Source organism: Salminus brasiliensis, chromosome 1 (assembly GCF_030463535.1).
Source record: "Salminus brasiliensis chromosome 1, fSalBra1.hap2, whole genome shotgun sequence".
NCBI classification, from domain to species: domain Eukaryota; kingdom Metazoa; phylum Chordata; class Actinopteri; order Characiformes; family Bryconidae; genus Salminus; species Salminus brasiliensis.
The window spans coordinates 28,495,516-28,566,837 of NC_132878.1; the positions used below are offsets into that span (position 1 = coordinate 28,495,516).

Below are 71,322 nucleotides of genomic sequence, written 5' to 3' on the forward strand. Positions count from 1 at the left end.
GGTTGGGGCTTTGGGGGGGTGTTTTGGGGATTAAAATGTTTGGGGTTAAAAAACAGCAGTAGGTCACTTTTCAGTCCCTCCCCCAAACACTTCAAAGAATACTTCAGGATATCAGCAATACAGAGATCTAACACACACACACACACAGGCAAATCAGAGTAATTCATAGATTATATGATAGTCGTCTCTTCTGCAGTAAGCAGAGGGAGTTGAGTTGAAGAAAGGATGGAGAAGAATGAAAAGTGAAGCAGACAAAAGAATGGATGGAAGAAAAAGTATTAAAGGACGATTGCAGAACAGAAAGACAGCAGGAGTAAGAGATAGAAAGGAAAAAAAGAAAAAGATAGGGAAAGTGAAGGGGAAAAGAAAAGGAGAAGGAGAGAGGGTTACCATCTTAACACTCCAAGGCTTATCACACACTAAGGTGTATTACTCAGTAACGACAGGGGCTTCTGTACAAACCGGTGGAGCTATTCTCTGGCAAAAGGAGTTTGTAATAATACTTTCGGCCACGCCGGCGGTCCGTAGACCGTTTAAGGGGTTAAGAGAGAGGATAGAGAGACATATACACAAAGTAGTAAGAGAAGAAAGACCGGAATAAGAGAGTGAAAAGAAAAAAATAAATCAAAAAGACCACAAAACAGAAAGAGGTAGAGGAGGAAAGGGGGGAGAGAGAGAATGGAAAGAGAAAAGGAGAAGAGAGAGAGAGGGAGAGAGACAGTTCTGTAGATTCTTTTGTTTCAGGATTTGGCTGATTCTTATCTCAGTGTTACAGAACAAAGACACACACACAGGTTTTAGAGATTAGTGTAATCTAAAGTGGAGCTGATTCCTGTAGGGTTATTCACACCACTGAAAGAGATTAGCTCACTTCAAACACACACAGACACACACACACATGGACACACACACAAACACTGAGATTCGATCTGACTCAGAGCTGATATTATGCAAATGATCTGTTTAGATTTCTAATCAACCTGTTGCTAAAAATGTCTTTTTAAACTTTTTTAATGTCATTTATTTCTCTCTCTTCCTATCTCAGTCTCCACCTGGTGTGTGTGTGTGTGTGTGTGTGTGTGTGGAATGTGGTTCTGTATTTAACTCACTCCAGAACACTGTTTACAGTACAGCACCAAACACACAAACACATAACAAATCTGCCATTTGTGTCTGCATCTCTGTCAGCAAGTAGGTTGACTGTATTGCTTACTTAACTCAAGGCTACATACTGTTTCCCCTCTGCTGCAATGTGGATGTATGTGATTGTAATGTGGGCATATATGACAGTAATGTGGGTGTATATGGCAGTAATGGGAATGAATGTGGCTGAAAAGTGAATATATATGGCAGTAATGTGGATATTTGAGACTGTGATGTGGGTATACATGTCAATTAGGTGGATGGATATAGTAGTAATGTGACTGAATGTAGCAGTGGTTTGTGTATATGAGGCTCTAATGTGGGTGTGCAGTAATGAGGCTGTAATGTGCATGTATATAGGACTAATGTAGGCATTTGTGGCTTTATTATGGATGTATATAACAGTAATGTGGGTATATACAGCAATAATGAGGCTAAATCTTGCAGTAATGTGAGCATATACAGCAGTAATATGGCTCAATCTGGCTTCTTTGTGAATATAATATATATAGACATATATGGCAGTTCTGTGGGTATATATATTTCAGTAATGTGGGTGTATGTGGCTTAATTGTGAATATATATAGCAGTAATGCGGATGTATGTGGCTTTATTATGGGTATATACAGCAGTAATATGGATGTATGTGGCTTAATTGTGAATATGTATAGCAGTAATATGTATGTATGTGGCTTTATTGTGGATACATACAGCAGTTATGTTGATGCATGAGGCTTTATTTTGGGTATATACAGCAGCAATGTGGATGTATGTGGCTTCATTGTGAGTATATATGGCAGTAATATGGGTGTATATGGCTGCATTTAGGGTAAATATGGCTGCAATGAGGGTATATATGCGAGTAATGTGGGTGTATGTGGCTTTATTGTGAATACATATAGCAGTAATGTGGACGTGTGTGGCTTTATTATAAATTTGTAGCAGTAATATGAATGTATGAGGCTTTATTGTGGGTATATACAGCAGTAATGTTGATGTGTGTGGCTTTATTGTGACTATATATAGTGGTAATATTGATGTATGAGGCTTTATTGTGGGTATATACAGCAGTAATGTGGATGTATGTGGCTTCATTGTAAAATATGTATGGCAGTAATGTGGGTGTATATGGCTGCAATATGGGTAAATAAGGCTGCAATGAGGATATATATGGCTACAATGAGAGTATATATGCAAGTTATGTGGATGTGTGTGGCTTTATTGTGGGTATATAAAGCAGTAATGTGGATGTATGTGGCTTCATTGTGAACATGTATGGCAGTAATGTGGGTGTATGGGGCTGCAATATGGGTGCATATGGCTGCAATAAGGGTATATTTTAATAAGGGCTAATTATGGCTACAGTAAGGGTATATATGCGAGTAATGTGGCAGTATGTAGGACACTTGTGGGTATATACAGAAGTAATGTGGGTGTATGTAGCTTTATTGTGAGTATATAAAGCAGTAATGTGGATGTACTGTATGTGGTTTTATTGTGAATATATATAGCAGTAATGTGAATGTATGTGACTGCAATTTGGGGAAATATGGCTGCAATGAGGGCGACATGATGTGTATATATACTGCTGTTAGTGCCAGGAGGTTATAACGTGTAATGCTGATTTTATTTGTTACGGCAATTATGTGTTTTATTCATATGAGTGTTCCACTCCTTTGGAAGCTAAAAGATCACTATGTGTGTGTTAGAGAGAGAGAGAGAGAGAGAGAGAGAGAAGGAGAGTTGGGGGTTGGGGGGAGAGAGATTGATGACCAAGCTCTTGTGTTTGCTGCTTCATCACTGTAGGTTTTTCAACTTGGGGGGTAAGACACATACACACATACACTGCGAATACCTTGCATGCCTCTTTTAACTGTTGCATGCTAAATCTGGTGGAGGTGACAATGGTCACTCTGTACTGAAACTGCCCAGTGCATTCTGGGAAAATCCATTCCCGCATTATGGAGCCGAGTAAGTTCTTTTGCATGGGCCAGTGTGAGTTTTGTAGCTGAATTTGTTTAATTGGGTCTTTGCACAAGACAGCGCAATTTACCTCCGACAGTGCCTCAGTTCATTCTGTTCTCACCATTCAAACGTCTTCATGAGCACTGATGACTTTGGACTTTGGACTGATGAGTGGACTATGTGTGGGCTTTGAGTTCTTGCGAGTGAAAAAGATCGCAGTAAATATTTTGTTCATGATTCTTTTTGTTTTTCATTTTATTCCCAGTTTAGTCGGCTGCTATTCATATGATGCTACGAGTGCTCTTAGAGTGAAGACTACCATGTGCTTCCTCCAAGACAAGACCAACTGGAACATAACATGTTTGGAGAAGAATGCCAACCGCTAATGCTGACTGCCATCACATTGAGGGATAGGGGGTGAAAGGGCTTTCCTACCCACCCAGAAGGAGAGCAGCCAGTCATGCTCTCTGGGATTGCTGGCAACAGCATGTGATCAGACCGCCAAGCTCTTGATGACAGAATCAACACTTAGGCATCTACACCAGTCAGCAGCCCTTGAGGTTTTAATAGAGAGAGAAGCAGCAAAATCCTCCTTCTTCTGTGAACTGCTAATGAACAAAAATCGCACAGAATGATCAAAGAGTTAAGTGGAGTTTCGGTTTTCATAGAGAATAATGTTGCGGGAGAGTATTTTACACACGATTCAGAAACAAAGGAGCTGTTAGATTTTAATGCGGCTCAAAAATGGGACTTACATGGCAGGTGGGTACATTTGCACAGTAGCAGGGACCATGATACTTCTCAGGAATGAACATTAAGCATCCACGAGATGCTGTACCAACTTAAACAGTGGAGGTCAGTGGATGTAGTTTTCACCCATGAACTCCAGAAAATATCCAGAGAATCAGATCCAGACAATATCCGGAGTTACCTTTTCACACACGTAGCGAACGTAGGAAATGTTCCTTGTGATTTAGTTGAGGAGCGGTACCCATGTAGCGCGTGCAGGACGCATGGACTACACTGTGGAAATAGCAGCATTTTACAGCACATTGGAGATGGCGAACGCGGCTCCCGACTAACATGTCATCATCACACCCACTGTAAATTCTCCAGAAAATGACCTGCTCTATTTGCACATAGGCTCACTCTGACATTACCCGGACTTTGTACTTGGGGGCTGGCAGGATAACGTTTCGGGTAATGTCCTGTAAAACAGATACGAACATTTGCGTTCACGCATACAGCTCCGCTGGGATACCATGCATGTCTGAAACGACTGCTCATATCCTAACCCTAGTTCCCCTCCAAACAACCCACAACAGCTGCCGCTGCGGTTTTCCCTGTTTAACAAGACTAAAACAGTGAAGAGACTAACAAGCTAGTCATTCAGTGCCTGTCTGTGTGGGACTTAGCTAGATCAGTAAGAATCGGTGTAAAGCCCAGTCTCATGTCCCTGTCCTGATTTCACTCCCCGAGACAGTGATTGCAGGAACTGTATACTTCATAGCACTATAGGTATTACCCTGTTAGCTAAACCTAGTCTGAATTCCACCTGTTAGCTAGACATGGCCTGCAATAGTCTGAGGTAAACCTGTTAGCTAGACATGCCTGCCTAAGCGCTGTTACTCAAGGCATTGTTGCCATTTTAGCCCTGTTGGTTTGAGCTGTTTTAGCTACTTAGCATGCTAGGCTAAAGTTGGCTTTTTGATTAAATCGACCAGTAAAAAGAACACACCATGTTACAGCATGTGGTTGGTGGTTGGTTGGTGCTGAAGAAGTGGTACATCACAGTGTGCAGTCCACGTTCGACAGTTGTGTAATTGACCAGAAAATGCCATTGCACCGCCTATTCGTGAGATTTATTGAAAGTTTTAGTTAGCAGTTAGCGTGATGCTAACTGCATGCCCAAACCACCGACAGCATCCCATCAAATCGCAGGGAGTTGTTCAGTAATATCTCTAATAACTAAGGTGCTTTCTGACACTGCTAGCTCAGTGCTACCTAACATGATTGAAGGTGGATGTGTTTTAGCTATGCTAACAGGCTCTCGGCCTGAAGGGAAAAGTTCACCAAACTAGTGCTTCCAATTCTAGCGGGGAGTGAGTGAGTGTGTGTGTGTGCTTTCTGTTAGGGTTGAAAGTGTGTGTTCTGCAGGTGGAAAGGTTAAAGGTCAGGGTAAAAGGTCATGAATGACTTATTGGATGCCAGTCAGGAGCACTGAAAAAAATACCACCCTGGAAACAAGGCTTTTAGCAATGTGTGAAAGTTTAAATGAATCTAATTACAACAACAATAATAAAATATTAATCATTAAAATAAGAATTATAAGATGAATGTCTCTATATAGAAACTTTCATACATGAAAACGCTCACAGTACTTCAAATAAAACAACATAGATTTTTTAAATATATTTTTTTTATAATTTATGTGTGTACTTTTATTAATTCGTACATAGCTTACATTCTTACACAATTTAATTAATTCAGTTAATTTGCTATAGTCATTTTATTGAAACTTTATGCACCCTGCATTTCATTTTTTTAATTAATTACTTCATTACGGTTATTCATTTTATTTTTGACATTCTCCAACTTTTTCCAAATAATAATAATAATTAAAGTTTTAAAATGTTCATGGTAAAATATTATTTTACTATATTTTCTTTAATGAAAACAAAGCAAGCATGGTGACATTTAATTCATACTGGTTTCCTACATTTAACTAAATGTGTAAATACATATTCCATTCAAAATGATACATTTTAAAAACTATTTCTTCTTTAAAATAATAATAATACATTTGTATTAATTGGTATAAATATTAGATTTCCTGTTTTTAAACGAACCCGAGTTAAGCTTTTGTCGCCACTTGGCGTCCGCTATACGAAAGCACCACCAAGAAAGGACAGGGCCTGGTGAACGGAAGAGACGGGAGCCGAAGAGGCTCAGACCCCGCTGAGAGGAGCAGTAAGATGGCGAGTGCTGAAGCAGAGGCTGAGGCTGAGGCTCCGCGTCTCTCTGAGCTGCTGGATGGAGGATGGAAGTCTTTAGAAGAGGTGGAAAACTGCGCAGAACCCACCGGCTCTAGCCCTGTCCAGGTGAAGGTGAAGCGGGGCATTAAGCAGCTGGAGGAGGCGCTTAGCATGGTGGAGCAGTTGGATCTGTTCAGGTAAACGCGCGACGCTCGAGTCGATCTGCCCGGTCCACCTTAACGGATGCAGCAGTGACGCTCAGTCCTTTCAGGCGACAGGCTCTAACTGCCGCATCGTTTAAGGTGGACTGGAGCAGTTAAAGAAGAAGAAGAAGAAGCTAGCTAACTTCAGCCGCGTATGAGCACAAACACGTCCAACCTGACTGTGTTTCCATTTTGTGTCGTAGTTTGTTGACTGTAAACACTGTCTACAGGCAGAAACAATGACCGTACAGTCCAAAGACTAGCTGTAAAACACTGGCATTTTACATGTAGTTAGCACTAGCCACATAAGCTACTTCGAGCTTTTTCTGTTGCAGTACTGTTTACGATACTGCTAATATGTGCTCTGTACCGTCAAAACAATAAACCCATTATTTAAAGATACCTTTTAATGATGTGTCTCGAAGACGGGAGGAGCTACAACTTTGAACATTTAATAAATTGGGACAGAATTATTGATAAATATAGGTTATTATTGTTATTTTGTTATTAATCTGTTGATGATGTCCCGCCATTGTTATTGTTTAGATCTGAAATGCTTGGGTTTGAAGTAGTGTGTGTATGTATGTGTTATATTATTATAATGTACTATTTATGTAGATATTGCTAAGTGTGAAGATTGAGATTTCTTTAACTTATTTTAAGGTAGCTAGCTAGTTTTTAGTGACTTTGTTTTTTGGTCTAAAAGCGAATTGACCCAAGACCATGCAAAGTAAGAGAGAGAACATATGTTTACAATGATTTACATAAAAAAATTATGTGATTACAGACAAAAATAAAATACACATGTATGTAGGATAATAAATCTGGGTTATACAATTCATTTTCACCATTTTGACCAGCAAGTGGTGCCAGCATGTGCCTCGAACCTGTGAACCAGGCAGGATGGAGCTGATATTTTTGATGGAAACATGGTGGATGACCTGGTATAAATTACTCAGTTAAGCTAGTGTATGAATCGACCAGTTGGATCATCTACCGGACCTCCTCTGGTAAACCGATTCAGCTCTACATACGACACAAATGCATTTTTCATGTCACTGACTGTGTGTGTATTCTGTCCTGTTGTGCTGCAGCCGTAACGAGGAGCTGGATGAGGTTGCCACAGCTGATCTGAAGTGCCTGTTTTTGCCGGCGGTGCTGGCGGCGCTGACACTGAAGCAGGTGAACGTAGCCCAGCGGCTGGACCACGTGCAGAAAGCCCGCAGACACTTCATGGACTTCTTGCGTAGGTGTAAGGACTACAACATCAGCAGCTTCCACATGCCTGCCGAGAATGAGAGTGTGGAGACCACGCCCACAGACCCGGAGTCAACCTCCTCAGTCCCCACCCCACGGCCCCAGCAGCCTGACTTAATCGCCATGGCGACACAGAGACAAGCCAAAATCGAAAGGTGAGTTGAATGGTGTCGGTAAAGATCCTGTTTTATTAGGGACTAGCAGTAGTTCAGAGTGATCTAAATATTCTGCTCAATAAATTCAATAAACGCACCATCACATAACCGCTTCAGATATCAACCAAATCTCAACACCTGTCTGAGGAAAGGTTTTAAGGAGTTAAAAATGGTCCATACTAAGAATTCTCATTTCTGTGCATCCCTTTCCCTTAAAGTCATTTGCATCTTCATTTAGTTTTTATCAGTATTTTTCATTCTTATTTTCCATTTATCATTGTTGTAAAATCAGTTCTGAATGATCATATGAATGATTTTTATATCAATCTTTAACTTTAGTTTGTCTTCTTATTGATTTAATGTTTTTATTTTCAGTGCAATGATCTCTGTGTACTCCAAAAAGAGTTTCTAACAGTGGTATGAACACTGGCCGTGACACTGCACATCGATGCGTAGTGGATTCGAGCACTGTTTAATTCCTCAACGTGTCACAGCGTGCCTCGCAAGATGCTGCCATTATTACATTAAATTAAAATTTCAAACTTGTCCCCTGGAGTGGGCTGGCTCTCTACAGCTTACTGACTCCCTTTTGGGTGACAGATGAGGAAAAGCTGGTCAACGAAGTGGTGAAATGCACCAAACTATATTCCTCTAGTCACAGATTTATTATTTAGACAATCACAAACCATCTTGAACTTGAGCTTAAAGTCAGTTTGAACAGGCGCTCACGTATAGAATGATCGTTGTGCAATGGCCTTTATAATAACAAAGTTATTACTTTATAAGTAACGAAAGATTACATACAGAATGCCCTTAGTATTAGTTATTATACCATACTATACTACAATACTATTGTAGTATAGCATTAGCATGGTGCAGTAATTAGACATTTTCAGAACACACTATGTATAATAGTACTTTGACTCTGATTAACTGTGAAATATTGTCATTAAAGGATGTTAAAGTGTGTTTGTTAAACGGCACTAATAAGCCCTTATGCTGCAGTCCAGTAATACCATATATCAATCTGACAGTTTAGGTAGAGCAAGAAAATATTGCAATGGCTTTTAGACATTTGTAGATATTGCTCAAGTTTAATGCTAACTGCATCACACACTTTCATCTCTGACGCTGAGTCATGTTTCTTTTGCATATCTAAACACGTCAAAAACAACCTCAGACCCCTTTAAACAAGCCCCCCAAACTATAGAGGTGAGGTCAGTTTGTACTTGATTGATTCAGGCAGTGTGAAGGGAAAACTGTCCACTTTGCTTTATAGTTAAGGAGTGTTGAGGCTTACTGTACAAACACACACATGTACATACAAACACATACACAGGGACAGACCTATAGTGCTTAGTGGGAAAAAGTAAACTGCTCAGAAGAATGGCGGCCTGCAGGTTTGTGATCTGTCTTGAGAGGCAGCAGTACTGGTCTATTACAGCAATACAGTAATAGTGCTATATATATGTGAATAATTAGAACACAGATTATTCTCACAGTGCCTCTAAGAGTAGGGGAATAATACAGTAAAATGTCAAATGAAACAGTATGTGACAAAAAGAACTTTCAATAAAAATTAGATTCAATATATTTTGAAAATTTATAATGATAGTTTTGTTGTGTGTGTGTGTGTGTGTGTGTGTGTGTGTGTGTGTGTCATCAGGTTTAAGCAACGCAAGGAGGCAGAGGCTAAGCTAGCGGAGTTGCGCACTGCAGTAGACGGCGGCTCAGCAGATGATGAGGTGCTGAGGGAGTTTTACCTTCTGCAGGTGCGCAGGTGGATCACCATCGCCATTGAGGAGATCGACTCCATCAACCAGGAAATACAGATACTCCAGAGGATGGATGTTCTCAAACAGGTCTTGTAGCTTTGTGGCTAAAATTCAGCGTCATATTTTAAAAATACTGTACATGAGCTTATGTTTACGTTTTTGTTGATGAATTTATTACATTAGCATAGATAGTGTTTTTTTCTAAAAGCCTAGAAAAGTAACAGGTTAGTTTTAATATATATCACTGATCAGCCATAATGTTAACAGGGAGTAAATAATAAGTAAATAACACTGATCAAGAAGGACAACCAGTGGACAGGCAGCAGGGTCATGTATGCCCAAGATTGACAGAACTATAAACTCTCCTCTCTTTTTCAGACTCCAGCCCAGCCATCTCATCCAAGAAGACCCCCAATGAAGCCTTTCATTTTAACTAAAGATGCAGTACAGGCCAAGTATGTACATGCATGTTTTTGTGTGTGTACAGTCAGCAGTCTGTTAGTATGGTTTTCATCTAAAACCATCTAAAGTGCTCATTTTGACAGGCTGTGATGCAGTGCTTATATAAGAGTAGTTTATTTACATCATTTTCCCTGTAATATACGAGAGGGACAGTAGTGTTGCTTGCTTTTAGCACACAGTATTAATTCATTTTTTGCTAGATCGGCCTGTTACCATCACCTTAAACTAGCTGGCAGTTATTTTTTTTATGGCTTCGGATTTTTGCTAGGTTACAGCTGAATAGCATTGACTGATTCCTAGTAAACAGTTTTTACATTTGTGTGTGTTGTGTGTGTCTTTGTCTGTGCTTGTCAGGGTTTTTGGAGAAGGGTACCCAAGCCTCCCCACCATGACAGTGGATGACTGGTATGATCAGCACAGAAAAAAAGGATGCTTACCTGACCAGGGAATACCACAGAGTACAGGTACACACACCTACATGACCAGGAAACGTTACACACCACCACACTCTTCTGTGCCTTTTAAAGTGAAATGTACGTTTTGAACTCTTCGCATGTCTAATGCTTATTGGTGGAGCAAAATATTACATTTCTTGTTGGCTACATTAAAGCTGTAGGGGGGGGGGCTTTTTCTTCAAACTGTCGCTTTCATACATGATTCCTTTTGCATTCTGCATTTCATGTTTGTGTTATGAGCTAGATGTGTACACACTGTGTTTACTGCTTTGCACGCTGTCTTTGCCATAACGTGTGTGTGTATATGTGTTTGTTTAGCGGATGTGGATGCAGAGGAGCGAGAGAGGGAGGAGAAAGAGCGGAAAGAGGAAGAAGATGATGAAGAGGCATTACAGAAAGCCAGAGACTGGGACAATTGGAAGGACACACACCGAAGAGGATATGGCAACCGCAAGAACATGGGCTGATAACACGCACTCAACAGCATAGACTTTGGGTGGCCTTACATACATGCACTCAGACATACCCACATTCTGGAAGGACACACAGTGGAGAGGATATGGCTACTGTAACAGCTGGACAACCCCCCCCCCCACACACACACACACACACCAATAGCAGAGATTTTGGATGTCCTTACAATATAGGCACACACACTCTGGAAAGACAAACTTCAGAGAGGATATGGCAACCATAACAGCATTGGTTGAGCACATGAACGAACACCCACAGATGCTGAACAGCCTTATACAAACACACACACACACACACACACACACCATTTTCCCCATTCACTCCAGAGATGCATACATACAGAGAGGACATGGCAACTGTAGGAACATGGACTGAATAAACACACACACTTCTTACACAAAAGTCTCTTTCTTCTGAAATAAATAGTGTCAAATGCTGACTGTGTGTGTATGTGTGTATGTATGTGTGTGTGTGTGTGTAAGAGACCATCATGTGTCCTGATATTTGTTATGGATGTCTGGTAGAGGGAAAGAACGAGAGTCTATCAAGCCATATTTAAAACATGCAGTTAAAACATATAGCAAACAAAGTATAAATAATTATAAATGACTGATATTGACTCTAATGGAACAAGCAGTCAGTCAGAGTTCTGACCATCTCCACAATTACAGACCTGCTGCCTGAACTGACCTGACAGAAAACGGCTTTTGGGAACGTTTATTCACATATGAAGTTGGGTGAAAGTGAGAATAAGAGCCAGAGGAAAGCCTAGGAAGAGGTCTCTAATTTAGCATCACAACACTAAGACTCATCATTACGTGCATACTGTGTAACCACACCCAGGTTCCTTTGGGCAGGTGTGCATACAGTATCCCAACCTGTGCCAAACGCGCCTCGTTTGGGGTGAAAACATGATCTCGCCTCAATTCTACGATACTCCCAAAGCCAGGTGTTAACTTACTATGTTGTCCACATAGCTAACGTTACTACAGCTGTGAACAAATGCCATCTCTGCCGCTGCTCCATGTTAAACTGCACAGGGATATACGATAGCCCAGAACACAGGTCCTTCTTTCTGTATTTACTTTCTTGCTCCAGGTCCAGACAGTCTGACCAATAAGCAGAGAGAATGTTCTCACATGGTTTGTTGCAACACATTTTGGTGAACATTCAAACAAGTATTAGCTTACATTAAGCTCAGATTGTATGATGCATCTGAGAAAAACTGAATTATCATAGAAAACACCAGTAAACACTCTACAGCAGCAGCAGGAAAAACCTTTCGCTTCAGTTTTATGTCCTTTTAACAGAAAATGATGCTAATGACATAAATAATAATAAATTAATAAAAAAATTATAATCAAATCAAGCAATCAGTCAATGGAATTACAGAAACAGAAAGGTTTGAGAAAGGAAGATTTATTTGCATTTGGTGACAAACCTGCTATACAGGAATCTGTGGACAAGGACATAAACATGATTGAATCTAATGAAATTAGATGCAAATGAGATTTTGAGTCAACTGTTTTAAGGCAAATTCTAGTGTGAATAATGTATTTAGAAAAGAATATGATATTATAAACAGGCAAATGCTTCAGTAATTTAATTCAATAAATGAAATGAAGGAAGATTTGATCTCTTTAACCCAAGGCCTGTTTAGGACATTTTTATAAATACCAATTTCAGTTAGAATAAGGGCAGCCACACATGCCTCATGTGACTCTAAGATTTATTGGCCTTGTTTTGTCATAAACTTCTATAGTGCCTGTGGGTATCGGAATGTCTTCCATGTAAAACAGTCCTCCTCTTTTGATAAATTGAAAAATGACTAGCATGTCTACGAGCTGACAATACAACAGCTGGGACTATGGTTCCTTCCATATCCTTCCATTTAGTATTAAAAATACATGATCAGCACAGACTACTTAGTGATTTTCTCAACACTTGGATTGATAAAGATGGCTAAATCTGTCCACACTTTGAGGGGCACAACCATTGTCTCAGAGCACTGGAAGATTCAAAGATTTACGCTTCATCAGTGGTGTAGGCTTTGATAATATAACCTTTCTAAAAAATCATTTAGGAAGATTAAAATTAAGCATTTTACCATTATGACCATTATTTTACCTTAAAAAAAAAAGTTCACCCGTATATAGCGCAAGAGAGTAAGGCTGTAGTTCAGGTCCAGCCAAGCTGTTAAGTTAAAGTTAAAGTTAAATGTGTGCTTTTTATATTTCTGAGAGATGGAGCTTCTTCAGGTCGAGAAAAGATGAAAAACAGCTTGATGACTTTAAATACAGCTTCACTTTAACCCTATCAGGTCAATAAAAAGAGAACCTGGTGCTGGTGAATGCTGGCATTACAAGTATGAAAGAAGATAAAGACATTTGTTGAAATTTATTTCACTGCAGAACATGAGATTTTAAATCTAGACACTGGTGTTGTAATACTGAGATTTATTTCCATATGTTTTATGTCTTGGTACATTGGCAGACCACTTTATTGGTTTCAAGAAAGAAGAGGATTAGGTAAAATCACATATTAATTATTAAATTAAACAATAATAACATTTAATAAGTAAGAACAACCTCAAAATGAGAAATACTGTATATGCGAATTCATGTTAATAATGTTAGCAGAATGGTTGTGTGGTATTGTTTTCCTCAAAATAATCCAAAGCACATTTCCCTGGCTTGTTTACCCAGTTCCCAACAGCTGGAAAGTGGTTGTGTAAAAATTAAGTATAAAGGGTTCTATAGGGGTTCTTTAAAGTGCAAATCAATCAAATAGATATTAAAATGTTGAGTGTTCCAAAATGTTTGACAGTGTATATTTCAAAATTCATATTTACACTCAGAATTCCTCTGTTTCCAGTCTCTTTAGTACATGCGGTTGGTCTGCACTCGAGGGAAAGCGTTACGGTTGCTGTAGTCTGGGCCAGAGTAATGCGGTGCTGAAGACTGCCCCATTCTCTGCAGAACCAAAGGAAGAAGGAACAACCATCCATAAACAAACTGGGTTATGTGCTTAATAGGCAATAGCAGATATTGCCTCTCCATCACAGAGGCCAATATTGCTCTAACAAGTAACACAAGTCCAAAAGTATCCAGACAGACCCTCTAATGACTGAATTCAGCTTGTATAAACTCCATAGAAGAGCATTGACCAATAGAACAGGATGCTCTGGAAGGTCACTGTGCCCAATGCTGACCAGGGGCTGGGGGGGTATAAAGCCTCCCTGCATTGTGCTGTGGAGCAGTGGATTACAGGTGTGGTCTGATTAGACACTGGGTCCTGCCACAAGAGGGCGTAAAAGTGCTTCCCCTGCTGCCCTATAAAAAGGCCCTCAGAGGCTACTTTTGGGTAGAAGTAACATTTGGCGAGAGATGGCACCTTCATTACACACCCCATCTCTGCCAGAACCACTTCCAGGTGCCTGGCAGAAGAAAATCTGGGGTCACTGTGTTTATTATGTGTCCTGCCATTGACAGCCAGCCTCCATCGGCTTTTGTTTGCAGGGGTGTTGTGAACGAGAAATCTTGGACTTATTGGAACCACATCACCTTTAGGGCCGAATCAAGGTTCTGTTTGGGATCCAACTGTTGGGTTCAAGTGGTGGCTCAGCGGTTAGAGCGCCGGGATATCGATAACAGGGTTGTGGGTTCGATTCCCGGGCTCGGCAAGCTGCCACTGTTGGGCCCTTGAGCAAGGCCCTTTACCCTCTCTGCTCCCCGGGCGCTGGAGTTGGCTGCCCACCGCTCTGGGTGTGTGTGTGTACTCACTGCCCCTAACACGTGTGTGTGTGTGAGTGTGTTCACTACCAGATGGGTTAAATGCGGAGGACACATTTCGCTGTACAGTCCACACTGTACAGTGACGAATACGTGAAAAAAAAAAAAAAAAAAAAAAAAAAAAAGTATGGCCTAGTGATGATATGAGGGACTCTAACAGCTCAGTAATATTTGTAGGACATCCTGCAGCCAAGTGTACCTACAATTGTGTAGGATCTACACGATCTACAGCCCCAGCTGCAACGTCTGTGGGCAAATGTGCTGCAGGATGCCCTATGGAGCCTATGTGCCTCCATGCCCAGGCATATCTTATCTTGTATCCAGGGTAGAGGTGGCCCAACAGGATACTAGAACCTCCATTCAATTGCACAGTTTTCCCCAATAAACATTTCCCTTTGCTCTAATATTGTAATCACGTACATTTATCAATACATACATAAATACATGAAAGAAAAGTACAATTATCAAACTGACGCCTGTGATTTTTACTATTTTGTGGCTCAGTGGTTAGAGCCCCGGGCGCTGGAGTTGGCTGCCCACCGCTCTGGGTGTGTGTGTGTGTACTCACTGCCCCTAGTTCACTAGTGTGTGTGTGTGTGTGTGTGTGTGTGTGTGTGTGTTCACGACCACAGATGGGTTAAATGCGGAGGACACATTTCGCTGTACAGTGTACACTGAACAGTGACAAATATGTGCACCTTTACCTTTACCTTTAATTGCACGTTTTTGGAAGCACTTCATAAGACAACCATCATTAGTAAGTAGTCCTTACATAAACAATAAGGGGAACAGTGACCTCCAAATAGTGTTAAAGCTCTGATCTGTGTGATGCCCATCAGTCAGCTTCAGCAGAGATCTGTTCATAACTCACTATAATTTAACCCCAACAGCAGCTCCCCCGATCATTAGACTTACACTCACAAGTGATATAATACAGGTAACGATCCTGAATCTACTAATTGGGGTCACAAATAGGGTCCAACCAATTTCTTTGACCCATATATTAATCACCCACTTCATTGCAGATATGAAGTGACCAAACTAAAACGGTGTAATGTTAATTTCTGCCTAAAGGGTCTACATCCTGATTGGGGTAAAATTGTCATGTAATGACGGATCCCTGCTGAAGCTGAGAGGTTCAGAGGTGTGTATGTTGTGAGTGAGTGCTCACCATGTTGTCAAAAGCCTGCGGGGAGGCAGGCGGATTATAGTTCCTGTACGAATCAGGGGACGAGCTGCCCTCTTCATACGGATTCCTGCCCTTAGCATGAGGGTTACTGAGGACCTGACCTGGTTGTGCAGTGTAGCTGCAGAACACAGACACACACACACACACACACACACACACACACACACACACACAACACATATAACAAATTGTATAGATACACTGGAGCTATGAGGCATAATGCTATCTATGAAAATGTTTGACAAAACAGCAGTAGCATCCTGAATGCTAACCAAGGTCCATGTTCTAGATAACTAGTGTGTTATACAGGGTCAAAAGAAAACACACAAGTAAGTCTATTAGAAATTACTAAACAACTCTACACACTATTTAAGGAAAGTGTGTGCTGATTCAGGTGGCCGGTTAGCACCATGCAACTGGTGGGGCATAAGCGTCCATTACTTGTTAGCCACATTAGCCATTAGCCTCCTTCCTATCTTCAGTGTTAACTGTTAGGGTATGAATCCATGGTTAGCTACATAGGCTCATAGCTCCAGTGCTAATTGATGGGGTATGGGCTTCCATTACTTGTTAACTGCATTAATGTCAGAATTCCAGTGTAAAACGGAAATAGTACATTTTAGACACATGTCTTAGCTACATGTGACAATAAGGGGGCGCTAAACTGTCATTTAAAATAGAAATTTAAAATAAATTAATAAATAAATAAATAAACACCTTGCTAAAGTATTACCCATAATACCTGTAAGGCTGCTGGGGTCCTCCTAGAGCCGGCCTATCAAACGCACTGCACACACATAAAACATGCTAAATTCAGCCAACACACACTCACAAACATCCTCATTACAGTGTAAAATGTAAACTTTCTGATGATCTTGATTTCCAGTTTACCTGTTCGGTGGACGAGGACCTCCCATTGGTGGTCTGTCAGCGGATGGCCGCATGCTAGCAGATGGGCTTCAGACAGGAAAGCAAATAGAAGAAGAAAATCTTTAAGCATTCTGTCTAGATCAGTGTTGACAGTGCGATTCATTCCTGAATCATAATTGGACCTTTTTTATTTAATGCATCAATATGTATTAATATATAACACATTAATCACTTCATATCATTTTAAATTGGTCTGCCACTTCCTAAACTTCAGAACCTGACTTGTTGCAATGGTGGCATCCTGTCACAGTACCACACTGGAATTCAGTGAGCTCTTTAGAAGCACCCATTTCTTCTTTCACTAATGTTTGTAAAGACAGGCTGCATGGCAAGGGGCTTGTTTGTATTCTCCTGTGGCAATGGGACTTTTCACATTTGCACTTTTTAGTTAAATGGGACTAAACGAAGTCTGGAGCACTTTGTCTGTGGTAGGAATGTGATCTGACCTCGATCTGGCCTATCAGGTGTTCTCTGCAAGTTCGAGCTAAGCGGCTCCTGTAGCCAGGTGGTAACCTGCTATATTGGCCAGATAGTCACTACAGCTGCCGGCTCTGCTGCTGCTCTGTGTTAAACTGCACAGAAATGTAAACTAGTCCAGAGAAGGTCTGCAGGGCCTTCCTACTGTATTTACTTTCTTGCTCCAGCCTCAGACAGGTGGTGCGTCTCTAAACCGAACCAAGGAGAAAACGCTCCAAGTTTACACATCTATTAACTGTTTAGGACCAGAGAAAATAAACTATAGGTCAATGCTTTAAGAAATGCCTGACCAGCAAAACACATGCCATTCACACCTATTACCCAGTACTTCTCAGATTTTGTAGATGTATTTCGTAACCCATGTCTATAGATGGCAGTAGCCAGTGGTTAAATTGTAATCATGTGTTTAAATGAACTTTACTTTCCAGTATGGAAAAATATATTTAAATATTCTAGGTCTTCTTGCTACACATTCACCAGTGATTTCAGAATGGGTTTTAAGCATTGATAGTTATGATCCAATGCACTGATTGAATTCTATATGTAGTTGGCAATATCCAGCTGTAGCCCAAACAGAGACAAATACACTTTAATTGTCACAATACTCCAAATCCAGCAGTTCAAACAGTATGGAGAAAAGCTGATCACAGAACCTGGATGTGTGCTATTAGGGAAATAAAAATGAATGAGACGGATTTCTCTGGAAAATTTTCCTGTTTACCTGTAGGGTTGCCGAGGGTCTCCCATAGGTGGTCTTCCAGTTAAAAAAGCTGGGTTTTCTGGTATGCTGTATACAAAAAGAGAAACACTGAAGAAATCTATAACATCTATAACAACAATCAGTGCTACACTATTTGGGGACTCTGGGAAATGAGGTGTGACTTAGGCATTCAGGTTGCAGGGACTCAGTGACTCAGGGCAGCACAGGGAACCAAGGTGCTCAGATAACGGGGAACTCTGGGAACCTTCGGGCCACGGAGACTGAAGGACTTTAGGATTTAGGTACTTGAGGATTTCAGGGAACGTGGGGATTCAGAGAAATCATGAAGACAATAACTCAAGGACTTAAGCATTTAGGGGGCATCAGGGGCTTTGAGGATTTCAGCACTTAAGAATATTAGGGAACTGGGGGAACTAAAAACATTCAGAAAACCTGGGGTCTCAAGGAACTCAGAGAGGTTAGGGAACTGAGGTGCTCATTGTACTCAGGAATTTAGAATTCAGAGACTTAAGGAACTCAGGGTACTTGCGGGACTTGGGAGATTCAGCCACCTGCTGTTCAGTGCTCACCTGTATGGACGTTGGAATGTGGCTTGCATGGGAATCCCCCTTTGCAGTGGTCTTTGACCAGGATTAGAGCTGGCAGGACGGGCCTTAGAGAGACAGAGAAGGAGAAGCAAACAGAAAGAGAGAATCACAAATTTGCACAATGCAGTCAGGTCACAAACACACAAACTCTATTCCAACAACAAATGAACTTTTCAGTGAAAACGTATTAATAGAATTACTGTATCATTGCAGATGTTTGACACATGAAGCAATTCTTCTTCTCACTTCATCTAGCTTTGCATCTATCTATTTTTAGACATATGACTGATCTGTTTAATCATTACATGGGTTTACAATAGTGCAGTTTTCCTGTATGATACTTGTCTTATCACTACAGAACAACTGTCAGGAAACACTCGGGTGTGGCTGGATGAACAGGTGAATGCATGTGTCCATGAATGTGGGTGGACATACAAAAAAGTATGTCTGAGATGTTTCAGTGTTTTATAGAGAGCAATCCTGGAGAACTAAGGGCCTGTTCAGCATTGCACTTTGGAGTTTTGTTGCTCTAACAACCAGCTGGAGTTCCCCACCCATGTCTCTTATCAGATAAAGTTCATACACTGGTTATATCTGGAGTATACACTGATCAGCCATAACTTTAGTACTATCTGATTAATATTAAGTAGGTCCCCTTTGCACAAGACCAGTTTCCTGTGGTATCTGGCAGCAAGACGTTAACAGCAGATCTATCAAGTCCTTTAAGTTGTGAGGTGGGGTTTCCATGTAATCACATGAATGAGACCTAAGTGACTATGCCCCTGTCACCTTTCCACCATTTCTTGACCACTGCATACCAGAAAAACCCCACAAGACCTGCCTGATGTTTTGGAGATGTTCTGACTCGGTCTGAATCAGAGCCTTTGTCAGAGTGGCTCAGATTATTTTTCCTGCTTTAAACATTTGACCTTCAAGAAGTGACCGTTCACTTGACAGATGCCACTGTAGACAAGGATAATCAGTGGTTTTCTCTTCATCATGGTGCTAATGTTATGGCTGATCGGTGTAGTATAAATTAACAAATGGAACATATTTTGATGACTTGATGAGTGGAAATGAATGCAGAAATATATGTGAGCTCACATTGCCAATACTTATGTTAGGCTTAAGGCCTTTGTTTATTGGACTGCGTGAATGGCCACAGGAAATGGTCAAACAAAAGGAAATGTGAAGACAATTTGCATATATTTTCTACAGATATTTGTTTCCATGCCATTATTGACCTTTCTTGGCTGCACTGAAATGATGTCTGACTATGTGAATGCAAATTTACAAATTCACTGGTTATTATTTGATTGATAAACAGTGACTCACTGCCATGTCCGATGCAAAAACCATTCCTGGGAACATGTCCTCCTCTGCAGGGGGACTGGACTGCGGTTTATTTCCATTGCTATGAAACAAAGAAACACACACTATAAGTGGCTTTAGAAGGAAGGCTGTATGTCTGGGGACACTTAACTTTTCAAAATGCTCATATTAATGTTTATAATTAATATGTTTCCAGTACATGTAAGAGAATGCATTTCATTATAGTTTGTTTTCATTCCAAAAAAGAAAAAACTCCCTCCAAAGGTTTTCTATGGGGTTGAGATCTGAAGACTGGCCAGGCCACTCCAGGACCTTGAAATGCTTCTTACGAAGCCACTCCTTTGTTGCCCTGGCAGTGTGCTTGGGATCATTGTCATGCTGAAAGACCCAGCCACGTTTCATCTTCAGTGCCCTTGCTGATGGAGAGAGGTTTGCACTGAAAATCTCACAATACATGGTCCCATTCATTCTTTCATGTACACGGACAAAGCATGATGTTGCCACCCCCATGCTTCACAGTTGGTATGGTGTTCTTTGGATGCAACTCAGCATTCACTCTCCTCCTAACACAACGAGTTGTGTTTGTACCAAACAGTTCTACTTTGGTTTCATCTGACCATAAGACATTCTCCCAATACTCTTCCGGAACATCCAAATGCTCTCTAGCAAACTTCAGACGCGCCGGATATGTACTGGCTTAAGCAGGGGAACACGTCTGGCACTGCAAGATCTGAGTCCCTGGCGGCGTAGTGTGTTACTGACTGTAGCCTTTGTAACGTTGGTCCCAGCTTTCTGCAGGTCATTCACTAGGTCCCCCCGTGTGGTTCTGGGATTTTTGCTGACCGTTCTTGTGATCATTTTGACCCCACGGGCTGAGATCTTGCGTGGAGCCCCTGAATGAGGGAGATTAGCAGTGGTCTTGTAGGTCTCCCATTTTCTGATTATTGTTCCCACAGTAGATTTCTTCACACCAAGCTGTTTGCCTATTACAGATTCAGTCTTCCCAGCCTGGTGCAGGTCTACAATTTTGTTTCTGGTGTCCTTCAACAGCTCTTTGGTCTTCACCATAGTGGAGTTTGGAGTGTGACTGTTTGAGATTGTGGGCAGGTGTCTTTTATACTGTTAACGAGTTCAAACAGGTGCCATTAATACAGGTAATGAGTGAAGGACAGAGAAGCCTCTTAAAGAAGAAGTTACAGGTCTGTGACAGCCAGAAATCTTGCTTGTTTGTAGGTTCTTTAAAAATCAGATTTTCAGAATTTATTTTCTCATTTTGTCTTTCGTAGTTGAGGTCTACCTATGATGTCAATTACAGGCCTCTCTAATTTTTTTAAGTGGGAGAACTTGCACAATTGGTGACTGACTACATAATTTTTTCCCCACTGTAAATGTCTTGTATTATTTTTTTCTTTAATATAAAGATACTTAAGAGACTCAAGAGAAGAGTGAATATCCAAACTAAGCCCCACATTTCCATTCCAATAAAGCTTATTGATAACAGGCCTCTGAAGTTTGACTTTTTGCACCATTACAATACTTATAGGCAACTACTAATCATATTTTCCTCTCCATGGAACACATGTTAATGCTCAGTAGTGCACATAGATGCTGCTTATATATATATTTGATATTTCTAAAATGCTTTAATTCTCAATGGGCAGATCTGCAGCTGAAACAGGTAGACTAGTGCATCCCAACATTTTTCAATATTAACATTTTAATATAACATTATCATCATTATGGCTTTTATAAAAATGTTTTTTGGGGAGGTGGGGTAGAGCACTATAGGCCCCTGTGGCTCAGCCTAAGCTTTTGGCCTTTGTTTTCTTTATATTACTTTTACTTTTATACTTTTATACTAAGTAGTTTTGAAACCAGTACTTTTACACTTTTACTTGAGTAAAAAGCTTAAGTTGATTCTTCAACCTCTATTGATGTCTTTTTAAACCCTAGTATATACAATTCTACCTGAGTAAGGAATGTGAATACCTTTGACATCTTTGAAAACATTCAAGAATGTTGTCATAGTATATAAATCATTTTAACTGCTATCATGTTCCTTATTTTAACCTAATGTACCATGTCCTTTTGTACCTCCCCAAGGACTACAGAGGGAAATGAGCCTTATTGCACTTATTGAGTGGTCATGTAAACTGCATACTCCAATTTTTTAGATCAGAGTAAAGTCTAAAAATCTGATTAAGAAATCCAATAAAGATAGCTGGATATTAGCCCAGTAATCAGAATTCTCAGTGCACGTATACACTGTTTAGCGAGATCAAGCTTGTCATGCTGGTAACCCCGTTCTAATCAAGCTTGTCTACCAGGTCTTGCTGCTGAACCAGCTTAGTCCCAGAAGTTCATGCTCAAGGTTCTAGATACATCACAGTCTGTGAATGTGAGCAGCAGTGTGAGTAAGTTTCAGTCTGTTGTTAGAAATGGAGGATAGTGAAAAAGACGCTGTTTTGCTGCAGCAGACGAGGTCACATACATCTTAATGTCTGTTCTGAGCATTAGCTCAAGCTCTGCATGCTGTTTTTTTAATCTAGAACTGTCGTACAATTTCAAGTCAGATGGTTTTGTTTTTCTAATGTGGCCTGAACACAACATTTTTCAACATTAACAATATAATAAAAAATTATCGTCATTATGGCTTTTATAAAAATGTTTTTTGGGGAAGTGGGGTAAGGCACTATAGGCCCCTGTGGCTCAGCCTAAGCTTTGGCCTTTGTTTTATTTAAAGAACCTAGATCTAATAGCCACAGTTCACCACTGTTTATCTGCATGCTAAATCTCTGCTCCAGTTGGAAGGGCAGAAGCTCCCCAGAGGTATTTATGAGTTTGATGAGTCAGGATTATAATCTGGTTGTCAGGCACATGACTTATTGGTAGCTTTCTGTTATGCAAGCTTAGTGCTTTTCTTATCAGGGTGTTTTATTAGATAATTTGATGCTAAGCCAATATCTCTCAGTATTGAAAAGTAATCGGTATTTAATAGTTATTTATAAAATATAATAAAATATCAGTAAAATGCAAGAATTTATGTGTTGATTCCTTAAAAATAATGTTCTGACAAGTTACGTGATATGAGGGAGAAAAAGTGATGTCATTTCAGCTTTAGAGGAGTTAAAAAGCTGGTAAAATGTCATTTTTTCAATATTGATTGAGTGAGTCCATCAAATATTGCACACGTTACATAAAGTAGACTGAAATATTGAACACGTCACGTTCCCCTCCATCACACACTATTGAGATGGGAAAATCGGATGCTGCTGATTATTAACATCGTAGGAAATAAACAGACATGTGTGTGTGTGTCTAACCTGGTGCTCTTGCTGGATTTTGAGTATATGATGTAGATGGTCAGACCCACCACCAAAGCCAGGGTGATTCCAGGAAGAGAGGCCACAAGGGCAAAAGTCAGTGTGGTCCATCGCTGATTACAGTTCTCGCCCAGATAAAACTCATCTATATAGTTATTACACCTGCAGACAGATAGCAGTCATACATAGTTAACAGGAAAAGACCACAATTGTCATTTACTGAAAATGGGTCAGTTTCTTAGACAAGAATGAGCCCTTCCAAATCTGTAAGTCCCTTTAGTTAAGTTCTTCACTCTCAAACCACAATAGTTACATAGAAGTTTTATAGCAGTTACTGAATAACAGCTCTTATTACTCTGATTTATGAATGTCACAATGTCACTTTGTTTAATTGAGTCCCAGCTGAGCTCAACAACAAGAAGCTAGGTATGATTACTTTTTACCTGAATCACCTTTGAATGAAGCATTTGATACAAAAAAAGTGTCTTTCTGAAAAGTGTCAGAGAAATCACTTTAGACTTTGAAGGGCTCACCTTTAAAAAGGTAGAAATTGACCACAATACATTTGTCTGTAGTAAAAGTAAGGATATATTTCTACTTGAGTTAAAGTAGAGTTCCTTTCCAATGTCCTTGAGTATTAAAGGTGAAAGTAAGGTAAAAACTCACTAAGTTGATATAGTGATATCCAGGAGAACATGCTTTAGGGCATCTTCTTGCTTTTCTATTGCAACATCGTCTACCTGTTTTCCCAGTAGTGGGTCAGATAGTACTTCTAAAGTACAGCCTCCACACATGGTGGAGGTAGTTTTATACACTGTAGCTGTAACTAAGACCCCCAAAGTAAACAATGGGATTCCCACATATCCATTCATCCACAACAGCTCATTGTTTGAACACAGGTTGATCAGGCAGGTTGATCAGGCAGACATGATGGAAATAAATCTAGTAGAGTTTGATGAGGCTGAGATTTGCTGTTCTACTGTTTCTACTACTGATTTGTTTGGACAGATATTTTGGTGTGTTTCGGTTAGAAAGCTTGTCTGCTTCAAACAACACAGCTCGCCTCTCAGTCTGCACAGTTAACCTCACTTATAAGGGAAGTTGTAGCATTTGCATTTCAGTTGAACTGTTTCTAAACAGTTGGAGCGTTGTGTTGTCTTGTGTAGCAGAGCTGTGCAGACTGCTTGTGTATAAATATTACTATTAAAAGACAGTGCTTTTTTATACTGTTATTATTTATATTCTATTTATATTGTATTCAGACTTTTACTAACTGTGTAACATCCTTTGTTTTTAATATTTAGCAACACTGACCATTTTCTTATGTTCTTTTTTCATTACTGGTTAGCTGCTGGAAGAAAATTGATCATCTGGCAGTAGGACACTGATTACCAATCAAATTTGAAAACAAATTCAAAGGATACTGAAAAATAAATAAATAAATAAATTATATATATATATATATATATATATATATATATATATATATATATATATATATATATACAGTATATATTGTGAAAAATACATAATTATCTTAATTTTATTCCAAAAAAACTGAATTGTAATATTTTATATGCATTACACATACAGCTTTTAATCAGTATGGTTTACAGAAATCTAACGTCTTGAATTTGAATATTTCATATCAAATTTGAATAAATTACTAATCAAACAGTCTCAATATAAAAACAAAAGACAACAAAAAGGACTGTAAAATGACACTGAATGCATAAAAATGAATACAAATGATTTTTAAATAATATTTTAATTTTGGAATGCACTAGTGTAGATCTGAATAAGTGATTGATTACTGCCCGACTACAGTTTAGGATTGAGGGGGCTGATTTTTGATTATTTGCAGTAGGGAACTAATTTGCGATCACCTACAGTAAGGAAGTGGTTGCCTAAGCAGTGATCTTGAGTATTTGCGGAAAGCAATTGGTTACTGATTACCTGCAGAAAGGAGTTTCATCCTTACAGAAACACCTGCTGACGGTTATATCACAGTCCCAGTCCTGGTCGCAGAATTCAAAGTCCGCTTTACCAGCACAAAGCCTCACTGGAGAACACACAGAACATTTCTGCTTACAGTAATTTAGCTCCTTTACTGTCATTACACACACTTGCTCAGCGGACCAGGGTATTGAAGCCACAACCCTGTGGCCAATAATGCAGAACTTTTGCCAATGAGACACCACTGCTCCTTGGTCTTGCGCTATGTGTTTATACTCATACATGATATTTGCAATTTCATATGCAATTTATAACATTATAAGACTTTACAATCCACACACACAGTAATGAATAGCTGACACCCACAAATATTACAAAACCAGTAAAACAGCAACACTTACTCCATTAATGAGCTGAGAACACATGGCATACATGTTTTGTACATAGTTTGTCCTGATCTAGTTCATCTGTTGTCCATAAGTTTCTGTTCATTTAGATTTTTTTTTATGTATATTTAAGGGTGCGACTGATGTGTGAGACAATCCCTCTGAACAAGCACTCTTTTACAAATGTATATTCTATTCTATTTATATCCTGATAGTTATATATAAGATATGAATGAGAAAAAGGGTAATTTGTAAAACAATCAAAATAGGGGTTGTCTTCAAATCGCTCTCCTTCAGTATAAACTGCTTGTTTAATTGTGTAGGAGCTTGTCGCACATAACAGAACAGATGTAAGTTATTAAACAGGTCATGAGTTTCTCAAATATGGCCAAATACCCCCCCTCCCCCAATTGCTATCTACATATTTAAATATGTTATGAGCTAAGAATTGAAATATAAGTTGTAGTAAGTTCAAGGAATAAGATTTTACCACACTTACCATCTGGCGTAGTCTGTCCATCTGCAGTAAAAACAACCACAGCGGCGAAACACACACACAGAAAGACCCTCATCCTGAAATGCACACACTCACACACACACAGAATCAGCTTCTATAATAAGGACACAGTCAGGTCTGCGTTTGAGTGAGATTCAGGCATTTATGACCCTCTCTCATATACACACACACACCCTGCTACTGCAATAAACACACGGACAGTAGAAGCACACAGGGCAGTCAAAGGTGTAGATAGGAAAAGGGTTCAGTGCCTCTTCACTGGCCTGGAATTGCATTTCCTTATATACAGCAATGATCCACTTGTTCCTGGTCAGGATTGTGCTGGGTCCGGAGCCAAGCATTAGGCACAAGGCTGCAGGACTCACAACCAGGGGCAACTTACAACAGACAATTCACCAGCCAGGTGTTTTTAGAAGGTAGGAGGAAACTGGAGCACGTAGAGGAAACCCACACGGACCCACCGGCAGAAAAATAAAACAAACAAACAACGAACAAGAAAAGACAGACATGTATCTCCAGTTTTACAGAACCTTTAAATGAGTACTGGACTCTATGGCAGTGAGATTTTATTTGGAGTAATACTGGAGCAGTTCTATTGATTCCTTCATCCTGAAGAGTTCCCACAGTGTAGAGAGCAGCTGCTGTACTGTCCTGTTTATGTCAGGGCTTTTTTTTATAGAGCCGATTAAGTGAATTCCTAAAAGTATTCAGACCCCTCAACATATATCACACTTCATCGTACTGTAAAGAGATCTAATTATCATCTTTATCAACTTTCAGTCTACACATTCTGGATATTAATGTTATTAGAGCTCCATTCTGGATATTAATATTATGAGAGCTTCATTCTGGATATTAATGATATTAGAGCTTCATTCTGGATATTAATGTTATTAATTAACTTTATTCTGGATATTAATGATATTATAAGTTCATTCTGGATATTAAATGTTATTAATGAACTTTATTCTGGATATTAATGATATTAGAACTTCATTCTGGATATTAATGTTATTAGAGCTTTATTCTGGATATTAATATTATGAGAGCTTCATTCTGGATATTAATGATATTAGAGCTTAATTCTGGATATTAATGATATTAGAGCTTCATTCTGGATATTAATGTTATTAATTAACTTTATTCTGGATATTAATGATATTAGAGCTTCATTCTGGATATTAATGATATTAGAGCTTCATTCTGGATATTAATGTTATTAATTAACTTTATTCGGGATATTAATGATATTATAAGTTCATTCTGGATATTAAATGTTATTAATGAACTTTATTATGGATATGAATGATATTAGAACTTCATTCTGGATATTAATGATATTAGAGCTTCATTCTGGATATTAATGTTATTAATGAACTTTATTCTGGATTTTAATGATATTAGAGCTTTATTCTGGATATTAATGATATTAGAACTTCATTCTGGATATTAATGTTATGAGAGCTTCATTCTGGATATTAATGTTATGAGAGCTTGTATACAGTTGTATTTACAAACCTTTAATTATTTTGATACTTGAGAAGGTTAGTATATGCAAACTTCTTTTGAAAACACACACCTCATCATACTGTTCTTCACAAACTTTTATTTCTGACTACTGTCCTCCATATGGCTCGTGTAAAAAAATAATAAAACATGTACTATAACACAACGCATTGTCACATGATGTGCTGAACATTTACTAATATATACACAAGTCTAGTCAGCTTTAAACACAGGCTTACTTGTTTACAACAGAATAAAAAACAAGCATCAGCACATGTGTGTGTGTTAAGTATCGGAGTCCATATCACTGTCTCCTCCAATGGACCTGAATTCTTCACTGTCGTCTTCATCCTCGCTGAGCTGTACCTGATTTAGTACACTTGGGCCCCTTCTTCGCTCTTCTCCTTCATCTTCCTCTTCCTCCTCCTCTTCCTCACTCACTCCATACAACCCCAACCCCTCTCCCTCCCCTCCACCTGGGCTTGAGCTTCGCCCCTGTCGCTGACTGTCCCCTTCATCATAACTGCCATAACTGAGAGGGAGAGGGAGAGGGAGAGAGAGAGACACAGACAGAGGTAAGTGAGTGTGCATTTGATTCTCAGATTTGCTTTAGAGCTTCAGGAAATAATGACAGTGTGTCCAAAATTAAAGTAGGTGTGGCCTTCAAATGAAAAGGGATTCAATCTGATGGATCATTAAAATGGGTGCTAGACATTTTTACATGTTTTTTTTGTTGTTTTTTTGAGTTCCACTGAAGTGGAGTAAAAAAAGTAAGAATTGTTTATAAAAATAAATGTTGTAGTCATAACCATGCCTGGTTTCCATCACCACCACTTTTAAAGAAAGTCTCTATAATTAACCGTTTCACACCAAAACACAGTCTTCGGACTGTTGTTCATTTCAACACTGAATCATACAGAAAACTGTAGATATTGTGAGGTGTGAATTACCAAAACTGGATTATCTGGATTACTTTGTACATTGGAATATATGAATGATCCAAAAGACAAACGAAAGAAACTGTGTATGTGTGTTTCCTGACCTGACGTTGCTGTCCTCCATGTGTGTATCCTCATCTGGTACCTCCCCCTCGTAGGACATCATGCTCTCTTCCTGTTCCATCCCCATGCGGGCCGTCTCCTGATGCCCAGCTTCCCGCTCACTGTCACTCCCGCTCTCTGATAGATGGATTGCTGTAATGGGGCAACAAAGACAGCCAAAATATTAATAAGGGACTAAACACCAATAGTGTCAATATAGATCACACAAAAACGAACAAACAAATGTAAACTACAGAAGTCTTACTCTTTTCTGTGCTGAAACTGAGATTTTGAGCATCAGTAGTTCAACCTGATTAAATTTTTGTGTTAAAAATGACCATGCTCACACTACTTTCACCACCATCCCATCCTTTCTATTTTCACACACTAGCATGTGGCTACTGACCAGGGTTATTATCGCTAACAAAAACTATGACTAACTAGCAGAAACCTAGCAGTGAAAATATTTTGTTAACTGTAAAAAAATATTGTATGTATCTAGACTATGACATCCCCCTGAAAAATAAACAAAAAGCGCACGCACACACACACTTACAGGAAAATGGGTTGTCTCCCTCCTCTTCACTGCCCTCATCTTCCCCATCTGACATCAGCAGATCCTGATATAAAACGCTGGGCTGTGCTGGTCTGCTGGAGCCTTCGTCATACTCCTCATCATCCTCATCCAGCCTCCTCCGGGGGGGCAGTAGCATCTCGTCATCATCGTCGTCCAGGTCACCTTCCTCAGCCTAAAAACATCATCATCACTACACTGTGAATCACCACATCACGGCCACTTTCAAGAGTTTGTTTCTTCTTGTTCTTCCTTTGTGTTAGAACTTCAGGTAATTCCGTCTCTAATGGTTTATGGCCGTATCGCATGAAAAGTTAATGCAGTCTAAAGTGGGCTACTTCTGTGGACTCTGATCATAAAGGACTATAAAGTGGCTAGCTGTGCTTACTCAACATTTAAACAGGCTATTTAATGTTCTTTAGAGCAGTGTGTGATAGGATAACAGCAGACGTGTGCACGTTCGGGTGGATGTTTTAGATTTAGTGCCTTTAACCACAGACGCAGATCCTCTTCTTTTGAAGGATAACGGATAGTTATATGTACAACATTCGGAGAATTCCTGTACAACATCCGGAGAATTCGACCCTTCCTCTCTAGAGAGGCCACCCAGGTGCTTGTTCAGTCTCTCGTCATTTCAAGACTTGACTACTGCAACTCTCTTCTGGCTGGTCTTCCTCTGCGCACCATCAGGCCCCTGCAACTCCTCCAGAATGCAGCGGCACGGGTCGTCTTCAATGTCCCTAAATTCAGCCATGTGACTCCACTGCTGCGTTCTCTTCACTGGCTTCCTGTAGCTGCCCGATCCGCACCTAGAGCCCTTCAAGCTTGAAGTACGGCTCGGCTCGACCCGCCATCCCTCAAAATCCGCGGAAGACAAGCGTCCAGACTTTTTTCTGTCCTGCACCAAAGTGGTGGAACGAGCTTCCCCTGGGTGTCCGAACGGCCGAGTCGCTCGCTGTCTTCAAACGCAGACTGAAGACCCACCTCATCCGAGAGTACTTGGACGATTAGAGTACTATGGTCGCCTTATTGTCTTGTGTTTAGTAATGTCTAAAGCTTAGAGGTATCCTTTGAATTATTGGTCTATTCTAACTAGCTGAGGTTTTTCTTGGGTAAATAGCAAAGCACTTTGTAAGTCGCTCTGGATAAGAGCGTCTGCTAAATGCCGTAAATGTTATATGATGTCCCACAGCACTCCGATCTCTCTGTGTCGTGTTTGTAACGCTGTTAAAGTGAAATACTCCTCTATCAGTTATTGTCACTCCCTCTAATGTATCATGCTATACTATTCATTTTTATTTGTTACTCATTATGTTTATTATTACTGTGGTTGAACCCAATAATCGATGGATCTGCTGTTGCACCAGAGGTTTTAACACAAAGTAAATTAAAAAAAATGCCCCCTTCCATTGTTTCAGAAAATAAGGTGGATATATGCTTAATAATTAACACAACACATTCTTTTATCTCTCAAATGATTACAGTAATTGGTAATGGGCAATACAGCATAATATTATAAAAATATCACTTCAATATCACATCATAAGACATCTGTTTTAAGACATTAACATTAATTAAAGTACAACTGTTATGCAATTTATTTAATTTAAAAATAATAAGAAATGTAAAGTTGCACACCCCCAAATATACCGGAGCAGGAGTTTTGGGTTTGCCATCATCGTCCTCTTCAAATCCTTCAATGTCAACATCTGACTCCTCCTCTCCCATTCGGCCACGCCCACGGCCCTGAAGACACAGACACACACGCGCATATATTAACACACTGACACAACTAAAGAAAATTAGCAAACAAATATTCAAGCGTGCAGTAAAGATGGATGGAATTGGGGGGAATAACAACAGAGGAAGTAGAGACAGACCCAGTAGTGATGAAGGGAGTAATGATGGAGGAGTAATGACAGAGGGTGCAATGATGGAGGTGTAAGGACAAAGTGAGTTGTGGTGGAGAAGTAATGACAGAGGGAGTAATTTATGGTTATTTAGGGTGTCAATGTGTAAATGCAGAGTCAGGAAAACAGAATAGAAGTACAAAAAAAGTACAAAATTAGGAAGGACAGGTAACATTTACAATTGAGGAATAGTGAAAGGAGGGATGAATAAATGGAGGAAAACGAAGAGGAGAGGAATACCTGCCCCCCTCGTTTCTGAGGGACGGAAGGAACTAGCGTAGCCTCAGCTAACAGGCTAACATCACCCTGCAGAGTCACACACACACAGTTCTCACACATAGGCTCAGAGAAAGAGAAAAAAAGGATGAAACAAAGAGAAAGGGAAAGAGTATGGAACACAAATGCAGGAGAAAGGGAAAAAAAAATAAATAAAAGGGAGAAAACAGGAGAAGGAAATAACAAAAAAAAAACACAGACAAGATACCAAACAAAAAAGGATAAACAAAATATGAAATGGAATTAAAATAGTTTATGAAAAAAGAAAAGAGAATAAAAAAAAGGAAGGAAGAGCATGTGATCGAGGGAAGTCATCCAGTAGAAATTCAGATTAAACAGTAACTGGAGGGAAAAGTTCAAACACACAGGATCTGTGCGAGTGTCTGTCTGTGTGTATGTGTGTGCGCTCTGGGTGATGTGTGTGTGAGAGAGTGTACCTGAGGTGTGTATGGTCCAGGGGTCAGAGGGTCTAAACTCTCAAGGTCAGCAGCATCCAGAGCAGCTTCTTTAGCTGTAGAGATGTCCTTCTCTAACTGAGTCAAATGCTCGTCATACTGCAACACACACACACAAACACACACACAAATATTACATATTTTACTTAATCCATGTTATGCACCTTAAAACCCTTTCTTTTCTTTTTCCTTCCAGCATCCAAAATGTAAAAAAAGGCATCCATCAACATACACAGTTTAGAATGTAGTGGCATGAAAATGTTGGGTGCCCATGGTCAATATTTCTGTAAACAGCTAAGCGAATAGAAGACAATCTGATTTCCGAACTGTCTAAAATTTTAAAAGAGTTCCATTATTATTTTTTATATTTTCTTCTGATGACTTATCAAGGAGGATATTTTTGGAACAGGTGTCGCTGCACAGTAGAACAGTGCACCACCACTAAAGAGCCTTATAACTTTTTTTGAAGAGCTTTTGCAGTCAAACAAGGGTTTTAATTTGCCTTTTAAGATGTTCTCTTAAAAAGCCTTCTTGGTCTGCCAGACCTGAATTTGACCTCCACCAATCCTGATAACTGCCACTTCTTAATTACATTATGAAATGAGGAAACAAATACTCCAAAAAACTTTGCTATGTTCTTATTGACTTCTCCTGTTTTGAGCTTTACAAGCTAATTAAGGTCTGAGACCTTGGTAAATGTTTCCTAAGAGATCAAATGAATGAAAAATGTGGTACACTCATGTGGTGCCAAAACCTTTACATGGTGCAAATATCATCCACATAACATCACACTTTTGTAGCCTAATTTATTTCACTTTCCAGTTTCTCCACCGTTCAGTTCTGTAGAGAAGTTAATTTTTGTGTTTATATTCTCACGTAACCAAACCACACCGATTTGCCAAACAAACACAGATATGAATGCAGGCTGAGAGTTTTGTATCTGTATTTACAGAGATGAGATTGATGGCCAACTCATCCAGTGTTTATTAGCAGGGTTAGCCTTGCATCTCCTGTTGTAAACTAAAGAAGCACATGTCAGATACCAAACCTGTCCTGGCTGATCGACAGCTGATAAACAGAACACATTATCCTCTACTCCTTCTGACATTCCTCAGTATGAGAGACTTCATAATGCACTTACCTCTGCTAATGTCTGCCTGCAGACATTCACAATCTCCAGAGCAGTTCTTGTGTATTGACTGTCAGAACCTGTGGAATAGGAAAATGCATACAATACTGATTCCACACAGCACCCACAAAGACTTCTCCCCACTCACGCCACACCTGAATTCACACCCACCCCGTGTATTTTGTAAATAGTAACGTAAACACTTCAGATTTTATCAAAGCTGAACATTTAAACTGATTGATTGATTTAAACCAATGCAATATACTGTGTGTATAATGTGTGTATAGTATATGTATAGGGTATATATTCAGTATTCCTATTTTGAAAATATCTGTGTTCTTTTTTTTACTACCAAGTACAAAGTACCTAAATAATACAAAAAATAAACAAATAAATAAAAAATTACACCTCATGGACCTACATCAGGGTTTGATGAAGGCTAATGAGTTAATACATAATGGTTACAAATAAAAGTGTGAAATTCTCCAGTAATCAAGTGTTTACTCAACAACAGCAGGTCACACATTACATGACAGTTCCAGAAAAAGGTCTGTCTGCTCTCATTATGTCTTGAAAACGCACAGGAGAAGTGACAGAGGATGAGGCGCTGGAAATAAACTCTAGTAGAGTTTGATGAGATTAGCTGTTCTACTTTGTGGTGTAAAATAAAAGTGTCAGTGTTTGACAGTAGCCTCTTTTCACTGATTAGATTTATTTGGATGCAGATATTTTGATGTGTTAAGGTTGAAAAGCTTGTCTGCTCAGCATAGCATTGTATTGAATGAAGTCACAGAGACGTGCAGCTGTCCGATTAAATAAAATGTTTTATAATTTAAAAAGATCATCTACATTGTACCCAATTCTCCACTATAGCAAGTATTTTCTATCTGTTTATTTACTGTGGTTAGTTTATTAAAACACAGCAGGGTTTCTCATAAACGGTGAATATTAAAAGTGTAAAAAATCTTACCATTGTACTTTACGCTGTTGGCGTGGATCAGACTGACATCCGCCAGAAACACCTCACGGTTCTGATACTTGTGCTTACTGATGTTCTGATAGACACACACCCAAATTGCATACATTAGAGGAAGGTAACACTTTCTTTTATAGTGCCTTAGGTTGTAGGTAATTATTCTGAGGAAGACTGGCTGGTTCTAAGTTGCAGACAGATACACTTTTTCACCCCATCCAAATACCTGCTATTTACAAACCATTTCATGCATTTAATGCAAACCATTTAATTTGAAATCATAGTGTAATTTATGTCTGGTTACTTGCTATCATTTTATAAAAAATTACACCACTGTTTGGAGTGTGTACCTTGCACTTATCCAGTTAAGGGCCACTATCATGTAGCACAAAATTCCCAGACAAAAAAAAAAAAGAATTAGAAGTATTAAATGGGTCGTTTAATATTTAACTTGTTGGGCATTGTGGTAACGTGGCTGGAATTGTGGTGTACTAAAGTCACCATGGTACAGAAGTATCCAGTACTCTGGTGTTCATATACAAGAATATACAGAACTGTTAAGAAAAACTGAAATACCCTAATCTTTGAAAAGGACCCCTCTCTCCTACCTTGCGCAGGTTCTCCAGGTCCATGGGGTTGGCGATGACTTTGTAATAATCAGGAACAAACTTTTTATTTACAGGATGATGGAAAGGCCATGACTAGAGAGAGAAATAGAAATAAAAAGATACATGCATTGAGAGATTATCATTCATGTGTTATGAATGTTCTTAATGTTTAAGCACAAACAGTGCCAACCCGCTAATGTTAGCCATAGTGTCTACTACTTAGTCTGCAAATTAAAAACGTCTAAATAGGAGTAATAAGCAAGGTTTTCTGTCAAGATCTCCAAAACTCTTCTTTTAATAACCCTGGAGTTCTTGCACAAACTGACAGCGTTGTTTTCTGGGTTGTACTCCAAACAAGCACTGGCAAAGTGAGTTTTTCATAATATGTCCCCTTTAAGTCTGAATCTTTCAACATGTATAGATACAAACACAGCAAACAGCTTCTTTCCAAGCCATTCCCACACCCTCCTGCACCATGACAGACAGATTTGAGAGGTGAAGAGGGCAGGACAGGAAACAGAAAGCAGTTACTTACGTCAGGTACAGCCATCATTTTCTGAGTGACAATGTTGTCAAGGATGAAGGAGAATGCCACCTGGTCATCATCGTCCAGAAGTGGATTAATGGCCTTCTCCAAGCGCACCAGTCGTTCCTCTTTCTACACACACACACACACACACACAAAAAACAAGCAAACAAAAAAAAACAAACAAAAAAAAACAAACACTTGAGCCATGCTGATGCTAAATCAAGAGACACAATCCAGACTATTTATTACTATTATAAACAAGACAGACAGAGGTGGAAAACAGATAGGTACACAAGCAAATGGAAAGATGAATGGATTAACGGACACAGATATGTAGGCAGGTAGATGGACATATGAATGGATGAATGAACACATACGGACGAAAGGATGAACAGACAGACAGATATATATGACAGATAGATAAACTAATGGATGGATGGATAAATAGACAGACAGATAGACAGACACACAGAAATTCTCTTTACCTCTTTCAATTTTTCATCACACAAGTCCAGCATGGCCTGAGCCACCTGTGTCAGAGGATGCTTGGCTCCTAACACACACACACACACATACATTATATGAAACATTTTAATTGAATGTAGACCATTTACTCAGTACTGATAATGCACATTTGAAATATATGTAATAAAGTAAATCACATGCTGTTCCTCACACAGTATTAGTTGTTGCACAGAAAAAGGGTGTGTTGTGCTGTGTGTATTCATTTACAGAAGTCTAGTGAAATTGCAATGCCCCAAAACTGAACATTTTTATTTGTATATAAATAAAATTGTTTATTTCCAGACGTATATATGTCCAATTGCATCCACCAAAGTACGCTGCACTAAGAGGGGGTGTGTGTACCATTGTAAGTAGCGCTGTTTTTAACGATTAGCTCCACACTCTCTCTGAACTCATCTCGGGAAGGATAAAGACGTTTTCGGACATTCTCCCGCAGCGTCTGTAGATCCATCGGCCGAGTGATGATTTTATAATAATCCTTCACCACCTTACCGTTCACGGGGGTGTGGAACGGATATGTCTGATAAACACACAGAGCAGAGGGTTAGAGAGAGAGCAAAATACAGAAAGAGAGTGTGCGTGAGTGAGTGACCAAACGAGTGAGAGAGAAAAGTGTAAATAGACAGCTGAACACTTATTTATATATATATTTTTTTTATTTTACTTATTACTTATTTTATTGTGAATTTTTGAAAAGCAATCCTAAAAATTGTACCCAGGACTTTTCTAAAATATTTACTATTATTAGTATTCTGTGTGCGTGTGCCTTACATTGGACTGATCTCTCATGTCGTTAATTATGCTCTCCAGTACAGAGGACAGAGTAACCATCGGGTCAGTTCTTCGTCGGTGGATTGACTTATGAGGTCGCTAAAAAGATGAGAAAAAAAAATATAAATAAATATAAATATACAGTTATGTAGTGTTAAAACTCCTTAGTTTAGGATTCTGATAAACATATACTTACATTAAGGTAGTCGCAGTGTATGGTGCTGCCAACACGCCTCTTCTTTTTTGGTGGAAGCTGCTGTTTGGGGAATTTCAGGACCAGAGACTTCCTCCTCACTTCATCCGCACTGAACACATTCAGACACACTCAGTGATACACCATTAAAAATAATTCATACAGAATAATAAGTACATGAATTTGAGCAGCTCTCCTATGAAACCACTATATAGTGAAGTAAGGTGGGAAAATAAAAAAAAAAGTGAAATACAGCTTAAATATTTTAGATAGAAATAAAATTCCTGGAATATCACAGTATTGAAAATGTGGTGGAATATGGATGGAGGTTTTAGAGCAAAAAGAAATTATATTAAAATATTATGTGAGACTAAAAGGGCCCATATGGTGGAAAATGCTTACTGGAAATAAAGGAGCCTGCAGTAACATAAAAACAATGTTTAAGTTTTGAAAAGCACTGCTTACTCTTTCAGTACATACAGTCCATGTGGAAACTGCAGTTTTTAGGATGCATTTTATTTTTGAGGCACAATACAGGGCAGGCTATCAAACCAGTCTTAAGGAGCAAAAAGTAAATTAAACTAAATTAAAGGGACAAAGAAAAATGTAAAAGTGAACATAAACTCTTATGAATGCTGTAAATTGAACTTAAAAGGAAAAATGTGAAAGTTTTATGTAACAAATTCAGGTGAAGAAATTTTGTACCCAGATACAATTGTGTGTGTAAGCGTGTGTGTGTGTGTGTGTACCTCTCTATTAGCTGTTTTCCCAGGACAATCTTGGTTCCCTCCACTTTAATGAGCTCCTCGTTATCATTATGAATGACTGTCTTCTCCAGTTCCTCCTCCTGCTCCTCTGTCATGGCAACGGGGTTAGAGGGTGGGGCATTGGTCTGATAGTACAGTGGGCAGAACTTATTCGTCCTCATGTGACCAATTGCACCACATGCTCCACACTTCAGCTGGAGAGGGAGAGAAAAAAAGTTCATTGTAGTGTTAATGGGTGGGGATAGACTTCTGTAGGCTGAATGTGTGGAGCTAAACAGCTGTAGATGGATTTGATGGGTGGAGCTAAACAGCTGTAGGACGAGGGGATGGGCCTAACTGCAGCAGGTGAACTGGTGAATGGCGCTAAATGGCTGCAGGCCGAATGGATGAATGAAGCTGAACAGCTGTAAGTATGTGCATGTGTGTGGAGTTGTACCTTCAGATCGGGCCTCTCTTTAGCCTTTTTGGGACGTTTTTCCGGTGGACAGCGGAACTTGTCCTTCTCCTGGTTGCGCTTGAGTCTACGGAGCTGCTCCTGAATCCTTCTGCGCTCTTTCCTCATCTCCTCCCTGTGCTGCTCATCAAACAGAGCAAACTTTCGACTACACACAGACACAAACACAGAAATGTTATTTTTTTGCCATGTGCGTAGTTTCTAGTTATTACATTGAGAACTTTGTATTTTACATTTACTGCAATTGTCTCAAAGCTATTATATCATAACTCATGTTTACTTTGAACTAGATGTTATGGTTGGGACCAGGCTTCAAAGTACAGCTGTAGCACAAGTGAACTATCCAATAAGATACTTGTTTTTAGAACCTCTAAGGTGACAGTGGTTATTTTAAATAAGGCGTTGCTGCAAGATAACATATTGAGGCCACAAATTAATATATTTCAAAGATGGTCTGAGAGACAAATGATTTGGAGCTGAGATTGGTCACAGTCTAAGTCCAGTGTGTGTCATTAACATTAGCCTAGCATTTCCCATTGTAAACTAAAGAAGCACACGTCAGATACCAAACTTTGCTGTCTTGTCTGATAGACTGCATCTGGGTTCAGTAATCAATCGTGTTCATTTAACTACAAACTTAATTAGTGTCCTCAATATATTATGTCACGGCCTAAAAATAACATCACCATGAAGGCTCCAAAACACCCCACACATACACTTACATGAATTCATCATCCTTGGTGGTGCGTATGCGCAAGTATGCATCGATGACTGCCGGCTTGCGGACCGTCTCACATCGGACGTATTCTTTACCGTCCTCGTCCCGGAATGTCCTGTAGATCTTCAGCCTCCGCCCTGTCGCTGACGAGTTCAGACTCGTAACCGATGAAGCATCATCATCTTTGTGAGAGCTAGTGGACTGAGCACTCGCTACAAAACACAAAGATACACACTTTATCAAACAAACTAAATTCCAACAATATTGGACAAACCACTCTTTTAGCTAGATAGAAGATAGCTAGCTTTTAAAGGACTTAAAGACTGAAAAGACTAGAAGTGCATAGGGACTGTTCTGGATAGAGAAGTAAACTCATGGTTTGTATGTTCAGTATTCAGTAAAAGTTGCCTAAGCTCATAAGGATCACTAATTTAATCTCCTTATTTAATTCTTTATTGTTTCTAATGAAGGCAACCATTACAGCATGATCTATTATGGACTTATGAGGCTAATGCTTCTAACAAGTAATGAAAGTGTATACCCCAGCAAATATCAGAGGATCTAACTACATGTGTCAATCACATACTCACCTGCTATTGTGTGTGGACTCACTGTTCTCTATAAATATGCAATATAGTACTTCCCTGCTCACTTTCCCAGGCAACAGTTGCTGTCTTAAAGTATCCTGCATTATTCTAGTGTATTCTATTCAACTGTGAAATATGTTACACAGAGTGCTGTGTCTGCGCTATATGCACTGGTGTGCATATAGGTTATTACCTGCTATCCTCATTAACCTTGTAGATTCAGTGTAAAATCCCCTACAACACTGTCACACACACACAAACACACTTACAGAATGCTTTTCGCCTCTCCTTGCGACTCTTGTCACGGTCTGAACCCTCCTCCCCCAGCAGCATACGCTGAAGCTCCTTTCGCTCCTCCTCTTCTCTCTCCCGGCTCAGCTGAGAACTCGTCTTTTTGTTCTGCAGCATGTTCTCAATGTTCTTCCCCATCTCCTCAAAATCACTGTCCTCCGCAGAACTGCTGTCTGTGTCTGTTGACAGCACCTCTGTGGACTCAAGTACCCTGAGAGCGAGAGAGAGAGAGAGCTCAAATATGTAAATGAGCTCTATTCTAATTGGCTGTATTGTATAATACATCAAAAAACATTCCTGAGAACTACAGTATGAGTGGATGGGGCTTAATTGTGGTAAACTGAAAATGCAGAGACATGTAAATGAGTTTGTTTTGTGTCATCAGAGAAACTACTTTTAAAAGAGGCTGTAAAATAAATAAATAAAAATAAATAAATAAATCAAAAGAAATAGTTTTCATATTACTGCATTGAAAATTCTTTTCAATAAAGAATTTAAATAAAGTCAAGGAAATTCAGCTTTTTATGATAGGAGCCCTTTAAATCAATCTAGTTCATACAGTGGTTTTTCTGTGGCTAATCTATGGGAGATCTACAGGGATCAATGGGGGATCTGATGGTGATTTATCAGTAATCTGCACAGAGACTTTTTGTGTGGTGTACGGTATTTCTAAGGGATCACTATTGGCGATCTGAGAGTAAACTATAGGGGATTTGAGGTTGATCTACATAGAATTTGTGGGTGATTTATAGAGGATGAACTGGCGATCTGAACATGATGTATAGGGGTTGCATAAGTGATTAATAGAGAGCATTTGTATAATTTAAATGGCCACTCTGTAACTCACTTGTTTTGCAGATCGAATATCCTCTGGCATTCCTCCTTGTATCTCTCTTGATGTTCTGCGACAGAGAACCGCGAGCCACGGGCAAATTTACTCATTGGACCTTCACCCGAGCGAGCCTGCTCAGTGGACATCGTCCGCACTACGTCTATCACCTCCCAACGAGAGAGCTTCTTAATCTATATACACACACATACAAAGAGAAAGGTCAAAATCACAATCACAAAAATATATATATATATATATATATATATATATATATATATCATTCTTTACTAAAAGAAAATGCTCTTTAATGTTTAGAAGATCTACACAGAAATCAGTAAGACAGCAGCAGTGTTTAGAGTAGGAAGTAAACATTATGTTCAGTAATAAATGAGCAGGAAAGCAGTACTGCACTGATCATGTTCAACAACCAGTGATCGGTACATATTAATGAGTAGACAGATTGATCACCTCTTCCTCCGGCACGCCGAACTTGCGCAGAAGCTGTTTGGCGTTCTTGAGTGACAGTCGTCTCAGATCAGCGTCTGTCCCCGTTACCGTCTTCTTCACGGGCTGTGGCTCACGCTCATCCTGATATACACATACACCACATGTATACATACATTTCATTTACTGCTTACTATTAAATATTAGACACAAAAGGGTCTTTTTTTGTTGTATGTTGTATTAAAAATTGTACATACAAATAAATTCCATTCTAGCATAATCTATTCACCTCATTCTGTATCAAACATTTCAACAATAATTATTTAAAACTAAATGAAAATATGTAAATATGAGAGTAAGGTGTGTGTTAGAATGATGTTTTATGTATAAATTACATTTATACATTACATTTACTTATACATATTTATACATTTATCTGCAACCAAATTGGCCTTTCTTCATTTAAAACTAATTGTGAACAGAACTGTTTGCAGAAGCATGGTTGTGGTTGTGAGACCGTAACAAAATGTGCATTTGTACCTTTTGCTGAGTGGGTTTATTTGGTACTTTAACATAACTGAAGCCCTCTCCACAGCCGGTGGGGTCCGCAACCCCCGTGACCTCCAGCAGACATTTCCCCTTCATCGCTGCAATGAACGCACGGGTAGTGTTCCACGGAGCTGTGCGCACCTAAGCACACAACCAAGAACAGAATGGTTCTAAATATAAGTATGCTAAATTGTAAAGAACACAGACAGAACTAATAATGCTTGATTTGGCACCATTCCTGACCTTGTAGGGGGCACTAGTACTATTTGTAGTTATATTTGTTATTAATAAAATATTCATTATGGATCAATACAAATACTTTTACTTTAAAAATAGTCACACAGTGAGGAAAAAAACCAAATGCATCGATAATCATTTTATCATAGCATCGGAGCCCTCTGAATCATAACCGAATCAAATCATGAGGTGCTTATGAATTCACACCCCTATTAAGCACTTAAATATAAACACTTCCAGAGCTCATCTGAAAGACCTGGACTGACCTCATCATCAATCTTCATTTGGAAATCTTCCTCATTTTCCTCCTCTGGTGCAAAGAATGATTTCTCACCGTAACCGGCATCCTGAGGCAGACACAAACACACACAGAGGGTTTAAGAGATAATACACATGATCAATCATATGAAACTAGATTGAATGTGCTAGAAATATCAGACATGAAAAACACTATTTTACTGAGTTTTATGATGTATGGTGTGACGGTCCAGTGAGTTATTAAAACACAAGAACCAAAAACATATGCTGTCTTTGTGCAACCTAGCAGTCTAATGTGCTAAAACAAAACTACTAATGTGGTGAAAATTGTTGAGAAGCAATCACACATTTTGCTTTAATACTAAATACAAGCTAAACCAAGGTTTCCTTATATGATAATAAACAATATTACACAGTTCTATGCAGTTTTGAATGCAGACAGTTTGTGTAAAAATGTGTGTAAAAATCCTCTCAGCAGTGTATATGTGTGTGCGGGTGTGTGTACCTTCAGCCGTTGTTCTGCCACCAGCATGCTGTAATAAGCGCAGCACTGCTCTGGAGAAACCATAGCTCTAATCTCCTCTTCTGTAGGAAGCCTAAAATCAGGCTTTAAAACCCACCAGTTAGAGTCCATTCCTGTGAGACAGAGATCACAAGGGAGTGTGTATAAATGAACAGTTGCATGTTTTTGCACCTGTCATCACAACAAATGTTTCTATACCGATCTTAAAATGTAGCAGTATATGGCATTTTACTTTTACAGTTATTAAAGAATATCGTTCTAAATAATGACTGAATCGAATACTGAAACATGTAAATCTTTTAAGAACAATACAGTCCCGCATATGAATTGTTCAGTAGCTACTATGAACTGTTCAATAACTTATCAATAACTACTACAAATCAAATCAATGTGTGCTACGGGTTATACATTGTACCTGTACGTTTGAAGTCTGCACAGAGTTTGAGGCGTTTTCGGATGCTGCTTTCTGAGTGAGAGGGAAAGGCCTTTTTAATATCCTCCATCCGGATACGCCTTGGACGATCCTTACTCTTCCAAAACAATCTGTATATAAACACCTACAGTGGGATAGTAACACACATCAGCACACAAATAAAGATTTTCCCGAAGAAGAGACTTTTGTTCAAACTCATCAGTCAAGCTGTAAAACCAAAGAGTGGCAGGTGTGTAAAGTATATAATAAGCGTTACCTGTAGAAAGTCTCGGATGTGCGTATTAGCGCGCTTAGAGTTGGGACCTGGCACTTCAGACAACGGGCACTCTTGTCCGACCACAAATATATCCAAAACCTCTCGGATAAAGTAGCCCTGCCTGGTGCGGATGATCAGGAAGTCCATCTCTGGCATCTTGTGTAGGTAGATCGGAGCTCGGAACAAGTTATTTTCAAATGCCTAGTGCACACACAATGAGACATAGAACAACTTTAGCAGCAACATCACCACAAATTACTTCTCCAGCCTTACATAAACTCCAAACATCTTTACAAGGAATAAGCAACAACAATAAATGTACATTACCTGCAGTAGTTGTCCAGGGTGGAGCGAGCCAAGGAAAGGTGAGGTATGGCAGTACACAGTCTCTCCATATTTACAGTCCGGAGCACCTGGATCTTTACCTGGCTTCTACAGGAACAAACAAATATATACAGACACACATAACCATTCAATAAGTGCACTGGTAGAACGGTCAATCAAATAATCAATTCAGTGATTGCATCAACACACCCATGTTACTAATGTACATCATTTAGCAGTGCTAAAACAGGTCATTTTTAATACAGTACAAAATGTTTTTTGATTGAGGCAATCTTCAAGGTCCAAGTGCTGAATTGAGGACAAAAATGTGATCTACACAGTGACAAACAAACATGAAAAAATATTAAGAAAAACTGATCTATTGATCATTAGGCTTACTCTTTTGTAGTAGTTCTTGACCTTGGTTGCCATGCCAACATGTAGCATTAGCGGAGGATATTCTTCGCTGTATTCGGCCAGGATCAAATCTCCATCTTTACCCGTTAGATCCTGAGCTGTGCGCATGAAAAACATATCACCCCCACCGGAGGCCTGCCGCTCCTGCTCTCGCATCTGAAAGAGAAGAAACTCTTAGACAGAAACAACCACACACATACTAGAAATGCAACAATGCCTCAAATACACAGATATAATTTAGGAAAGTATTTCACTTTTATTTATGGCCTGTTTACTTAAAAACAAGTCCTGTGACATTTATATAATTCACAGCAGCTGCGAAACAAAGTTTAGGCTGAAGATTTATATTGTATTAAAAACTAAAAGGAAGATAAATAGTTATTTGTGCTTTATTACAGAAATTCATTACTTTAATTTACAAGCCTTGCATATTAGGGCTCTATGGAGCTAATGGAAATCTTTGAATTTCACCCTTGCGTCCAATGCCCACCTACTTTAAAATGTTAAATACATAAACAAATGGATTATTTGCTAACAACTGTCTATATGCATTGGAGAGAGGCTGCAACTGTAAGGTCAACTCAATTTATAAAGTAAATACATTTCATTGTTAAAAAATAATTTGCAAACCTCTGCACTATGAATTGAAAGATTTTTTTTTTTTTATTAAATTCTACCAATATTTGAATTTTGTGCTATTGTCTTATTGCGCGCACACACTGCCCACCTTGGCCTTCTTCTTGATGTGTTTAAGCAGAGGCTGTACTGAATGCGGCCCCGGTTGTGATAAAGCTCCAAACGAGTATTTTTTCAGTGAGGGCCGGTGGAACTGCCGCAGCTTCATTGGACCCATGTGGGTAGGAAAGAATGGCTGCCTCAACTCCACTGCAGGGATAGAGTGCTACAGAGCGGGAGAGAGAAAGAGAGAAGGAGAGACAGACAGATGAACCAAAAACAAGCACAAATGACCTTAAATGCTGTGGAGTAAATAGACGTGCTATTTATAAAATTATTTGCTGTACACATAATGGTAGATATATGCAAAAATGTACACTAGAAATTAATTCAAAACAGGCTGTTGTGCAGTTTAGAGTACAAAAATGTAAGTAAATGTGTCTCTAAGATGTGTAAGTGATGGTGTAGTTTCTTTTTTCTCCCTGCAGTGCTTTGTTGCCCCACCTGGATGATGTTACCCCCAAAGGTGCCCCTAAGCCCTTGCTGTTTAGGGTAGTAGAACTCATCATTGGACAGATTCCATGGGTCTTTCACCTCTGGCTGAGACATGTTCTACATGAGAGAAAGCAAACACAAATATAAAATGTTATACTTTTATAAATGTTGAATGTTCTAATAAATCAGTATACCCTTATCAGTCATACTATTCAGTATACTGTGAATCAGTATACCCTTAACTAACTGACAGTATGAGCTTGCTTCTTGTTATGTTTGTCGTTACCTGTTTCTTTTACCTTTCATGAAAACATTGCTAATATAAATGCCTGAATACACCTTTCCCACTGTTCACCCACCTGCTGAGGTTCCTCTTTAATTACTCCAGTTTTTCCCAGCAGAATTCGGCTCTTCTTCAGAGCAGATTCCTTTTTGTTTTCTTTCGATGGAGAGTGAGACGTTCTCTCTTCCTTTTCATCAGGTATCTCTGTATGTGCACACACATATATACACTAACATATGTCAGAATCATCAACACAACATAACAAAATATAAATATACTGAGGTGTATTGTAACACATGATACTGTGGCTAGAGTTTGCGGTGTTGCAAAATGAATAAATCTATAAAAGCATGTAAGAGCAGTGTGTATCACCATGCCCTAAACCACTCTGACAAATGCAGATTAAATAAAATCTGCAAAACTGCAAACTGTGCACGGGTAGTCCAAATTGGCTCAAAAGGTTGCATGGCGATAATATGGGTGAAATGTTACCCAGTATGATGTTCTCGTCATTGGGGTTGAGGGTCAGCACAGGAGGAGACAGCAGGCGGTTCATGTTCTGATCATCCCAGATGATGTTATCCTCCCAACGTCCATACACCAGCTCCTCGTTATCAATCGGGAAAATTGAAAACCATGGAATGTCATCCTCGTGAGAAACTACATACACACACACACACACACACACACACACACACACACACACACACACACAGTCAGTCAGAAATGTCTGCCGGTTGGGAATAACTGACAAAAATCAACACTGTGTTTGTTTCACTGTTATACATTGTACACCGGAAAAAATACACATTACCAAATACACACATCACATGTGTGGGCACACACTCACCCAGGTGGTCATGACTGTGTTTATCTCGCTTAGATCCAGTTATAGAAGGCGTTTTAGGAATAGGAGGTGGAGTTGGGGGCACCAGCTGGGAATTACTGCGGTTCAGGCCTAACACACACAGACACACACAATGCATACAGGAAGTAATATATTACATGTGGGGCATGTTATTACATACAGTTACTCAAAGAGTCCGTGTTTGTTTTTACCCTGCTGGGCATTATAAGCATTAGCGTTGCGGGTCATGCTGGAGGGAAGCCATCCTGCCAGACTGGCTCTCTGGGTTTTCGTGCCCTTATGTTTTACATCCTCTCCGTTCCAGATTATGTCGTCCTCCCACTGCAGCTGAGTGACCATCAGGAACAGCTCGTCCTCCAGCTGGGTTACATCAACCTCCTTCAGCTGGGTTACAGCAACACACACACACACAGACAGACAGAGATACACATCATCTTAGTCTTTACTCTACCTTTAACCCTCTTAAGCTCTTTGTTACTGCTGTCTACTCCAGCCCAAGTGAAGCCGTTTCTGCTGCTGCTCTGAAGCTTTTGAATAAAAAAAAATAGCACCATTTACATAAAATTTAACAAGTCCCCTTTGTGCTGCCACAACAGATCTGACCATTTAATCCGTGGACTCCACAAGACCTCCGATGGGGTCCTGTGGTACATGGCACAAGGGTGTTAGCAACAGATCCATTAAGTCCTGTAAGTTGTGAGGTGGGGCTTCCATGGATCACATCAATGAGCCTTAGATGCCCATTAACATGTCATCTTTCCACCGGTTGTCTTTCCCTGGATCACTTTTAGTATGTACTGACCACTACATACCGGGAAACCCCCACAAGTCCTGCCTGAAGATGTTAGCAATCATAATTAGGTTATTTTTAAAGTCTCTCAGATTCTTGCTTTTAACACACCATCTTCAAGAACTGACTGTTCACTTACTGCCCAATATATCCCAACCCTTAACAGATGCCACTGCGAATGAAGATAATGTTTTTTACTTTTGGTGGTACTAATGTTATGACTGACCAGTGCATATCAGGACAGGATCTCTATATTTATTTTTGACTGATTTTATGATGGTTTCTTCTTCTAAACACTGTTTGAATACAGAGATCTAAAACGCCAAAATTCTGTTTCAAAATTATTATAATTAAATAGTCGAGACGTAAAAAGATATTCCCAAGTGGTTTGGTGTGAAACGCTCCATTCAAAAGAACGTGATAAAGAGTCAGATTTGTTCATGGTGGTGGTGAATGGAACATGCATATTGAGGGTGATGTCTTAATATAAAATACTTACTGTGAGTAGAAAAGAAGCAGTACCACCTTGTGTACAGAAGTGGTTAGAGTTATCTTTGAATTATTAGTCTATTTAAACTAGCTGAGGTTTTTCTTGGGTAAATAGCAAAGCACTTTTGTAAGTCATCCGGATAAGAGCATCTGCTAAATGCCTTAAATGTAAATGTGCCTACCATGTGAGGCTCCAGTCACAGCTGCTAAAACTATACTGAGAACACCACTTTACCAAAATACTTACTTTACAAAATATAAAACACAAAACACTGTGTTTGTGCGTGTGTGTGTGTGTGTGTGTGTGTGTGAGATTCCTCCAGACCTCCTCCTGTTGAGCGTCCTCCTCTTCTTGCACCATCTCTGCCGGAGGAGTGTGTGCCTGTGCCGGAGTGGGTGTGCTGGTGTGTTTTTCGTCCTGCTCTTGTGGCTCGTCCTCTCGAAGCTTTAATCCATAGTGAAATCCCGCTCCGTCCTCTGGAACGCCCAGCATGTCATACCAGAGCTGAGCTGGGCCATAACGCCACTCAGCCACTTTTGGACGCAGGTCCGCGACCTTATCGCCCTCACAGGTTACCTGCAAAGACTTACTCTCCACCGGGGCCATCATGCTGATCTACAAAGAGAGAGGTTTATGATTCATTTTACATTACATTTTACCAAATTCTACTATCTATTAGAATTAAACAGGCGGTTTCTGTTACTATGCCTTTTAGACTTACATAAATTAAACTTGATATAAACTGTGAATAAGCTCTGTCCTGACTGGTTGCCCTCTATTGTGCCTCATTAAAAAGGATTGTGGGCTGAAACGCTCTTTCTTCAGTCTAACTTCAGCATGAATTATCATGTTGTAGGATTCTGTAAGCTCAAAGGGCAGGTCTAAACTGCTTTACGCTGAACGGCTGGGGCTAAACTGCTGTGCACTGCTTGCATGGACTTCGGGGACGAACACTACACTATGAAACTAATGTACAACCAAATAAGAATATCATTGATGCAAGACCTATAACTTCAGCATGTTGGTGTATGTTTTGATGATGCCGTGTGCCGCTGTGTGCATGTAATGTGTGCATGTTTGTGCGTGTGACCAACCTCATCATCTGACAAACATTGCTCTGGAGGTGGAGGCAGGGCATAATCATAGTCCCACCCAGATTTCTTTTCAGCTCCGCCCTCTAGCACGTGTGATTCACCGTCTGCGGTCGGCGTGTCTAAATGAGGGTCTTTGTGTTTTTTCTTTCTTTTCCTCCTGGCACTGCGCCAGACGGATGGCATATTCTTTCCCGGTCCAAAAAGACGTAGAAACCGCAACACCTGAAATACAAATAAAGACTTACAGCTGATACAATACCATGTTTTCCATTTCCCTTAAACAATTCCAAGCTTAAGAATCAACCATGTTTTGACCTGATTACTGGATTATCACTTCTGTTGTTTTTTTGGGCTAGACTTGTTATAGGGTCAGACCAGGATGTTAGACTTACTAACATATAGATACTTGTATGTTATAAAAATGGGATGCATTATAACATAACCATTTATATACAACATATGGGCTTTTATATGGACATATTACATTTGAAGTACTTGCCTGTATAAGATATGGGGCATAATATTAAATAAAGGTACTTGTATACATACAATACACATGGAGATATTACTACCTTAAACATGTTACCTATTAGTAACACAAATAAATACTTGCATATATTTAATACGTGTGTGTGTGTGTGTACCTTGCCGGGTCTGAATACAGGGAACAGTTCTGTGACTCCTGGGAGCGCTTTAGCAGCGTCTCTCTGCATGATGCCTGCGAGTGGTAATGTTAGAACTCTGCTCTGAGACCCCGCACCAGAGCTGGCTGGCACCCTATCGCTCTCACTCTCACTGTCGGACGAGCTGCTAAACTCCACCTTCTCACCCGCAGAGGAGGGGGCGATGATGGAGGGAAGAATTATACCATCACCTTCATCATTTACTACAGAAAAAGAGAGCGTTGACATGACCAGAGAACATTTTTTAAAAATGCTTATTTAATGATATACACAAACATGAATATGCACAATATGCAAAAAAAAAGTGAGATCATTCAAATAACTGACAGTGTCTAATTTGAGGCAGAAGTATCGGTCTTAATACTAGATGTTACCCATACAACTTTTGTGTTAATTAGCTAGAGTGTGCTAGCAAATCGGGACCTATTTTCGAAGATAATAACGACTGTAAATGTATTTCTAAGAGTGAATCAGAGTGTGCTAGCAAGTGAAGCATTTTGTAAATAATGTTTTTCCGCATACTGAACTTTCCTTAACTAATTACTGCAACCCTAGATAACTTAATGTTTATGTGTGTTAGAATTAGACAAAGAGGCGGAGCTTTAAGTTCCTCACCATTGGTGCCCTGGGTGGGCAGGTCTTCTTTTTTAGCAGTGACTGGCTGGCTCGGGGGCGGTGGTGGGGGCATGAGCTTAGCATCGATGTCTTCAGAGTCAGCATCATAATCATCCTCATCATCTATACACACACACACACACACACACACACAACATTTTATATAGTAATAAATTTATTTGGTTTATTATAAACAATACAATATTTTGTAATAATATACCATGAGCTAGTACACACTTAAGGAACAGGCCTTAGTGGATGTGTTTTAAGAAACGGTTTAATAAAAAAAAGTCACACAATTTTCTTCTGCAATGTTGTCAATTAAGCAAGATGTTTTAGTGCTCAAACATGATTGCTTTAGGCTAGAATAGCTGACAAACACTAAAAGTCAAATCTTTTCTGTAAATGCCTGCCCTTAAACCGCTTGCATTCAGTCCTTCTTTAGGGTGATGCAGACTTGCGCATGTGAGTCAGGACACACTAAGACTCACTGCGAGCTATTAACATGAACAAAATAGGACCATTTAAAGCATGGTTTTATACATATTCATCATAAGTCACAGTGTGTCCTAAACCACAACCACAATCACAATCACACATAATGGAATTTCCATCAAAAGAAGACGAGTTAGCATGCATAATTACCCGATGCAAGTGTTGAGAGACAGTACGATATACTCCACTGCTACAATGCTAATAAATGTCTGTATATATACACACATATATTTGTATGTACGTATATTTTTTGTGTGCACGTACCTGTTCTCTGTGAAGGCTGCAAGTTACCCATGGCCTGTCTGTATTTGCGAGTTTCATCTTCAGCAACTTCACTGATGTCTGAATAATCCACAGCATCGTCAGTGCTCTTCACCCAGCCTAAACACACACAGACATACAAAATATCCAGTTATTTTTTATTATTATTTACTTAATTGTTTAATTGCAACCACAAATTCCAGTTAATCTTCACAAACCAAAAATATAAACAAACACAAACCGTCTGCATCAGTGCCACCCTGGTCTCGGTCCTGACTGGAATTGTCCTCCTCACTCGCTGTAATCTCCGTAATCAGAGCACCCAAACCCAGAGAACCCAAACCAGCCAGGTGCTTCTTGCACTCCTGCAGAGAGAGAGAACCGAGAACCAGTAAACACACTGCATTATGTATTAGGAGCTTTGTATAGTTTTCTATGGCACTGTGTTGCCATGTATAGTTACCTAATTTGTATGGTATCCAACTACCAAGTAAACATATTAACATTAGGCACCACTTATTTCCGCTCTCTCTCACCGTGTCCAGCACGCTGTCATCCTCCAGCTGCCCATCCTCATTGATGTTTCCGAACAGGAAGCCGGTCAGATGGAATGGCCGATCCTGATCCTCATCACTGTCTGAGTCCGACATCCTGGATAAACAACTGACCAGTCAGAAAACAGTAAAACCGACTGGTCAGAATCCAACAGAACCAACTAATCACAAGCAAACAAAACAAATACTACCAAAACAAAACAATTAAACAAAACAATACCCTGTTAACCAATCAAAAATACCAGAAAAATAATCAACCAATCACCAAACACCACAACCAATCAAAACAATCAAAATGAACGTCTGTTTTAGATTAAAAACTAGTTACTGCCTACATTTCACTGTTAACTATTACAATGTAATTAATACTGCTATTGAAATCATTTTATCCTGCTTCAGAAATGCAAATATTCTGTTTTTTAATTCACATTTTATTTATCTAATGTCCTTTACACAGTTGAATGTGGAAATATTTAACTCCCCTCATCTCAAAGGATATTATGGTAATGTGTATAGAATAGAAATACATATGTATAGAAATACAATTTCAATGTGCACTATTATTTAACCTCCAACCTCAGGAGTTGGTGTAGCATCCTTTTGACAGTTCCAGTTTTGTGTTCGTCACGCCAGGCCTATCCAAATTACTTTTGCCATATTTCAGTCAACCTTTCTTACGCTTCTTGGCATGTATCTTGAAGTCTGGCCAGCAAGTCCTTGGTTGTGAAATGATCTTCTGATGACTGACATTGATATATTTGTCTCAGGCTTTATCAGGTCACCCTCTAAGTCTTGTACAGTAACACTGGGGTTTTTCTTCATTGTCCTGATGAGATGCCTAAAGTCTCTTGGCGAAAATTTGGACTGTCCCACACCCAGGCATGTTTGCTGCTGTGCCATAAGTTTTGAACTTGCATTCAATTCTCCCAATGTTGTCTCTAGAAATGTTCAAGGGCTTTGATATCTTCTTATACCCCCTTGCCTTTCTGGTGCAATGAAAAGATCTTCTCTTTCAGCTTTTGTGTCGGCTTACCTGTGTGTGGTGTTAATATAAACACATCACAGCTGAAGTAAATTAAGGTTTGTTATTGAGTTCCCATTGGATTAGGCATGTTTTATCCAACACCAGGTGAAACAGACTAGCAGTAGATTTTACAATCAGCAATATTATATAGGGTAGAGCTGTGAAATATGATATTTTATCGGCTTGTGTTCGTTATTTATGATTTATGAGCATTAAAATGTCCTTTATACAGTTTGCACATGGAAATATTCAACTCCCCTCATCCTAACAAGATATTATGGTAATGTGTACAGAATTGGATGAAAATATGCAACATGCAAGCAGGTTAGCATACATTTTGTTATGGTGATATAGAATATGCTTTCCTAAGAATATTGAAGATATTGTTAGTGTAGGTTTCCATACGAACAGTGAAATTAGACTGGTTTAATTAGATGAAGTGCAGCAGATGTTGAGTATAAATCACTGTATTCAGTACAGGAGAGAATCTGAATAGTATTTTTTTTTTAAGAAACTGTCTTTCCTGATGTTTTTAGTCTGTGATCACATGTATAATGAAATATTGTGTATCGTGAAATGTCTTTAAATAGTGAGATAATAGTTTTACCATATAGCTCAGCTCTAAAATTGGGGTTACAAATAGTGACAACACTGTACTTAAGTTTTTTGTTTATTTGCTGTATCATGTACACGACAAAGGTGTAATTAAAAGCAAGATCTAGCTTTGCTGAAAAGTTCAATACTTCTAATTGCAAGGGTACACTAATCTCGCTTTCATTATTTCACTGTGTCACAAAGCAATGATCTACACTAGCAGGCAATGCAATGACCTGATCAGCACCCTGGTTTTGTTTATCTACTATCTCTATGCTCTCATTCAGGGTGTTTGGAAACCAACGACAACTATTAGAACTAACATTACTTCTTCTACAACGACTGAAGGACACAGAATAAAGCTCTTTAGCGCATTATTTAGGTGTTACTGTAAATGTCGTGTGGTTTAAGTTGCCTTCTTATTTCAACTTTTCGCTCCATCCTAGCTGTTACTTCTGCTGCACCATTTAAGGTGGAACGGAAGGTTTCTACAGCACCGGCAAACTCAGCATGAAGAGACTAGCTAGCTAAATCATTGCAGGTCAACACACGATTTACTCTGCAGGACCAGATCACAGTAATAACTGAAAACTAACTGCAACGAAACTTTTAATTCAGCTCTGTGTAAATCACACCCTCACCTGTTCCCCGGGCTCCTCCGAACTAGGCCTTTAATCCCCGGGCTCCAGTTACCGCTTCGTCCGCTGAAGGCTGCCGCTCAGCCGTTAGCTATTCGGCACGTTTCAACCATCAAGCGTCACGTTTTATGAAACTGCGCGCAGGTGAACGGCAAATGATACGTTTAAGAGACGTTTCTGTAACTAATGGCTCTGGGAAATGATTTGCAGTGTAAATAAAGTCTTCTAAATATGTAGAAATCGTCCCATCGAAGCTCAGCTTCTGTTTTCAAGCACACCGCGCATACAGTAACTCAGCTCTGGCGCCGCTTGCTGGTGTCCCAAAGACACGGGGCGCGTCCCGATCCACACTGCTGGACTATTAAAGAGGCAGCATCATGGCAAAACACATGTTCCCTTAATGTTGAACTTTAAGTGTGTTCAAGTTTCACAGCATTCACTCATCAATCCATGCAGATAATATTTGGAAACTAGATTGCAAATACAGCCTCTGTTTTGTATATCGGTTTGGTCATGTCCCAAATACTATTTACTCTTTGAGTGTTACGTTTATTTTGAATAAGGGAACAATACAAGGCAGCCAGTCAGAACAGAGGCTATTTACATATCAGTCTTCCAGACACAGTATAAAACATACAAACAGGACAAAAGGTTGGGAAATGGTTATGTATAAATTGTATGATTTCAGTGTTTTTGGTTAATGACTCCACAAAAGCATTAAACATGGAGAGCAGCAGGGGATGAACACTGTAGGGTATGGACACTTTAATACATTACAGGCTGTGTCTCAATCCAATCTGTTTATTTGATTATTTGTTGGAATTACAATTGCTGTGTTTAACAATGCTGGCAGTACTATATGTATATATAATATATCCCACCAACTGGCACAGTGCTATGAGGCTAATGCAGCTAACAAAGTGATAGACTCTTATATCCCACCAATTAGCATAGCCCTTAGAGGCTAATGCAGCTAACAAAATGATATAATCTTATTTCCCACCGATTAGCACAGTGCTATGAGACTAATGCAGCTAACAAAGTGATAGACTCTTATATCCCACCAATTAGCATAGTCCTTAGAGGCTAATGCAGCTAACAAAGAACTAGAATCTAATATCCCACCAATTAGCATTTTATATCCCACCAATTAGCATGATGCATAGTTCTGTAGCCAGAATCTAGCTTCTGTGAGCTTTTTGGTAAAGCACTTCATTGAAAAGAAAAGGACACAGTTTTGGGGTCGTTTGCTGTTGTTGGAGTCCTCGACTGTGTGCAGGCATTATAAAATCTGAAGACTACCACAGAACTTTGTGGTGCAGTGTGGGCTTAGTGTCAGATAGCTGGGTTTCCATCAGAGGCCATGAGTCTTTCAGCTGGACAGTGATCCAAAGAATGCTTCAAACACAAAGAGATGGGGAGCTCTGAAGGATCTAGCAATGGGTCCAGATGTAATTCTTACAGAACATCTGTGGAGAGACAGCAGCTGGGAGAAGACACCCTTCAAATCTGAGAGACATGGAGCAGTAGAGATAGTTGTCCAAAATTCCAGTAGAGAGGTGTGAGAAACTCAATCGTGGTTAAAGGAAGAGCCTGATTTCAGTTCGTTTCCAGGGGAAGTGCTACCAAAGCTTAAGTTGAGGGTGCCCATCGTTTTGTCCAGTCCAGATCTGGAGTTCTGTGTGGGATGAGGTCAGAGAAGATGTTGGGTTGTTCCAGTGCTTGAAACTAAAGAAATAAACATGAGAACACCAGAGCATTTGTAACTGCAACAATGTTCTGGGAGAGGTGCTACATTTTTGACCATGACTGTATATCCCACCAATTAGCATGGTGCTCTGAGGCTAATGCAGCTAACACAGTAATGGAATACTACACCAATCAGCCATAACATTAGTACCCTCAGGGCCCCCACAACAGATCTGACCATTCAAGGCATGGACTCCACAAGACCTCTGAAGGTGTCATGTGGTATCTGGCACCAAGACGTTAGTAGCAGATCCTTCGAGCCTCCTCGGATCACTGGTCGTCCTTCTTTGGGCCACATTTGATAGGTACTGACCACTGTATAAGGGGAATGTTTTGGAGATGCTCTGACCCACCACATTGTCAGCCATCACAATTCGGCCCCTTGATTCTTATGCTTGACCCTTTTTTCCTTTTAACACATCACCTTCAAGAACTGACCGTTCCTCTGCTGCTTAATATATCCACCCATGACAGACGCCACTGTAGATGAAGGTAATCCTTTTTTTTTTACTTCACCTGTCAGTGGGGCTAATGTTATGGTGTATCCCACCAATAAGAATAGTGCTAGCATAGTGATTAATATTTGTTACTTAAAAAAACTAAAATATAAAAACAAAATAAACAATCTCTGACAGAAAAATGATATAATGTACCAAATTAATATTTTTTTTAATTTAATGATATATGTCAGAAATATTGTTATAAGGTGACAAGAGAGAAAAGCAAACACTGAAAGGCTTTAAATGTGTGTTTATTGTTGTGTTGCACACATGATGGAGATCACAGTCAATACAACATTGCTTAGAACCACACACAAGAGATTATTTAGTGTTTGTGTTGAAATGGTAAAAGCAGCTTCTGCTTTACGCTGACATGAACAAGGACATCTGGACCTAAAAGAGTCATTTCGAGTACCTAGAGTGAGAAAAAGAGTATGTGTGTGTGTGTGTGTGTGTGTGTTTACTTACAAACAGCACACACACACACACTCTGCTTTGGGAGACAATAGTGCATACTTTATTTTTTGGCACCCTAGACAATAGTATTGGAACGCAGTCCAGTTCTGCTGAGGCTGTTTTGCTCTTCAGGCTGCTGATTGGACCTTGCGTACAAGTCTCAGCACACATGAAACACACACATACAGACACACACACACTCTAACGGAAAAACTACACCAAACCCAACGTGGCACTTTAGAAGAGGGAACATTTGTGTTTCAGAAAACATTTATACTGGTTTGCAAAATTATTGGCAGTGTGTATTTAATAAAAAAAAGAAAAAGAAAAAAGAAAAAAGCCCAGCAGCCATGTTTTCATCCCAACATCTTGAAATGCTGTAAACATATCACCGCTATTTCAGCAGCAGTTTTTTTTATGAAACAATACAACTAGCAACACAGATTTTAAGGCGGAGCAGCTCTCGTTGCTGTTTCAGAGCTGAAAACTGCAGTACGAGTGGGTGGGGCTTAATTAAAAAAAGAAGAGGGGAATTCGGTTTTATAGCTTTCCAAGATTATTAAAGATGTAACAAGAAAGTGCCCCTGCTCCTTCATTAGCATTGCTCTGTACTAAGTTTAATTTATTAATTACAGCAATGAATAAGAAAATAAATCTCTCTCATCACTGATCTGCATCCGCCTTCAGCAATTCCACTGGAACTGCGTTTGACTGCTGTTGATGGTGCACCCTTGGTCCATGTACAGTTGATGTAAGTGTAAACAAGTTACATCCTCCTCTACAAAGACACACTTCTGCACTTTAATACACAAATGCTGTTCATTCACTGAATCTAAGGCAGAACAACAAAGAATGTACAAATGTTATGGAACATGTTTTATTCTGACGTTAAATTCAGTAAATAAATAGAATGTGTCTAAAACGTGCAGAAAAATGTCATTTAGACTCAGCATCAACAACATATCTCTTGAACAGGGGCACACAGATTTTCACGCACTTAAGAAGCCATTGATGTGCTTTTGCTCAATTTGCCCACTTTATGACACAACTGGCTGACAAATGGCATAAACAGACTTTGCTTGCTAGGCTAACTTTAATGTTCTTTTAGCTTAGCAACATGACACACTAAACTACATGTAGTGGGGAAACTGCAGTGCCAGTACAACTGTTCAACAAATTCTGTTTTGCAACTTGACTACCAAGGGCCAGTTTTCCAAACAGGGATTAGGCTTCATTTTCTTTTAAGGGAAAATCACCACTCTGAGTGTGGTTTTTTCCAGGATTAGGCCCAAAGAGGAAAAACGTCTGTTTGCAAGCAAAACGTACATTAAAGGCTTTAACTCTGGGCTCATTCACACTTCAAGTTTTACAGCGAGGGGCACAATGTCGCCACACTATGTTTAATTACAGCATCATGCAAAAGGTTGCACACCCCTTTTCAAAATTTCTATTACTGTGAATAGTTAAGTGAGTAGAAGATGAGAACCTGACCTTCAAAAGGCTTAAAGCTGAAAATGAAAGATTCTTTCAACATTATAAGCAAGAGTAGAGCATTATTCTTTGTTCTGAACAATATTACAGTGAAATAAAAGAAAGGAGCACAGTGCTAAAGTTTAGGAACAGAAGAGATGTGTTCTCTGATACATTTTACTAAGGTTTTAGACTTTAAGGGCTGTGGCTTGTTCTCAATGATCGTTAGGAAAGGTTGGGTGAAGACTTCTGAAACCAACTGCTTGATTGCTAGAAAGACAAAACCCTTGTACATTCCACTGTACAGCAACACCTGCACAAATATGACCTTTTTTTACGAAAAGAACAGCTTACCAACTGTTACGTAGGAAGTGGTATTTCAAAACTGTAAAAAACTTAAAAAAAAACAAAAAAAAAAAACTTTTAGCCTTTTGAAAATCACATTTTGTACTCACTTTCCTGTTTACAGTAACATTTTAAACTATGGTGCCCATACTTTTACATGCCACTATATATTTGATTAAAATTATTAACTGACAGTAAAAGACAAACTGTTTGGATTTTTATCCAAAACAGACATTCTATCGTGCTAATACACATCCAACACAGAGTCACAGCCTTTAAGCCATGGGCTGTGTAGTTTAACGGAGTAGTTATGGGGGCAAAAATTTTTTTTAAAATTAAAAAAATCAATCAATAATCACATTGACTGATCACTGACCTCAGATACAGTCAGTCAGTCAAGATGTTTCATGTTTCTTGTGCTTCTTTAGTTTATGAGAGATGCTAGGATCATGTTGATAAACACTATATTTAGACTTCACCTAACTTCATCTCTGTAAACACAGTATAATTGGTTACCTCTCAAAACACATCCAGATCTTCAATTGTTTGGCAAATTGATATGATTTAAACCACAGTATGACTGACTTTATCGTCATCATTATGAACTATTGTGTTTGGCAACAGACCTACAGCAATAAGCCATAAAATTGTACAGAGCAAAACAAGGATGCTGAGAGCTTGTGCTTGTTCAAAACCTTAACTTCAACGTTTAAAAAAAAAAAGAACGTGTTCAAATGTTTTTTTTGCTCCCCGCAGCACCCTAAAACACTTCCATTGCGGTCTCACTGTACCGAGAGCTGTACCGATGATGAGGACTGGGGTCTAAAACCACAAAGCGTAATTCAAACCTGAGCAAGCATCGCAAAAGGCACGCACTGGCACTAGAAAGCACTTCCCGGTTCAGAAGGCACTCAAATCCTTTTAAGTTCACCTGCAGAGTCGTCCCGACGCCTTCAGGTGGACAAAAGACAGTCAGTCAACAGATGTTTCCATGCTGACATGTGAACATAAAGCTACTTGTTTCTGCGCTTTGGCGACTGGGATTGAGGCCAGGGCGTGAGGCAGTGATGTCACAGTGGAGGCGGTGCCTGCGAGACAATCAGAAAGCACTGGGTCGAATAAACAAAGGCTGAGGCACATTGGTGGCACCCTTCACTCTTGCTTTTCAGACCTCGTGATGAAGGGGGTCATGCTGTAGAGTCTGTTCAGTTTTCTTCAGTCTTCTGGTTTTTTGTGTGTATATGTGCAGCTTTTTAAACACAGTCTCAAAATCATTCTAAAAAGTCTGATTCAACCGCAAGTATGACTGAATAGAACATAGAGATACATACTTTAGAGCCAGAAACACACCCCAAACACACCAGCCAACACAAACTGCCCTGCTGTACACACGGGGGGGGGGGGGGGGGGGGGGGGGGGGGCACCAAGAGTACAAACCAGAAAGTCTAAAAGCACTGCTGTTATTCCATTAGCCAGAACAAACATAGCAAAAAAAAAAAAAAACAACAACAACAAAGAAACAAAGAGGTGGGTGAGTAATGCTTTGAGGAAGAACGGAGAGAGGGTTATTAACTGTTGTGGGTCCCCTTGCTGCTAAGAATGCAACTTGCACTAGAGCTCCACAAAAGTCTAATGTTCAGTACTTCTACAGTACTGCAATTTGGCACCGTTTAAAAAGTTTATTTTAAAATTTAAATAAGACAGACAACTTTTGTTTTGACAGAGCATTACATAGCAGCCCCTACACTTCCTGTAGTGTATTACAGTCTGTCAGCATGAGTGTGTGGATCATATGGACATTATTGAGCCTTATAGAGCCCCCTACACTTCCTGTAGTGTATTACAGTCTGTCAGCATGAGTGTGTGGATCATATGAACATTATTGAGCCTTATAGAGCCCCCTACACTTCCTGTAGTGTATTACAGTCTGTCAGCATGAGTGTGTGGACCATATGAACATTATTGAGCCTTACAGAGCCCCCTACACTTCCTGTAATGTATTACAGTCTGTCAGAATGAGTATGTGGATCATATGAACATTATAAAGCATTGTAGAGCACCTCCTACACTTCCTGTAGTGTGTTACAGTCTTTGAGAGTGACTGTACATTAGTAGGGCATTGTAGGAAAGAGTGAAAGTGATATGTAATTCATTTTATCCTATTCTTCGCTTTTCTCAGCACATTATTGTCAGTGCTTATAGCTTGAGTGGGGTATATTTCTGGCTCTACACACATGCACACAGAGACACACCTCACATTAACACACACGCTAGCTACGTTTCCACCCAAAACTATTTTTACGGAACCTTTTCAGTTTAGTATTGGTGTATAAACTGCTTGTAGAGAAATTAAGTGACAGATTTCACTCACTTACACCAAACCACACACTCCCACACCAAGTAGTGTATAGAAATCAGGCCCCACCATTAGAAGTGCACCCATGCACAGCATAGAGAGACAGGATCTCTTGTCCAGCAGCTCTGATGGAGAAAAGTCCAATAAAATGAAGAGAACATTCTGTTCGATAGGTTACAGGGACATCAGTGAAGCCCATGGTGCGTTTTTTAAAATAAATCGGGGGCTCCCGGTCTGGATCTAATCTTTGACTTGATTATTGGAAGGTTGTGGGTTAGGTCCATCCATGACCTCATTCCCTCTGGCTGGGTAGGATGACACTTCTCCCCTCAATACTCACAACGCATAGGCCTCTTTTAGCTGTCCTCGAAGTGTTGAGCTCCAGTGACATTGCGTCTGAAAAGATGTGATGGAGCTTTAAAAGTCTTGGAGGAAGCACATGCTAACCTTCACTCTCCCAGGACTTGTAGCACTGTGTGATAAAAGTCCGAGCTGGCAGGTTGATTGAAACAAAAAGGGGGAGGGGGACAAAAAACCCCAACCAACCAAATAAACAAATAAACAACCCCCCCCCCTTAATACATTCCATTTAAATCGCTTGTGCGGAATGTAGATGGAAACGCAGCTCCTGTGGTGGTTATAAGAGCACACACTTCTTGGCCTGTTTCTTGGCGTTGGGGTAGAGCACAGCTCTGACGGCTTCATTGAACACTTCGCGAACGCCCTCCTGTAGCAACGCAGAGCACTCCAGGTAGCGCACGGCGCCGATGGAGCGGGCCAGTGCAGCACCCTGCTGGGGGGTTGTGGGGGTGAGGCCTTGCTCCTTCAGTCGTTCCAGCGTCTCCCGGTCTGATCGTAGGTCGCGCTTGGTGCCCACCAGCAGCACAGGCACGCCCGGACAGTGGTGGCTTACTTCCGGGTGCCACTTGTGCCGCACATTGGCATGGGACGACGGGCTGGCAACAGAGAAGCAGATGATGAAGACATGTGTCTGCGGGTACGAGAGTGTCCGCAGCCGGTCGTACTCCTCTTGACCAGCTGTGTCCCACAGGTTCAGGCTGACTGCCCGGCCATCCACGCACGTCTGAGTGCTGTAGTTGTCGAAGACGGTGGGGATGTACTCCTCAGGGAATGTGTTGGTGGTGTACGAAATCAGCAGGCAGGTCTTTCCCACTGCTCCATCACCCACCACCACACACTTCACTGTCTGCATAGTGGGGAGTAGGATTACCTGTGACCAAGAGAGACAGGAAAAGAGACAGGGAATAAAATCAAAGAGAAAGAGAGACCGGTGACAGAGGTAGAGAGGACACAAAGTATAAATGAGAAAAGAGAAAGATCAGTGTGAATGGAGGAGTTCAGGAAATACAGAGCAAGAACGAAAGAGATGAAAAGGTGCAAAAATTTGAAAGAGCAGAGGGAGGAGAGATTGAAAAAGGGGGGGGGGGGAAAGAAAATGGTAAATGGGAAAATGAAAGAATCGAGGAGTGTGAGAGACGAGAGAGTGAAGGAGATAAAGAGAAAATGATTAGGACCTGTTTACAGGGCGTGTTTGAGATGCTTACCATTAAGGCTAACTTAAACATTAGCCTTTACTAAACCGCCAACGTTATTCGCTCAAAAAAACGCTCAAATATAGTTACACACACGTAAAGTTAGCTTTCACTCATTTCACTATTAGCTAGCTCTGAGCTAAAGCTGAGTCTGTGGGTGCCGTTTGCTCTACTAGCTGAAACCCCGCCTGTGCTGAACGCTGAAGCTCCAACACCGGGCGATAAATCAGTGCAAGCAGGCGCGGCCCACTGTACACACATTTTAAACATCCATTTTTACAAAACCCAAAACAAAAAAACAACGTTGTGCCTTTGTAAAGATAGCATACTCACAGGGGCGAGACTGGCTCAGGGCAGCAGGCTTTCGCACACACAGCTGTTCTCATAGCAGCTCTGGTGAATGCTAAGCTAATGCTAAGCTAACGGCGGCTAAAGAGGGATGCTCGCATTTTCAAACTGAGAAACAAGTTGTCAAATGCGGCCGAACAGCGCCTACACCCGCGTCGATACTCAGAGTGTGCGTTTCTGCACGTCAATAGTTGATATTCTCGCACTTTTTGAGTGTTTCTGGTGAATTAAAGTGAGTTTTAAAACTGCGTTATTGTGACAGAATTCCCCAGTCTCCCGTTGTCCGACTGACATCCGGGCACTGCGGGCAAGTCGGACGGACACGCCCACGGCGCAAGGAACTGTGGTGAATGTAGTGCACCCTTTGTGCCTCCTTTTCCTCTTTTATTTTTAATTATAGCTGTAACTCTAGTGTACGTTTATACATATTATGTAAACAAGTTGTATTTACTATAGTATTATATTTAAGACGCGTTAATGTGTGTCTTTGTTTAAACCTCCTCAACAAGCGCTGTGACAATGAACAAAGCCCACTTGATGCTGTGGTGCTGACCACTGAGCTGGCTCTTACCCTGATCTCACAACGTGAGAGTGAACTGACTCTATTGTTAATCGTACGCTAAGTGTGTTTGTGTTCCCTCTCCGTTACTGGTGCGTGTGTATGTGTGTGTGCTTCGTAAGTGATGTCATAGTGTGTGTGTGTGTGTGTGTGTCGTGCACTAAAAAGCGAACAGCATTGCCTGAAACCCAGTGACATCATCCCTCTTGTCATCCATCCACTTTAGCCTCACCTGCGTACAAGGCCTATATTTTCTTATAGCTCTCAGATCCACTTATAATACTAGAGTTATATATATATATATATATATATATATATATATATATATATATATATATATATGTGTGTGTGTGTGTGTGTGTGTGTGTGTGTGTGTGTAATGTATACCATTCCACAGCCTCTGTTTCTTTGTTTAGAAATAACCAGGCTGTTTCTGTTACTGTGCCTTTAAATCAGATGTCAAACGAGCTCTGTTCTGATTGGCTGCCCCTAAATTGTGCCTCATTAAAAAAGCATGAACTCAGGGGTCGAAACTGCTGTAGGGTAAATGGGTGAAGCTAAGTTGGGAAAGAAGGGACACCAAAGTGCACCATGTTCCAGTTAAACACTCTGATTATGGCCGCTACACTGTTTCAAAACCTTCTTCCAAAACCAGTTAGTTAAAGACGTTGGAGTTCAAGTGATTTGACAATCCATTACCAGAGTTTTACTCGAGCCACACAAATGGTTAGCATTGTTGGCATTTTCCCTGGTTAGCATTGTTGCCATTTTCCCAGATTAGCATTTTCCCTGGTTAGCATTGTTGGCAATTTCTTTGGTTAGCATTGTTGACATTATCCCAGTTAGCATTGTTAGCATTTTCTCTGGTTAGCATTGTTGGCATTCTAATGGGTTAGCATTTTCTCTGGTTAGCATTGTTAGCATTTTCTCTGGTTAGCATTGTTGGCATTATAACGGGTTAGCATTTTCTCTGGTTAGCATTGTTAGCATTTTCTCTGGTTAGCATTGTTGGCATTATAACGGGTTAGCATTTTCTCTGGTTAGCATTGTTAGCATTTTCTCTGGTTAGCATTGTTGGCATTATAACGGGTTAGCATTTTCTCTGGTTAGCATTGTTAGCATTTTCTCTGGTTAGCATTGTTGGCATTATAACGGGTTAGCATTTTCTCTGGTTAGCATTGTTAGCATTTTCTCTGGTTAGCATTGTTAGCATTTTCTCTGGTTAGCATTGTTGGCATTATAACGGGTTAGCATTTTCTCTGGTTAGCATTGTTGGCATTTTCCCTGGTTAGCATCGTTGGCGATACCAGTTGATAAGAACTCATTAAGCAGTATTTCGTGCATCCAGTGTTGAGTGTACGACTGATTTAACGAGACACAAAAAAAATAGAGGTGCTAATGAACTGTATAACACTTCTGCTTTTATTACTGTTGACGTGCGGGGCGGTCACCTCAGATTTTAAACTCGGGGTTGGTGAGGCTCTCCGTACTTCCAGAGTAGGAAATCCGATTTGATTTCCTACTTCCAGTTGAAATGTCACACTTGGGAAGTGTAAGATCCCAGTTTAAATTGAATGCAGCAGCTGAAGAAGTGGGACTAAACTGCTGCAGACTGAACAGGTAGGCTGTGCCCACCCTCACAACTTTCACTGCCAACACACATCCATTCAGTCTCTCAGCAGCAGCAGACAGAACATGCAGCTTAATTTATTAAGAATATCACAGATAGTTTACATCATATGTCATACCTGAGTTTTATACTGTTTCAATTCTAACAGATTGACCTTGATTACTTCTTGATTTCACAGAAAATATTAATGACTCTTTAAATATGTAAAGCTAATTACCAGCAGATATAGCTATGGTATGAATAGCAGTAAATATACTCCCGGGTGGATAACGCAGCACTGATACAGGACTTTATACCTTTACTTATTTATTCTTTTTTGAATAATCGAAAACACACTGCTAAATTAGACACTTCTGTAGTTGATATTAGCAAACCTGGTGCTGGGGAGCTGTGCTGCCCAACACAGCAGCACTTTACCATTTTTTAAAATCAGTGGTATCCTGTGTTTCTGTGGTGTCCTCTCTTCCTATAATGTCTTGTGTTTCAGTAGTGTCCTGTGTTTCCAGTGTTCCTGTGGTATCCAGTGCACAGCATGTTTTACACCCTAGAGATCAGGTATATAGTATCTGCAATCCTGTGATTCCTATTGCCCTCTACTGGGTCAGACAGGGACCAGCGTACATCCAGATTTGGTTTTGTTCATATATTTACTGCTACATAAAATAAGCTGCTCAACTGCCAACAGAATAAGAGTTATTCACCCAGTAGTACTATTGACCTGTATGTTTACAAATATTATTATTTGATTTATAAGTATTCCATATAAAATGTATGCAATTGTGTGTTAATTGCATAACTGTGGCCAAAACATTGCTTACACTTTCCCTTTAACCGGTATCACCCACAGGCAGACGCTGATCCAGTACACCTTCCCTTTATCTTTCTGTCTCTATCACCCTGTCCCTCCTTGATCACTATTCCCTCTCTCCCCATCTTTCTGTGTGAGTCCCTACTTACAGATATCGCTCTTAAAGTGATGAAAGCTTTAAGGTTGATGAAACATCATACATATACCACATGTTTTAAGTCTAGTATCTCAATATCTAGTATTAAAAAAGGAGGTTCTTAGACTTGTAACAATAGTGGAGTCCCTTTTGGTACTGCAGGCACTAGAGGGCACTCCCAAGTCAGTCCAGAATAAATGGGCTGACATGGAGCTTTTGTGTTTGTAAACAGTTAAACAGCAGTAAATATTTCAACCAATAAGAGGACCGGCACGACAGCCAATCAGCACTCAGTAGCAGTAATGTTCGCAGCTTTCAGCCCTAAACCTGGGGCTGTAGAATTCTTTCAGTCCTATTAAATAAGGACTCACTCAGGAGCGCCCTCTAGTGTTTTGTGGTTGTCTTTTTGGTAGAATGGGAGAAATAGGAAGAGGCCAAGCTCCTCACAAACAGGCTCTTCTAGCTCCCACTAGAGGCCTTCATGTGCTAATACCACACAGCCCACACAGTATTTATCAGAATAGATAAAACCACTCCTGCTGTTACATGTTTGTGTGTGTGTTTCAGCGCGGCAGGCTGTGTGTTGCCCTGCTGGTTGGTGTTGGTATGCGCGAGCTGCTGTTTCGGTCTCGTTTCAGCACTGAGTGCAGTGCTAACGCTAATGGGGCTGCACCTGGACACAGCCTGGACAGAGGTCTGGACACAGCAAGGGCAAGTGCCGATCCTGGCCTCGCTGACCTCTCTATGCTGCCTTCTTTTACACCTTCCATCCTCGCTCTCTCTCTCTCTTTCTCTGACTTCACACTCTCCTTCTCTCGCTCCTTTTTTCCTTTCTCTCTCACTTTCTTCTGTCTCTCTTTCTCTTGCTGCTTCTCTCGCTCTCTCTCATTCTTCTTCTTCTCTTTCTCCCTCCTCTGACGCTCTTTGTCGTTCTCAGTAATTGGTTTCTCTTTCACCTCATTCCCACTCTCTTTCTTCTCTCTCTCCTTTTTGCTGGACGACGCTCTGTCCAGCAGTCGTTTCAGTGGCTGTGGGATTTTTGCCTTTTGCTCTCTTCTAATTGGTCGCTCCTCCTTCAAAGTCCTGACCTCAGTCCCAGATTGGTCAGGTGAAGGGGGTGTGGCGGTTCGAAAGCCATTGCGGAGCAGTGGTAGACGGGAATCTTTAAGAGGGGACGTATTCTTGTTCCGATTGGCAGGTCTCACGTCCTTCATTGTTCGCTCCTTGAGACTTCCTGTCTTTTTTCCGTCCACCTCTGATGACACCATGTTCCTTGCTTTCTGTTGCTTTCTGATCTCCACTGACTTTTCTTCCACAGCCTGTTTCCTCCCTTCTCGCTCTTCCTCCACACAGGCCGGGGCTAAGCTGCTGTAAGACTGCAGGGCAGGGACTAGTGTGTGTGTTTCTGCCACTTGTGGGCGGAGTATAGAACCAGGCGTCTGACTCTGGGATGGGATGGCAGATTGGGCGAAGCGATTTGCTGACCCTGACCTAAGGGGTGGGCAGGACATGCTGGTCAGCTTGGTGTCAGGCTGGGTTTCCGTTCGAATCGGATCTACGTCTCCACTATCAGGAAAGTCGTTGCGTTTTCCAGCTTCACTTCCCGTCAGGTTTGTTTTTTCTGCAAGTGTTTCTGTCAGGCTGTGACCAGCCGACAGACAGAAAGTTAAATACACTGTTTTTTTTATATACAAAAATGAAAAACTACGCACATTATAACTTAAGCACAGATGCAGACTGACCTGAATAAAGCTTTGCGTTGCAGAGTCTGGCGGCCAAGTGTGGACCACAGGCTCCGCCTCCGGGACGAAGTCACAGGAGCCCCCAAGATCATCTCTAAAGTGTCATTATCGCACTCTAGCCCTGCCTCCAGTGCAGAGCAGGAAGCAATTGAGCGCCGTTTTCCCGCCCTCTCTCTCTCCATCTCTTCTCTTTCCAAACGTCTCCGGTATTGCTGCTCTCGCAACACATTCTCCTGAGAGAGAAGGCGAGCGAGTGTGGGAAAGAGGTAAACAAATGGACCCTAAGAAGTCAAACCTCTCTCCTCAAACTGTGTGGTTGTTCAGTTAACTCTACTGGACTTGATGTGATTTTCGACACAGTATGACACTATTATCTACACTATATGGATGAAAGTATTGGGACACCTGCTCATACATTGTTTCTTCCAAAATCAAGAGTAATAAAAAAGGTTTATCCTGCTTTTGTTATCCTGCAACTCATCCCAAAAGTACTGGATGGAGCACCATTATTCCACAGTTTCGCTGCTCCACAGCTCAGTGCTGGGGGGGCTTTATATCCCTCTAGCCCAAACCTGGCATTAGGCATATAGTTCATGTTTATCTGGTCCAGAGAGTACTATTCCATTATACTTCTTAACAGAGACTAGATAAGCTGTGTGTGTGCATTTGCACATCTGCGTCAGCAGTGGGTGAAATTTAAAGTAGCTAAATCCATTGACTGGAAGGGGTGTCCAATAACATTTAAATATATAGTGTATAGTCAGGGACTAAAGTACATTACCATCTAAAGAAATAAGATCCAATTTCAATGAGTTACATTAGCCTCATAGCTCCAGTATTAACTGGTGGAGTATACGTGTCTATTAATAATGAACTACATTAGTCTTGTAGGTCCAGTGCAAAACTAAGGGAGCACTAAACATGTCTCTCGACTGCATGTGAAACTGAAGAAATTTGATTTTCACTTTAAATGTGACAATTTCTAAAACTTCTCCTCCAGCCTCAAACAGACAGGATAGACACAGAAAGATATACTCACACAGGTGTGTGTGTATGTCTAACCTGTGCGGCTCGGAGAAAGCGCTGTTGGAAGCTGTGGAATGTAGCGCATGCTTCCTCCAACTTAAAGGATCCGTCATCTTCCTCACAGAAGAACTCCAGCAGGGAGTGTTGGGCTTTAAACAGGCAGTCCACATCCAACTGCAACTCTGATAACTTCAGCTCTGCAGACTGCATGCACACACAAACACACCCATTCATGTAGGAATGAAGTAACCCGTGTGCCAGTATGATATTAATACTTCTAATATGCATTATCATCACATAGCACATTTCATAATACCTACAATCACTCAAATCATAATGCAGCTTAATTTCTAATCATTCCAAATGATTGCAGGTTCATACCTATAATTCTGAACCCTTAAAGGATAGCTGATTACTTACAATTTCTAACAATTCCTTACCACAGCACAGCCTCATAATAATTTCTAATAATCCCTAAAATTAAGAATGACTGCTCATCTCCCCAATGATACAGCAGCTTCTTTATTAATATTACTAATGGCCTATACCTGTAGGAAAGGTGCGATCTGCGTGTGCAGATCAGATGTAGTTCTCACTCTCTCCTGCAGGGTGGTGACTCTGCGCTGTAGCTCATTAAACTCCTCCTGTACCACCTCCACTGATAATCTACAACACACACACATATCTCCATATAAGTACACATACAAATAAGTACACACACATTTATAAAAAAACAAACAAACAAACAAAAACACACACACCTGGCAGCTGGACCCACGTGGCTGAGTTTGAGGTGGTAGGAGAGGATTGATGGGTCTTTCTTTACTGCTTCCTGTACACATACATACACATTTCATGTTACATCAAACACACCAGTGTATTTGCCTCTCAGATACCTGTGGCATGTTCTCATTAATGGGAAAATTTAAAAAAAGGAATCCCACCAGTACTTGCAATGGCTAAAAATTCTTGTGTCACACCACAGAAAATTTCACTCAACAATGTGCTCTCAGATTTTGAGAATGAACAAATATCTATCCCAAAGACAGGAGAAATCCTGCCTACCACATGCTAGAACTAGCTCAGCATTTGAATTAGGATTATGATTGGGCAAATGTAGTGATTAGCATAAAAGTAAAAGCACAGAAAGATGGCAATACAGTCCTCTGACTGACTGTGTGTGTTAGCATTTCGTCTTCAAAGGTGGGCCTCCCATTCCGAGGTCAGCGCTGCCAGAGTGGGTACGCTATTGATCGTGGACAAGCATCAAACTTCAGCAAAGTTTACCTTGAAGCCAAATTTCACATTTGAAATGTGTTTGCTCCAGAAGGTGCTGGCGCTCATCGCAGTCAATTCCAATGGGAGTAATTTCACTTGTGAGAATTCACAGACAATAGCTAGCGTGAGCATTAGCTCTCTGCATGCTTCACGTTTGCGTTATTTGGTACTAAATGAATCTTTAAGAGCGCAGGTTTCTCTATACGTGATTTTGGCATTTCTCATTTTCTGCAGGTCAGGAAGTGGTCCTTTCATTGATGCAGTAAACTCTACTGCAGCCTGCTGATGTGGGTGCATACAGTGACTAATGTTGGAAGGCCAGCTGAGGCTGCATGCGGAGTGCCAAAGATTAGTACACCGGTGCCGATATCTGATGGTATAGCACTCCCTTCCGTGCATTATAGCTCAAGTAGACTCTAATTCGCTGTTGTCTATTAGTGTTAGCTAAAGCCAGGGTAACACTATGCGACAGTAACTTTGATTTTAGCCCCAATTCTCTCATAGTCTCTCGGAGTCTGTGCTGGTTGACTCTAGTCTGCAGATTTTGTCATCATTTGAAGTTGACAGTCGAAGAAAGAATCGAGTAGTGTGTGAGGGGCACACATGTTTAGAGGATAAAGTCTCATATCTGAGGCACATTTAGTAGACTTGTTCATCCAGGTTTGCAAACTTTCTCTCTTACTTGAGTATGTTGCTAAATTCACAATTACAGTATGCTTGTTTTTTCCCCCACCTGTTTTCACAACCCTGACATAAACTTGACTTGGTTATATGCACTTCTGTCAACGTGAGACGCCCTCCGTACTCAGTCCGGCATGGGACACCACATGAGCAGCATGTATTGATGAGTGATAGGGTATTGACTGAGGGTATTGACTGAACATACCATGGCTACAAAGTGCAGAAGGTTCATGCCAGGACGGTTAGCTTTAGTATCGGCCAACCTTAGCAGGGAGGAGATCCGAAAGCCTGCTGCGTTTCCAGCAAACCCACCCTGCACACAGGGGTAGAAGTGAGTGAGTAAGTGAATGAGTAAGTGTAAGTGCATGTAAATGGAAGAGTGCCGTCACTCACAGCATTCATATAGTTTCCAGCTTTCAGCACTAAACGCAGGATGAAGTGGAGCTCAACACACCCCATCAGCTCTGAAAGAGAGAGAAATTTAGTTTTACTGCATTGTTTTGAGCCCAATAAATATATCCTAAGGAGGAGATTTGGTCTAGAATGTCAGGGGGCCAATATCAACCCTACTGGCAACAGCCTGTATATGAACACTTCCACCGAAAACTAGGTGAACAAGAATCACCATATTCTCATGATAAATCTTTACATACAAAACATAAGACTTTCTTGTTGACCCAGTTGTATGTAGGCCGCTGTCAACTGATGCCCTCCCCTCACCACCAACCTGAACAAATCTGCTCCCCTGGCTGCTGGTTATTGCATTAGTATGTATTGTGATATTTGAATTGTGGCCTTATTTATTTTGAGGTTCACAGTCCAGTTGTAAAATGTCGGTGTTATTGCACAAACCTATGAATGGACATGTTCCAGTCTGTCCAATTATTTTATTTATAAATACCTTGAAATGAAAGCAGGAAATTTTGGACTTTTATACTTATATACAATTTCTAATCAACTGGGCTGGGGTACCGAACAGCACAATGAACCTCACTTTGCTGTCAGTAAGTATGTAGATACCTGCTCCTCCAGAACTTGTCCCCATTTGCTGCAGTAATACCTTCTTCTCGTCTGAGAAGGCTTTACTGATGATGACATTCAAGAGAAGAGACCATCTGTGAGGTCAGGTGCTAATACAGGGTGATTAGTTCTGCTGCTCCAGCTCATCCTAAATGTAATAGATGGCAGAGAATGCGTTTCTACTGCTCTACAGCTCAATGCAGGGGGGTGTTATACACCTCTAGTCCACGCTCTCCATTGTGCATGGTGACCTCAGGCTTATGTGCTCATGGTTGCTGCATAGCGTGCAATTCTATTGGCAAGTGCTATTTTATTGAGACTATATTATACAAGCTGTTTATAACTGATTGCTTGTGGCAGTAATGGGGGCACCTTAAATGCTAATTCCTAATGAAAAGAGATGTCTACAAACCTTCTTGGTTTTTCAACTGCAAATGGGATATCATAAAAGCTC

The 71,322-nt window shown here is 40.2% G+C and overlaps 5 protein-coding genes across 8 annotated transcripts in view; 1 reads left to right on the forward strand and 4 right to left on the reverse strand.

Moving 5' to 3' along the window:
* Positions 1–6,030: 6,030 nt before the first annotated feature.
* On the forward strand, positions 6,031–11,303 carry igbp1 (immunoglobulin (CD79A) binding protein 1). The gene is made up of 6 exons (XM_072676670.1): positions 6,031–6,280; positions 7,381–7,698; positions 9,365–9,560; positions 9,852–9,928; positions 10,290–10,399; positions 10,709–11,303. Exons 1-6 carry the CDS (start codon positions 6,084–6,086, stop codon positions 10,855–10,857), a joined length of 1,047 nt encoding a protein of 348 aa, XP_072532771.1. The 5' UTR covers positions 6,031–6,083; the 3' UTR covers positions 10,858–11,303.
* Positions 11,304–13,246: 1,943 nt separating this feature from the next.
* Positions 13,247–26,353, reverse strand: LOC140553490 (uncharacterized). The gene is made up of 10 exons (XM_072676676.1): positions 26,056–26,353; positions 25,171–25,276; positions 23,215–23,376; positions 19,895–19,973; positions 18,542–18,624; positions 17,973–18,038; positions 16,736–16,801; positions 16,587–16,631; positions 15,827–15,962; positions 13,247–13,836 (listed from the first exon to the last, which is right to left on the reverse strand). Exons 1-10 carry the CDS (start codon positions 26,126–26,128, stop codon positions 13,744–13,746), a joined length of 909 nt encoding a protein of 302 aa, XP_072532777.1. The 5' UTR covers positions 26,129–26,353; the 3' UTR covers positions 13,247–13,743.
* A 1,306-nt stretch (positions 26,354–27,659) lies between these two features.
* On the reverse strand, positions 27,660–53,483 carry taf1 (TAF1 RNA polymerase II, TATA box binding protein (TBP)-associated factor). 4 transcript variants are annotated; one of them, XM_072676637.1, is made up of 41 exons: positions 53,215–53,483; positions 50,938–51,052; positions 50,643–50,766; positions 50,405–50,521; positions 49,646–49,768; positions 48,992–49,233; positions 48,348–48,569; positions 47,578–47,868; positions 46,165–46,357; positions 45,956–46,063; positions 45,598–45,765; positions 45,182–45,309; positions 44,832–44,939; positions 44,380–44,553; positions 43,635–43,808; positions 43,239–43,343; positions 42,912–43,112; positions 42,638–42,779; positions 42,205–42,335; positions 41,708–41,788; positions 41,196–41,345; positions 40,680–40,799; positions 40,227–40,402; positions 39,358–39,590; positions 38,506–38,713; positions 37,766–37,931; positions 37,312–37,523; positions 36,566–36,674; positions 36,370–36,468; positions 35,941–36,118; positions 35,559–35,626; positions 35,080–35,202; positions 34,545–34,637; positions 33,934–34,018; positions 32,976–33,043; positions 31,817–31,933; positions 31,344–31,409; positions 30,844–30,939; positions 29,176–29,368; positions 28,622–28,772; positions 27,660–28,111 (listed from the first exon to the last, which is right to left on the reverse strand). In XM_072676637.1, the coding sequence occupies exons 2-41, from the start codon at positions 51,049–51,051 to the stop codon at positions 27,865–27,867; spliced, it is 5,904 nt and encodes a 1,967-aa protein (XP_072532738.1). In that variant the 5' UTR covers position 51,052; positions 53,215–53,483; the 3' UTR covers positions 27,660–27,864. The 4 variants fall into 4 exon arrangements, with proteins under 4 accessions (XP_072532738.1, XP_072532736.1, XP_072532737.1 ...); XM_072676635.1 differs by having other exon boundaries at positions 30,832–30,939; XM_072676636.1 differs by having other exon boundaries at positions 30,832–30,939; positions 50,938–51,064.
* Positions 53,484–59,144: 5,661 nt separating this feature from the next.
* rhogc (ras homolog gene family, member Gc) lies at positions 59,145–62,260 on the reverse strand. Its single transcript, XM_072676684.1, has 2 exons — positions 61,974–62,260; positions 59,145–61,318 (listed from the first exon to the last, which is right to left on the reverse strand). The coding sequence occupies exon 2, from the start codon at positions 61,298–61,300 to the stop codon at positions 60,725–60,727; it is 576 nt and encodes a 191-aa protein (XP_072532785.1). The 5' UTR covers positions 61,301–61,318; positions 61,974–62,260; the 3' UTR covers positions 59,145–60,724.
* A 2,206-nt stretch (positions 62,261–64,466) lies between these two features.
* The window catches only part of LOC140553162 (uncharacterized), a 12,603-nt gene continuing 5,747 nt past the window's right edge, over positions 64,467–71,322 (reverse strand). The window contains exons 7-13 of the mRNA XM_072676651.1: positions 70,242–70,312; positions 70,054–70,161; positions 68,651–68,721; positions 68,438–68,555; positions 67,926–68,093; positions 66,864–67,096; positions 64,467–66,762 (exon numbers count right to left, since the gene is read on the reverse strand). Of these exons, the coding sequence (XP_072532752.1) occupies positions 65,685–66,762; positions 66,864–67,096; positions 67,926–68,093; positions 68,438–68,555; positions 68,651–68,721; positions 70,054–70,161; positions 70,242–70,312 (1,847 nt within the window). The 3' untranslated portion in view covers positions 64,467–65,684. The remainder of the gene's footprint in view (positions 66,763–66,863; positions 67,097–67,925; positions 68,094–68,437; positions 68,556–68,650; positions 68,722–70,053; positions 70,162–70,241; positions 70,313–71,322) is intronic.

Excerpts from the sequence above, each read along its gene's own strand:
- rhogc (XM_072676684.1), bottom strand. The coding sequence starts at position 61,300 with ATGCAGACAGTGAAGTGTGTGGTGGTGGGTGATGGAGCAGTGGGAAAG.
- LOC140553490 (XM_072676676.1), bottom strand. The coding sequence starts at position 26,128 with ATGAGGGTCTTTCTGTGTGTGTGTTTCGCCGCTGTGGTTGTTTTTACT. Across the intron at positions 25,277-26,055 it reads TGGACAGACTACGCCAGATG|TGAGGCTTTGTGCTGGTAAA; the intron begins GTAAGTGTGGTA and ends TGTGTTCTCCAG. Across the intron at positions 23,377-25,170 it reads GATGAAACTCCTTTCTGCAG|GTGTAATAACTATATAGATG; the intron begins GTAATCAGTAAC and ends ATCTGTCTGCAG.
- igbp1 (XM_072676670.1), top strand. The coding sequence starts at position 6,084 with ATGGCGAGTGCTGAAGCAGAGGCTGAGGCTGAGGCTCCGCGTCTCTCT. Across the intron at positions 7,699-9,364 it reads AGACAAGCCAAAATCGAAAG|GTTTAAGCAACGCAAGGAGG; the intron begins GTGAGTTGAATG and ends GTGTGTCATCAG. Across the intron at positions 10,400-10,708 it reads GGGAATACCACAGAGTACAG|CGGATGTGGATGCAGAGGAG; the intron begins GTACACACACCT and ends GTGTTTGTTTAG.
- taf1 (XM_072676635.1), bottom strand. The coding sequence starts at position 51,051 with ATGTCGGACTCAGACAGTGATGAGGATCAGGATCGGCCATTCCATCTG. Across the intron at positions 34,638-35,079 it reads AAATGATGGCTGTACCTGAC|TCATGGCCTTTCCATCATCC; the intron begins GTAAGTAACTGC and ends TTCTCTCTCTAG. Across the intron at positions 34,019-34,544 it reads ACCTGGAGAACCTGCGCAAG|AACATCAGTAAGCACAAGTA; the intron begins GTAGGAGAGAGG and ends TGTGTCTATCAG.